Here is a 72,089-nt window from a genome sequence, read left to right as displayed (position 1 = left end):
TCTCCCCAATCCTGTCTCCGGCTCTCCTACAGGAGAACTCTCAATCGAACTCCAGTCAGAATGGGGGACCGGAGGGCCACATGGAAGGAACTATTAGAAACCTTATGATGGGCTTCCCAACCAAACAGGATTTGCATGCTATGGCCACTTGCATTGTTAATGCCTTCTCCCGTGAATTACATGACCTCTGCCAGCAGGTTGACACTGTGGAGGGAAGGGCGGTGAGTTTTGGGCACCCGTGCATCAAGTTTTGGGCCCCATGCATCGAGTTTTGGGCTCCTGTGCACCCCCTTCAATTCAGGCAGTATCTAACTCCCACCCCCTGCCACGAGATGTCCTTTGCAGGGTACATTTCTATACAGTGAAAGAGGAAATTCTACTTCAAGCCTGGACCACAGCTCCCATAGACTTTAATGGTGCCACGGTCCATGTATACCCAGATATCTCTAGGCAGACATGGGCCATGCGGGGGATGCTCCGACCCCTGCTAGAGGTGATACGGGAAGCAGATGCGACATACCATTGGGGCCATACTTTCCATCTTATTGTCCGCAAGCAGGGAACTGAATTCTTCCTGCGCTCTCCAGATCAACTGTCGGCACTCTTTCAGTTTCCTTGACAAGCCGGCGGTAGAGGTGCCTAACTGGCTAGACTTTTTATTGCAACCTGACACACCTAGTGCTTCCATGCCACGGCCCCAGAGGATCCGTAGACCCACTCCAGGGCTTCCAGCCGCAAGACCATCAGACAGCAGCCTCCGAGTCCTGTTCCTGTCTCCTCAGAAGACTAATTACTTATTACTAATCTGCACCTCGGCTTTGGCTTTGGGGGAAGAGGGAGATACCCCTGATTCATTGCTGACCCCATAGAAAATATATGTCCGATGAAGCAGCTCCTGATCCCTAGGTTGGATTTTGTGGCCTATGTCTGTAACTGTTGTAGATGGTACTTGAGGGGCTATAATTACCTCCCCATATTGTGCCTCATTGCCATCTCTGGCATGAGGGGGGTAACTGGACTCCTATTCAAATATCATTGAGGCCGTGGGTGGACCCCCTTTCCCCACCCCTATTTTGTTTTTACTGCGCCCTGTCCGGTCCTCGGTCCTGGCTTACAGCTCTCTTTTTCTCTTAGGGTTATGGGGCCTACCCAGTGATCATTTCTATTTTATACCCATGTTTCATGCCTTTGTTTCATATTTTCTTGTATAAATTGTTTATGATGTTCGATGCTATTGTTCAGGCTGGGGCGGGGGGGGGTATATTCGGCCTCCTGTCGCCCGAGTGGTGGTCAGTCTGCTGCATTTTGTCAGCTTCCGATAACCAGTCTCTATCTGGGTCTGTTGTACCTGCTGTGCATGGGAGAGCCCTTCGCCTCCCCTCCATTATATGATAAACCAAGGGTTTATGGTCCTAGCGTTCTGTAGGCTGTGGCGGTGATGTCTCATTTCCATACTATTTGCTCCCATTCAATGACCCCATGTCCATGCATTTCCCCTACCTTCAATTCTCGTTTCTCTATTTCCATGGTTTCACCCGTCCAAGAGTGTTCTGTACCCTTGTTAGTGCGGTTCCCTGCCAGAGTGACTTGTTCACTCTTCTAGGGACCCAAGATTTGATTTCCTATTGTAGACATCTCACATTCCTTCATACCCAACCCTCCTCCTCCCTCGCTTACCCCTAGCCCCTCTGTCCTACCCCCCCTTTTTTATCTTCTCTTTCCTGGTTTCACCTTCCCTTGCCCCCCCCCTCTTTTTCCTTTTCTCCCACTCTGTGGGTTTTACCTCTCTTCCCAAATCCCCCCCCATTTTTTTTTCTTCTCTTTTCCTGTTTCTCTCTGCCACCCAGGACCCCAAGACAGGCTCCTAGGTACCTATTGGCAGTATGGGTATGTCCCCATGTGTCTCATTTATCATCTGAAGACGTCTGAAGGGTGATTTGCAGCTTCTGTGGCTAGTAGCCCCTGGCGATTATTGAACCCCCAGGGACGTGACTACTCGTTTTTCTCTCCTGTCAATCACACCTATTCCCGCCTTGACTACCTTTTAATCTCTCATCAGGCTTCTGTAGTCTCTGCGCAACTTGATGTTATCTCTTTTTCTGACCATGCCCCAGTTCATCTCACTCTTCGGTTAGACTCAACTGTGCGTGGCCCACCCTCATGGAAAATTAATGAGACCCTTCTCCAATCCTCTGATAACTGCGCTATGCTGCGAGCGGCTTTAAAGGAGTACTTTGCAGTCAACTGTAACTCCGTCCCTCTAGTAGTGTGGGAGGCGCATAAACCGGTAATCCAGGGAATCTTGATACGTATCGGGGCACACCTTAAAAAAGAGCGCTCCCATCGAATTGATGAACTTTTGGCCGAACTGCGCTCCCTCCTCTACCATAAAACAAAGCAAAAGCTGGCATGGGCCCATCATTCTAAGTATGAATTTTCAAATAAGCCAGGTACCATGCTGACTCGGGCTCTTCGAGGCCTGCAGATCAAAACCTATATCCCACACATTCGTACAAAGCCCCTTTGGCGAGAAGCTAACCACTTCTACAGAGATGGCTGCTGAATTCCGCAGGTACTATCAAGACCTTTTACAATATAGGCCTCTCTGCCCCAGTTACCTCTCCTTCAAGCATGTTGCCATCAATTCAATCTTACATCGCAGCCTCAGGCATGCAATCTCTCCCTCCTAAGGTTTGCGAGGAGTTGGAAAGGCCAATCAAGGTTGAGGAACTTGGAGTAGTGCTGGCTCAATCTAAACCCGAAAAGGCCCCCAGTCCAGATGGCCTTACCCCTACCTACAGTACTGCAGGACCATTTTTTTTCCCCACTTGATCCCTGCATTGAATTCCATTGTTCAGGGCAAACCCATGCCTCAAGATGCTCTTCGGGCCTGTATCTCATTAATACCCAAAGAAGGCAAGGACTCTTCTAGATGAGGAAGTTACCAGCCTATAGCGCTTTTAAACTCCAACCTGGAATTATTTGCCAGGATCCTGGCCAGCTTATCCAATCCACTCTGCGACATGTTGGGCTGCTATGCTGGCTTGGATCTCTTCCCTATATTCCTGTCCATCGGTGGCCATTAAATGAATGAAACCAGGTCTGATTTCTTTGAGATCTCCAATAGTACTCGCCAGGGTTGTCCGCTCTCCCCCCTGATTTTCATGCTTTCCCTGGAACCTTTCCTTTGCACGGCGGGAGGCCAGCATCCCTGGCTATGTTAAGGCTCCTGGGTCCCATAAGGTAGCTGCCTGTGCGGATGACTTAATATTCTTCCTGACTGACCCACTTGCATTCTTGCTGACCCTGCTTCACTCTTTCCACGTGTTTGGGACCCTTTCTTACTTTCGATCAATTTATCTAAATCTTCGGCCCTCAATATTTCAGTACCACAGGATGTGGTCAGCAGTCTCCGCCCACTGTTCCCTTTTCATTGGGCCACTGACTCAATCCGCTATCTGGGAGTCAATATCAGCTCTGACCCGGACACTCTTTATTTGGAAAATTTTGAACCATGGACTCAGTGTACACGTACAGACCTGCTGCATTGGCATACACTTACCCTCATGTGGTTTGGGCTCTGTAATGCACTCAAAATTACTCTTCTTCCCAGGATCCTCTATGTTCTCCAGGCTCTCCCCATCCACATTCCATCCTCTTTTTTTAAAAGAGTTAATGCTCTTTTCAGGGAGTTTATCTGGTCTCATCGTAAACCCCATCTGCTTGGTGGGCTAGGCCTTCCAGATATTCAAGCTTATTACAAGGTGGTTCACCTAATGAGGTTGGTGGATTGGCATTGTCATGCAGAGGCGAAACATTGAGTGGCAATGGAATTGGAGGACTCTCTGGGCACTGCCAGAAGCTGGCCCTGGATCTCATAGCAGGTGCCTAGGGACTTCATGGACCATCCCACACTTGGCAGCACATTGTTGAGCTCTCGTGAGACCTTTTGTTACTCTTCCCTCTCCCCATTGCCATCCCCTATGACCCCCCTTTTGGGGAACCCAGAGTTTCAACCGGGCTTAGATAACCCTCAATTTCAACGTCTGGCTTCCTCTGGGCGCCTCCATCATTTTTGGGACCTGATGACAATCTTGCCCCCTCCGCCTTGGCAGCTGCTGCTGATCCACCCTTGGATTTTTGGAACAACCTACAACTTTGACTTTTTTTTCATCAATGTTCTCATTCTCCAGCGGTGCATCGGTGTAGCTGGAAAATATCTGCCATTAGCAGGCACCAATCCATCATTGCCTCTCCATTCTTTACTCTGCCCTGATCGGTCCGCATAACAATTTTACTTCCTCCTTTCTCTCTAAATGGGAAGCTGACCTGTAGGTCCATCTCACAGACATGCAAAAAGAGAAAACTCTCCACTTTGCACAGAAATCCTCCATTGCCTCTAAGATCCAGGAAACTGGCTATACAATTTTGACCAGGTGGTATAGGGTTCCTACAACCCTGCACTGAATTTTTCCTCAGGACTCAGACCTCTGCTGGAGATGGTACAATCTTGCACATATTTTGGACTTGCCCCACGATCAAACCATTTTGGCAGGTAGTGACTAGCCCCCTCAGGGATCTGACGAGTGCAGATGTGACAAACTACCCAGTGGTATGTCTGTTGCAACTTACTGATTGTCCTATTAAAAATATAAGGTCGCTGACAATTCAACTGCTGAAAGCAGCGAAAGCTTGCATCCCCTTGTGCTGGAGGTCTGTGCACCCACCCACGAGTTCCCTTTGGTACTCCAAAGTTAATTAGCTAAGAGATATAGAGGACCTTACGGCCACTCTATACGACCATGGAGAGACCTTCCGAGACACCTGGAGACCGTGGCAATACTTTGTCTTCACTGATCCCTATCTTCAGGGTACCCCTCAGCATGTCTGAAATGCTCCATTCTGGTTTGGTGTGGTCCCAGGGTGGGAGAGATGTTCTGCCTTGTCCCGCATTATTCTACTCAACTGGTCTTCTTCCCAGTCTGTCTCTCCTGTCTTCTTTTGTGGATTGTTGACTGTGGTCTTTCCTCTTGCTTCTGACCCTTTCTCTATGCTCTCCCCTCCCCCCCCCTTCTCTTTCTTATCCTTCCTTCCTTTTTCTTTACTTACTCCCCGCCCTTTACCCTAGCCCGTCTCCCCCCCCTCCCATCCGAGCTCTACTCCCTGGTTCTCTATTTTATGTATTATTTATCAGATGTGCCTTTCCTACGTAGTGTCTGTTTTTCCATTCGGGATCCTCCATTGTTTGGTCCTCGTACACTTCAGGTGACCCAGCTACTCTCTATGTTTGAGAATGATCCCTTGGTCCCTGTCCTCAGGCACTCATTGGGAGGCTAGCTGCAGTTGCATTTAATAATCTATTCTATCTCCACCGCTTATCAGTCCTGTATATAACTTTCTTCCATTTTTATGTTGTTTCTGTTCATTGCATAATACATAATGTTAACAGTTTACGTTTACATACCCTTACTCTGGTTAATTAAGGGCCATTTGTTTTTTCATATTTCTGTATATATTGTACTGTGTAACCCTTGGCCATATAAAGAAATAAATAAAGGAATTACAAAAAAAAAAAGCAGAGCCTGGGGTCTACTCAGACCCTTACCAGTTCCTGACAGACCGTGGAGAATGATCGCTATGGACTTCATAGTGGAACATCCTCCATCAGAGGGGCATACAGCTATCTTTGTAGTTGAAGGACGCCTGTCTAAAATGGCTCATTTTTTGCCTCTCAAGAATACGCTTTCTGCTATGCCGAATATTCATTAAAGAGACCATGAGACTTCATGGGGTCCCCACAAATATTGTGTTCGATTGGGAGTCCAATTTACTTCATGGTTCTGGAAGGCTCTGTGCGAAGTTCTGAATATCAAATTGTCCTTGTCTTCTGCTTATCATCCTACAATTAATGGGCAAATGGAGAGGACCAACCAGAAGCTTGAGCAATACATCCGATGCTTCACTACAGTCCAGGACAATTGGGTGTCATTACTGACACTGGCGGAATTGGCCTATAATAACGCTAGCCACTCTGCTACAGGTCAGTCTCCTTTCTTGTATGGCTTTCATCTTTCCTTTTTACCTAATTTTGTTCCTGACCCCATGGTTCCAGTTGTCCAGAGCATGGTGAATTTAACTGCAATAATAAATTGCTGCAGAAAACAATAACCAAGGCACAGGTTGCTAACAAGAAGGCTTTTGACAAGAAGAGAAGGGGTGAACTGATTCTCCAACCAGGAGATCAAGTATGACTGTCTACAGCAAATCTTAAACTGGCTTGTCCTTCAACAAAGCTCGTAAATTTGTGAGACTGTTTCTGGTAAAAAGAAGGCTTAATGATGAATCATATGAACTATCCTTACCAAATTCATTCAGGATCCATCCGTTATTCCTTGTCTCGCTATTGAAACCTGCAGTGCCTGATCCCTTTCCAGGCAGAGAGTCTGGTCCGCCTGAGTCTGTGATTATTAACAGGGATGAGGCATATGAGGGGGAAGCCATCGTGGACTGTAGAAAAAGGAGGAACCAATTGCAATATTTAATCAAATAGAAGTGGTATGGTCCGAAAGACAATACCTGGGAACCTGAACAGAATCCCCATGCCAAATAGCTCATCCGTGCTTTTTTCTGCAGTCATCTACAGAAGAATTGGGCATCCAGAGGTTCCCTGTAAGGGGGGGGGGAAATGATAGGGATGCACTGGCCATAGCGCAGTTAAAGTATCCAAGCGCATGCAAATGCATGATACTGTGGGTGCCCATTCAGTTGTGCAGAGGCACGCACATATGCGCATGCTTACACGCATTTACCACTAATGCTGGCACCAAGTGGCCTATATAAGTGCAGCAGCTGCATTAGCTTGCTGCTGTCTGATCTGCAGCTCCCCCTGTGTTCCTGTGCCTGTTTCTGTGTTTGATACTCATGATTAAACCAGCTTGTCCTGACCTGTCTGATCTGCCTCCTCTGCTGCCGACATTTGCCTGTGAGCTTACTTCTCTTCTACCTGCCATCTATGCCTGATCTGCCCGTACGTGACACTGTGACATTGACGTGATAACAATTGGAAAAAAAAAAAGTTTGAATAAATATGTGTTGATAAACGTGTGAGCTGAGGAGAAGGTCACAGCCTTGCATACCTGGAAAAAAGAAGCCTGGTGATGAAACAACCAGGAAGCACCAACCACTCTGGTAAATGACTAATCACAGGGAATGGGAACCCCCATCCCTCAATAGAATAAACCTGGGATACAACATAAAGAATCCAAGTTACACTTGACATTGGGGAAACCTTGCAGAGAATATCTGAAATGACAATAAGTGAGTCCATCTTAAGGAAGGAAGCAGTGTAAGTCAGGTTCATTCTGACCACCTGCACAATGTGCAGGGAATGATGGGCATTCTTAAGATGACAAGGAGATGAAAAAAGGAGGGTAGCACAATGACCACACACAGATAGAAGGCCATTACTGCCTTTACAGGACTAGGTCTTCGTAATGCCACCTTGCCCCTGTAAAGAATAAAGAATGGCAACTTACAGAGTAAATCCAAAATCTCCAACAGCCTCCAAGTAATAGTAATGACATAGAAAAAGAATCATAAAAAGTACTTGAAGCGGAACTTCACTCTCTCAATCAACATGGACTATTTTTAATCCTTATGCTGCTAGCATTGGTAAATAGATAGTAATGTATATCATATTTACATACTTCAACCTCTTTTTTGTATTCCTTCATTTACTTCCTGGTTTACATGCCTAGGAAAATGGTGTCATACATCCCAGGAGTCTCCAGGAGGGGATATAGGGTTCTCAGTTCAGTCAATGCATGAGCTACGGACAGACGGATTCCAGGAAGTAATTGCTACATGCATCATCTGCCAGAAATGCCAGGGGGTGTTTTTCAAAAAATGATTTCTCATCAAAATAAAGCATTGAGACATGGATGGATGGAGGAGTTTGTTTTGAATATTAAAAATTAATGTTATAGCATTTTTAGCTTGTGGTAACCAGGTGCAGTGCAGTTCCGTTTTAACCTAAGGGCTCTAAAAGGAGGGCCTTGGATGACTCAGGTCAATTTACTGGTGACTTAGAAAGCCTGCTTGACAGTTGTTCTTTATCCCAGAAATGTAAAGCAATGAGAGTGTTGGTACAAGTCTTTCCATCCAACAAAGATGTACTCTAATCACATTTTGACTCCCTGATGATTTATGTATACCACCCTACTGGTGAGTGGCTCTTGTGCATTGATTGACCCTATACTAACAAGAAGCTGGTGACACCTCCTGATCTTGGAGGCTTATGTCCCTAGCAAGAGATGTTTGAAGTTATGGGGCAATAATGGCATGTGTCTCTGACAATATGGGAGAGTGAAGGTTAGTGTATTGTGTGAAAGCTTTTGGATCAGTGTATCGTTTGAAAGCTTATGGATCAGTGTAAAGTGATCTATTTTATGAAATGTAGACTAAAATCCCATCCATTGAAGGTATAAAACAAGTAGGGCCACAAAGAGGTATGGAAGGCCTTTCATATACAGTATATTATTAAAAAAGGAAGCTAGGGGCTTGAGGTTGCTTGGTAAAAATGAATAAGATGAAGAAGTTGGTGCTCCTTTGCAGTTGCTTGTCAATTGGGAATGAAGCCCACTTGGTCTTTACTGAAGAGTAATAATCACATTGTCAAAAGGTAGCTCAGGGTCTTTTTTCTTCAAGTGTCACACAGGGGCTCATTCTGACCATATTCAGACTTAAGGGTGCAAAGAAAAAAAAAAAGTGTAAAAATAGGCTGTGGAGGCTTGCCAGCAAGGTAATTTGCCCCCTTTCTAGTATTGGACATGTTGCTAGGAATAAGGAAGCAGAATGCAAGGAAATAGCAGGGTTTTTCCCTTAAGAATCTCTTGCACAAGAGCGTTTAACCTGAGCTCTTGCAGCTGCAGAGGACGTTAACCAGGTTACAGCAGTATACAGCAGTACCTCTTTATTCCTGGGAAAACAATGGGCTGCCAGGTTGTCCAAATAAAAAAGGGAATGTGATTGCCAGGAGTCCTAGTGTTGCTGAAGAGTGGATTTGAGCAGATGAGGAGCAGAGAGAGAAGATTGCAGGATCAACTTGCTTAAAAAGAGGGCAAGTTGCCATGCTTCCAGACCTCCACATCCCGTTTTTACACTTTTTATGTTTTCTCCACACCTTTAGGTTTTAATATGGTCAAACTGTGTCACTCTGTGATGTTATTCTGTCATGCTATTTTAAAATTTACCTTCTGGCATTTAGAGAGTGAAACTCCCAAACTGTTTTTAGGATTGTGTGAAAAGCAAGGAATGTACACTTTTCTGTTCCTTATAAAATGTTGAATCTACTTTCTGAAGAGGATGGGTAAAACTGGAATACTACTGTGTCTTTCAAATTAGACATATAAGGGGATCTAACACAGAGAGCCTCAAGCTCTCTAATTCTCCTAGCTAAGTAACTACTGGCAAAGGTTCAAATGTAGCTTTAGTTAAAGCCTCTAGTCTAGAACTACATTCATATGCCAGGATGGAAATGGGATTCTATGTGCTAAAGACATTGGAAGTAATTAAAAAAGTGTGATGCAAGCATTATGCATACAATACTATTCTAAATATTAAAAAAATGGAGCAGGCACTTCTCTTCACCAACAAAAAGGCCCATTGTTAATTAGAAATGATCCATTCTCTGTTCTGCTGTATCTGACAGAGAATATGAGAACTGGAGCTGCATGCTCCAATTTCTCTTCCATTCTTGCCCCCCACTCAGCTCACATCCCATATGACAAGGTTGCTGTTAATAAACAATTAATTAGGAGCAGATCTGCATGAGTTTCTATTTCACTCTGAAATAGAAACTGGAGCATGTGAAGCAGGTCTGTCTACTTAGTCAATACAGCCCACCCTGCTCCTGACAATTTCCTGTGCCACTGGTACAGAAAGCTTAGGTAATTTTCTTAAATTTTTCCACCAATCTGACAAACCTTTTAATGAAAAGAGCTGAATGAAGCTAATAGTATCAAAATAGCCACTCGAAGCAAGTAATTGTATGCCTAAAGTACTCAGTTTTAGCCCTTGTTTAACCCTATCTGCAGGAATTCTAAAATATGAACAATGTTGTAGCTGGAGAAACCACTTTTCATCATTGTGGGCAAAAGCTGCAGCTTTAACAATCTTTTTTAAGATCTATAGTCGTATCCTGAATGATCAAGTAGAAAGCCCTCTTGGGCCAGTCTGGGCTACTAGAATTATTCTTGCTTTTTTTATGGCTACTTTCTTGAGAACCCTTGGGATCAGTCCTAAATGGGGCAATGTAAATCTGAATATCTGAGACCAGTTCTTTTTTTTTTTTTTTTTTAATTTAAATATTTATTAGTTTTTCATTTTTTACAAAAAAAATTCCATAAGAAGAGATAACAATACATATAAATATTCCATACATTTCTACCTTACCCCTTCTAATAAATCTTTTCTTTCCCTCCCCTCCCAACCCTTTCCCACCCCCCTTCCCCCTCCCTCCCCTTTGCACGTTCTATACTCTCTCGAGGCCCAATAGTTTCTTAATTTATAGTTTTCTATACTTCTCTTTCAGTCCCGATTTTTCCCATTTTTCCCATCTTGTATAGTATATTTCCATCCTATCTTCCTGCATATAGTAAGATTTTTCCATTCTACTTATTTGATTTGCTCTGTTGATCCAGTCTTCCTCCTTCGGCACCTCTGATTTTTGCCAGAACTTGGGTATCAACCCCTTTGCAGCATTTAAATAGTACCAAACGCCTGATTCTTTATATTTATTTACTGTGATCCCAACATTATGTAGGAGACATATCGTTGGGTCTAACCCTATGTCATTTCCAGTTATTATTTCTATTGAGTTAACTATTATCTTCCAGAAAGCCTGAATTTTCGGACATTGCCACCAAATGTGAAACACCGTGCCCTCCTCCCCACAACCTCTCCAACACATTTTAGAATTCTCCCCCCTCATCTTGTGCTCAATACTCGGTGTAATATGCCATCGTGTCAAACATTTATAGTTAATCTCCACATCTCTCATACTAACATTCTCGTGTATCAATCTATATATCTTGTTCTGTTGGTCCTCGTCTAACACCACCTCCATATCTCTTTCCCATTTTGTTATAAAAATTAACTTTGTGTCTGTGTCTAATTCTGTGAGTATTCTATAAACTTTGGCAGTTCCGTGTTTCCCATCTCTACGTGTTTCCAACAACCTTTCAAACATATTCCAATCCTTTTTTAATCTCAGGGGTTTTGGTAGTTTTCCAATAAAGCATTTTAACTGATGATATTTCCACTCGTCTATTCCAATAAAACTTTCTCCCTTCTTCTCTTTTAATTCTTTAAATGGTCTCAATTCCCCCTCTACCAGTACATCTCTCAGTTGGATATCTTCCCTTTTAAACCATCTACCAGATATCTCATCCTTTCCTGGGCGGAAATAATCAGAATTTACAAGAGGCATTAATATAGAATTGAATTCCCATTTCCTACTTTTGTGTAGATTATCCCATACCCTTAAAACATTTAAAGTGTAAATACTTGTGCTTTCTTTAACTCTTCTAAGATGTGCTGGAACCCATATCATCTTACTCAAACTAATCCCACTCAGTTCGTTTTCAATTTTTACCCAACTCTTTCCCTTGTGGTTGAATGTCCAATCATAAATTCTTGCTAAAATTACTGCTTTATAGTATCTCTTGACATCAGGTAGTCCCATTCCCCCTTTCTCTTTAGTTCTACTCAATATTTCATATGATATTCTTGATTTTTTGTTTCTCCAGATATATCTTATTAACATTTTTTTCATTATCTTAAAAAACACCTCTGGAAGTTTAATTGGGACCATTTGGAATCTATACAGTATTTTAGGTATGATTACCATTTTAACTAGGTTTATACGTCCTATCCATGATGGGTTTCCACCTTCTAATATTTTTAATTCTTCCTTGATCTCATTTATCAAAGAAATATAGTTTAATCTATACAGTTGTTTATATGAGATAGCAAGTTTTATTCCTAGATATTTTAAATCTTTTTCTCTCCATGTAAAGGGGAACTCTTTTTGTAGCTTTTCCTTTTCACTCTTCGGTACGTTGATGTTCAAAATCTGTTTTTGTTGGATTAATTTTTAAATTTGATAGATCGCCATATTCCTTCAAGATCTTCATTATATTTGGTAATGTTATTCGAGGGTTGTCTACATAAAACAATAAGTTGTCCGCAAAGGCCGCTACTTTATGCTCTATATTTTCTATCTGGATTCCCTTTACCGCTCCACTATTCCTTATCGTAGACAACAGGGGTTCCAATGACAGAACAAACAGCAAGGGGGACAGTGGGCAGCCCTGTCTTGTTCCATTGGACATTCCAATGGATTCCGACCTCTCCCCATTTACCGTGATAATTGCGGTGGGCTCCCTATATAGTTTACCTATCCACTCACGCATTCTCTCTCCAATCCCCAACACTTCTAAGTTGTCCATCATAAAGCCCCAGTCCACTCTATCGAACGCCTTTTCGGCATCAATCGACAATAGTACCGTCGGGGCCTTCCCTTTTCTACTTTTCTGAATGAGCATCAGTGTTCTCAACCCGTTGTCTCTACCCTCTCTCCCTGGGACAAAGCCCACCTGATCTCCGTGAATCCATTCAGGCATTAGATCTTTCAGCCTATTTGCTAGAACCTTTGCGTACAACTTAGTATCGGTGTTCAATAATGAAATTGGTCTATAGCTAGAACACTGGGAAGGGTCTTTTCCCTCCTTTTGAATGAGTACATCATGGGCCTGAAGAGATTCTCTTCTCCCCTCCATCCCTCCTCCCAGGTCGTTCATATACTTCTTCAGCTTAGGTAACAATATTTCACTATATTTTTTATAGTACTTAACTGTATACCCATCCGGTCCTGGACTTTTTCCACCCCCTGTACTTCTTAATGCTACTTTTATTTCATCCTGGGAAATTTCCGTGTCCAAGGCGTTCAATTGTATTTCACTTAACTTTGGTAATCCTGCATTTTTTAAATATATCATCCTTTTTTCGTTAATATCCTTTACATTTTCCTTTGAAGAGCCATGGGGTATGATATTATACAGTTTTCTATAGTATTCCGTGAACACTTTAATAATCTCTTTGGTTGAATAAACCAACTCTCCTTTAGGGTTTTTTATCCTTTCTATATAATTTCTATTTTTCTTTTTATTCAGAGCTCTCATTAAGTATTTTCCTGGTCTGTCGCCCCATCTATATCTTTCATTTAGTACTTTATTATATACCCTTCTCCTCTCTTCGTCCATCAATCTCTCTAATTCATCTTTTTTATCCATTAATTTCTGTCCTATTTCTCTTGTTATTTTATTCTTTTGTATCTGCTCTAAATCCAGGATGTCTTTTAGGAGCCCACTAACCCTCTCTCTTCTTTCTCTTTTCTTCCTTGCTCCCATCGCAATCAGGATACCTCTTATATATGCCTTGTGGCTTTCCCATACTGTGGCTGTCGATACTTCCTCTGTCTCATTCTCCTTAAAATATAACTTGATCTCTTCCCCAATCTTCTGCGCTATGTCCTCATCCATAAGAAGGGCCTCGTTTAACCTCCATCCTAAACCTCCCGTCCACCGTCTTCCCCATCCCATTTTCATTGTGACAGGGGCATGGTCCGAGAATGTACTCATCTCTATTTCTATTTTAACCAATAACTCTATGAGTTGATGATCTATTAAAATATAATCCAACCTCGAATATATCTCATGTGCCTTAGAGAAGAAGGTGTAGTCTCTGTCTCTCATATGCATTATTCTCCAAGTGTCCACCAGTTGGTACTCGTGAATCGCTTTCTTCAAAGCTCTCAGAGACCCACCCCCCTCTCTCCGCACAGGGGAGGTTGCATCCTTTTGGGGATCCATACAGAGATTTAAGTCTCCTGCTACTATCAAACGCCCTTTTTTAAAGTCCATCAGTTTTTTCAACAGACCCTTCAAATAGTTCTCCGGCTTTTTGTTGAGGCAATATATATTGGCTAATGTACACTCGATTCCCTGCAATTTACCTCTCAAAAACAGGAATCTCCCCTCCGGATCATTTCTTCTATCCTCCAGTTCAAATCTCATGTTCTTTGCCAACCCTATTGCCACTCCTTTTGCTCTTTTAATTGGGGAGTCAGCGTAGTACCATGTTGGATAATATTTAGATTTTAATTTCACATTTGACTTTATCTCAAAATGTGTTTCCTGTAAAAATACCACTGACGTTGCCCTATGGTGTAACTCTTTAAACAACTTAAATCTTTTCCCAGGACAGTTCAACTCGTTCACATTATATGTTATAACCTGTATTTCTTCCATCCTTTTTAAATCTGTCTATCTCTCTTCTAATATACCTCTTCCTATTAGGCCCTTCTATCGTGCAGTATTTTAACCCCACCTCCCCTCCCCCCTCATCCTCCCTCCCACCCTCCCCCCTCCTACTCGCTCCACCCCCCCCCCCCCTTTTTAGGCCTTCAAACTGCCTATCAATCATTTGTGGTAATAGAACCACCTTTGATTTTTGTTTAAACCTTGGGGTTGAACTCCTCCCATGTACGGCTTACCCACCCTCCGACCACCACGGTTTCCCTCTCTTACTTTAAATCTTTTAACTTTAACAGTGCCATTTAGAGAGAAAGTTAGGATAAAAAAAAAAAACAACTCGCACTGTCCCAACTAACTCCTCGCTACCTCCCCCCTACCAACTTCCTGCCATACTTCTTTTCCCCCAATGCCTATTTCAGTCTCTGTTTCCCACCCACTAATCCTCAATCTCTGCAATTCCAGTCTGTCACAGAAGTCTCTTAAGTCCTCGGGAAATCTCCAATATGCTGTAACACCGTTCTTCCATCCGATCAAACACTCTGGGTTACAACATCTATATTGGATGTTCCTTGCTCTCATCTGCTCTAATAGGGGCCTCAAGGCTCTTCTTCTCCACAAAGTCTCGTACGATAAGTCCGTAAAAATCTGGATATTTATATCTCCATAATTAATAGATGATCTTCCTTTAGTCCTTCTCCAGATCTCTTCCTTATCTCCATATTTTTGCAGCTGAACAATCACATCTCTTGATTTTTCCTTCCCGTTACCTTGTTGGGACTTTCCTGATCTAAAGACTCCGTCCAGATTGATTACCTCTGTTTCAGATCTGTCCATAATAGAGTTTAATATTTTACAGACTTTTTCTTGCAGTTCTCCCCCTTTCAGGATATCTGGGATTCCTCTTATCCTCAAGTTGCTTCTCCTAGACCTGTTCTCCTGTACTTCTATTTTATACTGCAGTTGTTTCTGCGTATTCCTCATCATAGCGGACCTTTTTTCTAAGTCCGAAATGAATTGGGTATGTTTGTTGATATTTCCCTCCATTTCTTGCGTTCTCTTTAACAGATGCCCTAGATCCTGACGTATATTTGTCATTTCTTGCTTAATAGTTTTTTCCAAGTCCTTAAACATTACGGCCATCTCTCTTTTGTTCGGCACTTGTAAATCTTTTTCAAGATCTTTCCTTGTTAAATTATCTGTCCACTGTTGGCTACTACTATTCAGGCCTAATGACAATCTAGGGCTATTCTCCAAGGTAGTTTCCATTTCCCCTTTTTCATTTCCACTATAGGCCCTTTCTGGAGTTGCATTACCCTGGGAAGTATATTTTTTTAATTGAGCCCGTCTGGGACCCTTTAAGCCCACTTCCTTTAGCGCTTTTATTCTTCATATCTTCTGCACTCAGTTTTGCTCTTTAAGCGGCGGGAAACTTTAGGCTATATATTGGGGTATTGGTATTAATCAATCTTTGTCAATTTAACACTTCATTTTCTTATTTCTTTTCCCAGGTCTCTTCTGGAGCCACTTAGTAATTTCTCATTCCCTCTTCTTTCTATTTTCACTTTTCCAGATCCCCTGGGAATCCCCCTTCTCTTTGTTAGAAATTAGCAGTCCTGCCCACAGTTCAACATAGTTCCACACAGTTACATGTGGGTTCATGCGTATGGACTCACCCTCCTTCACTCGTTCCCTCACCCAGTGAGTCAACTCAGATCTCCCGCCGTCCGCTCACCTCACTCAGCCGATGTCTCTGGGGGATTCCTGCAGGGTCTCCTGTAGGTATGTATCCTCTATCACCTTCCACTCCTGTGCAGATTTAGGGGATTGAACCGGCTTCTCTGCTCTCCTGTCAGGGAGCCGGCACTTGTCAGGGAACCGGCCGGCGCCTCTGCTTCCCAGTGCTCCTTTGCGGCCAACCAGCGTGATCACGCCGCACTGCTCCGTCTCCTCGGCAACCCGACAGCTGATTCCAGGTCACCGCGGCACGGACACCTCCCGGAGCTCCGCATCCACTCTCGCTGTCCTCTCCCTGCAGCACGCCGGCACCCTCTCCCCCTGGGGACCTCCTCGCTCAGGTAGGGCTTCACTCTTCAGGCTTTAGGGGTTGTCGTGGTGGTCAACTCGTGGGTTATCAGAGAGCACTCACATCGTGCTCTCCGGCGCCGCCATGTTTAGGCTCCTCCCCACCCGATCCCATACCCTGTAGCAAAGCATCTGAGACCGGTTCTGATCCAGAGCATCCACTGGACAATATCTTGAATTCAAGGAAAAGATGTGAGGAAGCTGTGTGTTTCCTCTGCTTGCAAATACATCTATCTGTGGAATTCTGAACTGTGGAGTTGTGTTTGGAAACCTTGACAGTTTAGGGAAAACTTTCTTTCCATTCGTGTCTTCCTGCTGAGGAAATTTGCCATTTGGTTGTCCGCAACTTTTAGGTGTTCTGAGGAGATAGACACAACATTGAGCTTTGTGTAAGTACAAAGAGATCCAGACTTGGGCCCCCTTGCTTGTTCAAGTAGACTAGTGCTGGGCATTGCTCAATAACATCTTTAGTTTTCTAAAGGGATCTCTCACATGTCCAGAAATTCTCAGTGATTTGAAGAAAAAGAATATTCTAAGCTAAAACAGCTTTCCAAACTGGGCTCCCCACCCTTTCCTACTTGCATCTGTAGTTATTATTAGATCTGTGGTATTCCCGTGAAATCTTTGAGGAAGATTGGCTAAGAGTAAATAATGATTAAATATCCTAATCTTAATACATTGGAATTGCTATTTGCAAATTTCTGCAATAAGGCATGCTGTACAGTGGTTAGAAGTCATGAAAGAGACATTCACAGCCTCGATGTTATCTTATTTGTTACCTGAAACTACTGTGCCTGCTTTTGAATTTTAAAGAGGTATTAAAAGCAAACATTATATTGTAGCTTACCAATTCTTAGAGGTGATGGTTCTATTAGTTTTCTTTTTTAGGCTTTCTTCTATTTTTATCTGGTGATCCAACCAGAAAATTGGATTTTTTTGCACATACGAACCCGTAAAATCCATATCTTGGAGTACATCACTGGACACAGAGCAGGCTATTCATGACTAGGTGGGTTATAGGCCACCTATAGGTGAATGGACACTGGCTGACCAATCTGAGAGGAGGCTCTCCCCTATATAACCCTGCCCCCCATACAGGAAGTAGCTCAGTTTTTGTAGCAAGCAATGACATTCCAAAAAGGGGGGTGGGACGTCTGTGTCCCTTGATGTACTCCAAGAAATGGATTTTACAGGTAAGTATGTAGAAAAAAATCCAATTTTCTTTATCATACATCACGGGACAAACAGTATGCTACTCCTGTCTATGCGGGATCTCCCAAAGCAATAAGAAATATAAGGGGAGGGTGACACCATGATAGTCACCGACAATAATCCCTTAGGATCTACTCAGCGTCCGTGAAACACTGCGGCCCAAATCAGAATCCTTTGTGGCTCTGACTTCTACCTGGTATGTGAATGTGTAACCAAAGACCATTTAGCAGCCTTGCAAACCTAAGCCACTGACACCTGATAGTGGATTACCCAAGATGCCCCCACACTCCTGGTGGAGTGTGCCTTCACCCGAAAGGGTGGGACTTTACCTTTCAAACCACAGGCTTGAATGATCAATTGATGGATCCAATGAGAAATAGTTGCCTTGGATGTCACCTGCCCCTTCCTAGACCACTCTGGCAGCACAAATAAAGCATCTGACCTCCTGAACTGTGGTGCCGCCTTCAAGAAGACCCTTACAGCACAAACCACATCCAAGGTATGCAGAGATCTTTCTCTTGCTGACTGAGGCCTAGCAAAGAATGAAGGCAGAACTATTTCCAGATTTAGATGAAAACTAGAAACCAAGCACAGATAAGGTCACAACACCACCTTATTAGGATGCAAAACCAGAAATGGTTCTCTGCAAGATAGAGCTGCCAGCTCCGACACCCTTCTCGCAGAAGTGATTCCCACTAGAAGCAACACCTTAGGAGTCAACAGGACCAGTGGAATCTGGAAAAAAAAAAAAACTCCTTCACATTGCCAGGAGGGAGCCATGATTCAACTAGTGGTTTCTAGTCACAGTTCTCATAAGGGAATGTTTTACATGCCATGTGTATTGGAAAGGCAGCCATAGGAACCCCGAAAAGATTCTATGCTGAGAGCAGCAGGTTGATCCTCCAACTGAAGGGTAGCAAATACAGCATCAATTAGAATATCAAACATTCCTTGTAAATTATAGTAATATGGAAATTGCTGAAATGCAGTCTTGTTAGGAAAAGTGTGTGGACTCTGAAACTGAATCACAGATGGTAATAGGGAGGACTTGGATTCTGAATCAGAGATGGTATAATAGGGCCCTCAGGAACATTTAAGGGTGGAGGTCTAGTATAGTCATATTTATATTATGTTATGGATGGTACCAGAGCTCCTGCAACCTAATTGCTCCAATAATTGTGCCCACAAAAATTTGAAGTGAATTTTAGTGGTCTTCTGGACTGGGGAATTATAGGAAACTCATATAAAGATCACCCAGTAGTAATAGGGGTCCCAGGATCTAGCTTACAGACATTGGTCCCTTGTAGGGATATCAAAAAATTACCATGAGCAACAGTGGTGGTGTATGGGCAGAGGCCATCCATTGCAGCAGGACTTTCCTTTGCAGGGGTCTTTAGAAAAAAATATGTTGCACTGCTTAGTGGAAAAACAATTAGGCGCAATGCAAAGCCTCACATACATACTCGAGGACTGATGGCTAGAGGTGACCAAAATACTAGATACAGGAAGTGAAACTAGCTGGATGACCAGATGATCCACAAATGCATCAGAAGATGGAGCAGCAGTGGGTACTCCTAGGCTGGATGGTGGAAGAAAAGCACTCAAAGCGCAACATTCCACCTAGCAGATGACATCAGCGTTAACAATTACTGTATTAAGATGACAATGAAGCCCAAAAAGGTGCCTACACGGAAGTAACCCCTAATGCTTTAGTCTGACTGGCACTCACTTGTGAGTCCCCAGACTAGATCAGACCAGGGGCTGTGCCACACCTCTGGACCCAGAGAACATCCTGTGGCTAACCAACCCAGTACACAAATGTCTGGAAAGTGCAACAATGCAGAGCCCAGTGTCCAAAGGTAACATTCCAGCCTAGCCTCAACACATCCAGAGGCCTAATCACTGTGAGTCTTCAGAGACGGGGTCCTGCTGGAAGCTGTGGTACGGCTCTGAACCTGGAGAGCGCTCTGTGACTAATAGTACACACAGGTCTGGAAATCGTCAAAATGCAGAGCTAAGTGCCTTAAGGTTACATTCCAGGCTGCAATTATTATTCCAGCCAGGTCGGAGTATGGCCTCCAAAGCTTTCCCTGAGAATAAATTTATCATGAGAGCTGTTATGTATAGACAGCTTAAACAGCAAAAGAAAAAAAAATCGTTAGACTTTCTGAAGAGCTTTCCAGCCGGAGGTGTGATGGGTAGAGGTGGGGGTTATGCAGGACTGGCTTAACATTTAATTGCCAGTGTCCTAACCTCTGGAAGGCGGCAGTATAACACAAATGGTTTTCAAATTACTACATTTCTTTGTCCCTCAATGGATGATAAAGGAATTCCTTTTCTTGCAGTATCCCCTTTAATCTCCTAAATGCTCAAATTATATCTCTAAGAATCTTTTCAGATGATGCCAAAAAAAGGCAAAAATGTGGCCATTGAGGAATCCCAGTTGTGCTTTAATAAAAAGTCATTATTACTATCAAAAGAATCTCTACGTCTGTGCCAGCAAAAGTGAGAGAGAAGTTCCCCATTCATTTAGATACTGCCACATCCTGTGACATTTAATAAATGTACCCATGTCTTTCTCATTAAATACTTTAGATATTTGTGTTTATTTGATCTGGGAATAGATTCTTATCTGGATCAGGTCACCAAAGATGTTATAAAGACACTCATGGTATCAAACACTTGAAAAACCTATGAAAATTCAGGTTGAGTATTCTGATATCTAGTAAACTTAAAGTAAAGTACTTTTACTAGGATTGCTGTATCATCTGGCTGAAGCATGAAAAAAAAAACCCAAAAAAACACTTTTCCTAAGAGAGGGTTCAGTCTCACTATTGTGACCCTCCCCCTCTTTGGTTAGATATTCATCCCCAGATTCTGAATCAGACGTAAGACTTAGAGACCTCCACCTCAACAACAGGCTGGGTACAATTTGCTGGGAAGGAGTCTGGGACTAAGGGCAGAGATTCTCTAATCAATTTAATAATATATTATACAGAATTCTGTCAGCTTTATTTAAAATATTATCAGCTTTTTCTTTTTTTGGTATAACAGGCACCACAAGCTGTCAACATACTTGAATAGTGCCTGCATCTGATTGGATGCAGGTGATGTTGAGCGACAAGTTTCTGCCAGGCTCCTTGGTTTTTTTTTTTTGGTTTTTTTTTGTTCAAGGGATGTTGGACAGGAGGTGCTTGACAGTGACACCCACTGAGCAAATTTCAGTTCATCAGAAACTGTCCGAAATTCACTCACTGTATAGCCAGCTTTACACAGTCTCAGATGCAAGTTGGGATTCTCAACAGTTTTGCTTTTTAATGCTTGGATAACTAGGTTCAGTCATGTGATTTTACTCATTACCTCATATGGCCTAGTACAGATAACGTGAAAAAACAAAAATATCATTGCATTTTATGCATATGCAGCTCTAAGGTGTAGTCAGTTTAAACCGCCTCTGAATGGACTGCAGAAATATTGTACACTGCAGCCAATCCATTTAAAAAAAAAAAATAAATCAGATGTTTATTATTTTATATGAAAAATTGTCCAAATCTATTTATGCATAGCTTGGAACATTTTAAGCTTTGTTCTAACTCTACAGCATAACAAAATCTGAATGATCAGGAAAAAAAACACCACAGGCCATGTCGCCTTTACATGCAACATAACCAATAGGTATCTCAACTGAGGCAGGACATTAACATAAATGACAGGTTTAAAATTCTTACACTTTAGTATGGCTACATAGTTTTGAAGGAAGCACAATTTAAGGCCATCACAGCATATACACAAAACGTCAAAAAAGAGAAGACAGCAGCATCTGAATTATTATACACTTTTATTATGTTTACATAGGTCATTTTTATTGCACATTTTAGTGATGATGCTTCTGTTTAAACTGAAGCCCACAATATCCACAAGTTCCAGATTTTGTTTCTTTGTCCTGTTAGAAAAACAATAATACTTTATGAATGTATTGCATTATCATTATACGCAGTTACATTATTCATTTAATAGTTAACGATTTACACACACTTTGTATAAACATTTACCTACGATATCCATGATCCAGTATTGTCCCCAGCTTCCTCCTTGGTCCAGTGCCAGCAGTCTCTTTGGACAGGAAACTCCTATCACTCTGCTCATTTCCTGTGAGCCTGTCATTTACACTGCCCCTAGGGAGCACATCACCACACAGGCTGGGTTCACAGTTTTCCAGGACTGAGAGGGGCTCACACGCTCAGTCCTGGAAGAAGAGAAAGCTGCCATGAGGTCACTGGACCAGCTAGAGGACTGCAGTAAAAATGGTCCTGCAGTCTTCTAGCCCATTTTTGTTTTTTTAAATAAAATGAGGAAGGGGAGGGGGTAGTTAAGGCTTGATGGAAGAAGGGTGGGGGGCTTAAGTACTAGAGTTCCACTTTAACAAAAAATAAAGTATTAAACAAGAAGAAAATAGAAGAGTAACTTGTACAATATTTATTTTAATAGCAGGTTCTTTTTAATGAAACAATGGCAGCCCATGCAAATCTTACTTTGTAAAAATATGAATCCCCATGGTAAAATGTGTACTATTTTGTAGCGTTAACTAGAACACTATTGAAAATGATGCCAAAATATCAAATGTCCAGTTTTACCCAAGATCCTGTTCTGCACTACTGTGGCTTGTACCAATATTGGTGGTCATATAAACAGTATTAACATCAGTGGTGCTCAATCCTTCCCGTCACACTTTGTCTCAATGTACAGCCCTAAATGCCAAGAAATGTTATCTTACAGCCAGTTACACATCACAACACTTTGATGCACAACTCCACAATGAGCCCTCCTCACAGATTTATCTGAACTTTAGTTTGGTTGTTTAAATAATTTATTATTATACAGGATTTATATAGCACCAACAGTTTGCTCAGCGCTTTACAATATAAAGGGAGACAATACAGCAACAATACAGTTCAATACAAGAGGGATAGGAGGGCCTGATCCTGGGAGCTTACAATCTAGGAGATACATATGTATTGTAAAATTGCACACACAAAGTATATCTACATTTTCTTTTAATTATAAAACATGAGACTCATGTACTAAATAAATCCAGCCAAAAAAGTGCAAGCAAGAAATTGATAAACAGAAGCCTTAAAGAGAACCCCAATCAAATGGTCTTAAATATACCATATATTGGAGTTTCAATTTGCAGTTTGTCTTCTGAAAGAGGAAGATCTTCCTCTTATATAACACTATAGGGCTGATTTACTAAAAGCGGAGGGTGCAAATCTGGTGCAGGTCTGAATAGAAACCAATCAGCTTCCAGTTTTATTTTGTCTAAGCTTAACTGAACAAGCTGAAGTTAGAGGCTGGCTGGCTGGCTGCCATGCAGAGCTGCACCGGATTCTGTACTCTTCAATTTTTGTAAATTAACCCCCAAGGACTCTGCACAGGGGCATCCAAGTCTGTTCCAATGTAAAGTCTGATGTCCCTCCCTCACCCTCGCCCAAAAAGCTGTGTGCAGCCTCCCATAGACACATCAAAAATGACGAGGTTACACAACTTATGAAAATCCTTATATGACAGAATAGAATTTTGGAAGTGATGTAATGTATTGTATTTGTATCAGGGTGGATAAAAATTGCTGATTTAAAAAAAAAACATTTTTTTTAATTTAAATTGGGGTTTTTTGATTTATCAAATTTAATAAAATGCTTTTGGAGTAAAAATCTATCTAAATATAGTTTTCTATTTAAGATACATTAATAATTTAGCTTATTCAGCATGAAATGGAGCTTAGTTATGTAGCATGAGGCTGTATATTCTGCAATATTTACATTTTTGGTAAACTCATTCAATGAATCCAAGTTCTGCAAGCTGAGATAATACGCACTGCATTAATACATTCACACAATTTCACAGTAACCATGAGAAAAAAAACATGAAATAAAAGAATTTGAGTCGTTCTCCAGCTATGTTTGATCAACCTATTAACCTAAAATCGGTTGTGATATCGCTGTTTTAGTAACCGGACAGCTTATTATTCTAAAAAGGAAACCTTCATTTGGTTCGCAAATATGAAGGATTCTAACTACCAGCAAGAATGAGTTGGATTCCTTACTTTTAAAAGAGCACCTGTCATTTTAGATCCATCATGGCAGCGCCTGTTAGCGGGCATCCACTCACCTGCTGCCACCAAGTCCATCACCTTGTTGTGTCACTGTTGTATCACCAATCGTCCCATTAAAGTGAATGGGATTGTTGGTGAGTCAACAGCGGGTCAGAAGAGGAGTCACTGCAGGACAGAGATGACAGTTGCTCTTTAAAAATTATTATTTAAATCGAGCCTTTTCACTAGTGATTTTAACTTGATCAACTTGAAATCAACTTGAAATCAACTTGATTTAAATCAATCCACCCTGATTTGTATTGTATTTTTGGATGAAAACTGTGCTGATTAAACAAAAATCGTATGATCTGGTATCGCATGAGAAAAAAAAAAATTTAGTTTTTGTCCCTTAAGATCATTTCGGATGAACTGTCATAATCTGCTCTCGAAAGCTGTGTACCAACGATCAGATTATCATACGATCACTTCTAAAGCGGTATTTTTGTGTGATATCCTGGTCGTGTGTACTAGCTGAATTATTAATTTGGACAAAATTAGTAGAGGGTCAGGGTTGTTGCTCAAAAACCACAAGAACTAGTACAGAAAAGTGCCAGTAGGTGTTCTGGACTGAGAAGTTAAAATTTAAAAGTATTTAGCGCTGAAAAAGGTAGGTTGTCAAAGGGCTGGAGAACTGTACATGGCGGAATATCTACAATGTGGCACAGTGGAAGGTTCCTTATAATTTAGGGGCTGCATTTCTGCAAAAAGTTACTTATTTGGTTAAAATACATATCACCCTCAAAGCTTTAAAAAAGACAGATCTTTATTCACCACGCCATATCATTGAAGAGGGGGGGGGGGTCTGATAGGTCTCAAATTAATTCTGCAACATGACAATGGCCCTAAAAACACAACCAAAATCATAAAGAAAGAATGATCTACAGAGAAAACCAAAATGAGGAATTGTGCAACAGATAAGGCTCCCACAAGGCTCTGATCTCACAACAATGGATTAGAGAGAAGACTCAAAGCCTCCTGGAACTGAGGCAAATTCATCAGAATTATTGAAACTAATTACCACACAAGTATCTTCAGAAAGTGCATGGATGCGTACCTAAGAATTGCTGCTGTGTAATAGGTGAAGGGTGGTCAAACGAAATATTGTTTACTGCACCAAAGATTTTCATGGTATTATTCTAAAGCATTCCCGCTTTTTTCTAAAGTACCTAAAACATTTGCACAATACTATGTGTTTAATATATACACACACATACACAAACATCTGGGCTCATGTCAGAACAGGGACAGCTACGACTTTGAAAGGAAGAGCAAGTCCTCCGAAACAATTTTACTGTCAGTGATATGGAAATGATAATTTCAGCATGCATTCGTCACAGCACATTTTTTTTCTTTCACAGGAGCAGATTGGCCTCCTTCAAGGAGGCAAACAATTACTAGTTAGCCCTCTTTTTACTGCTTCCATAACACTTAATAGTTTTTTAACTGTCTCTGTCTTTACTTTGATCTTCCCCTCCAGCTCAATCCTGCATTATTTTTAAAATGTACCCTTAGTGGAACAGGACAGTACAAAGAGTTGCACTTGACTTGAGCAAAAAAAAAAAAAAAAATAATAATTCTAAAACACATTTTTATTAAACAAATTTTCATTTGAATAAAGCATTACACTTCAGGTACACTATACTTTTAAAGGCAGTATCTCTTTTTTTTTTTGATGAGGGAACGTGACTTAATTTTCCAGCTCTCCAGGACAGTGCACACAGTTAAAAGCCTTAAAAAGAGTAGGTCAGGATATACATTTCTCACATGACGTCTCCACTGGCTCAACATTATTGCTTTTTAAATATAGGCATCACATTGGCCTTACACCAGTCCAGTGGCACTATGCCAGTCATTCAAGAGTCTTTAAATATTATAAACAATGGCTTTGAAATGACAGAGCTCAATTCTTTTAGAATCCGTGGGTGTATACCATCTGGTCCAGGTGCTTTAAACAGTCTAAATATTTCTGGACCATACCAATGTTGATTCATTGTGTATCATCTGGAGCTGTGTCAACATCATCCCAATTACGGACATGAGCTCCCCCATGCTCCTTTGTATACATAGTTGAAGAAGGTATTTAATAAATTTGCCTTCTCTTTGTCCCCAGTCACCCACTCCAGACTATTTTGTAAAGGGCCTACATGCTCAGACCTGACCTTTCTACTATTAATATATTTGAAAGTTTTTGGGGTTTTGTTCTTCTTTCTTTTGCAATCTGTTGTTCGTTTTGAACTTTTGCATCCTTGGTTTCCTTTGTACATATTCTTTTGTGGGAATGTTGGCAACATTCCGTGACAATTTACCTTCTTGAAGTTTTATAATCCTCTCCTTTGTTTCAGCTGACATCTCTCGTATTGGAGCCATGATTCATGTCAATCAGCTTGGTGCAACAGCTCACAAAGGTGTGCAAGCACTCTTTTTTTTTAACTTCAGACTAATTAGTAGATGTAATATGATGCAGATGGAGGTTTTAGAACTGCAAAATACATGGTGATGCTGTAATATTTTCCTCAGAATTGAGTGATTCCATACTTTTTTCCTCCGTTTGATCTGCAAAAAACAGCTGCAACTGACTACAGTTTTCTTTTTTCTTTTTGAGCCTGGGTTCACAAATATACGGCGTGGTATATCGCATGTGTTTCGCACAGGAACCGCACCACATTCCTGTGCAAATCACATGCGGTTTGTGTGTGGTGCGATTGGAGACATACATTTTGTATGGCTCTAATCGCACCAAAAAGGTGCAGTACCCTTTTTTGGGTCCACACTAGAATCGAATCACATGGGTATTCACACCTATGCAATCTGATTCTGCACATCGCACCACGTTTTGTGTACCGCATACACACCCGCAGCGGTCCGCATGAACGGGGTGTGATACAGAATTTGCACAGAAAAAATTCCACACCGCATCAGTGTGAACCAGGGCTAAGTGTTTCCTAAAGCCAGAAGGTTGGAATGTTAAATGAAAATAGTTTTGAAGCATGTCTGTGATTAGTTTTTTTCTTGACAATTAAACAATTGAATGAACATTTTCCAAGAGTGGTGACGCCATACTTTTTGCCAGAGGTTGTAGAAATGTTGTATTCCTCTCAGTAGCTCTCTCGGAGGGCACAGGTTGTGCAGACCCAACAATCATGCATAACAGAAAGAAGATGACAGCACCTGGGAAATCATCATTTTGTGGAGGAAACAGCCATAAGAAACACTTTTGAAGCAGCAATAAAGGCTAACTATACATTTGATGTGAATACAGTTTTATGTGATCTAGTCTTGGTCCAAGCCCCTTCACCAGTCTAATACCCACCGGTCCTAATCCAGCGAGATATTACCACCAAGCTTGCACGGCCACTCGTCAGAATCTGCAGAGCTGGGTCAGCGAATGTGCTGTAAACTTCTTTTAGATTTTCTGGAGAGTTTGTACTCCTTTGGAGCACAGCGTATAAACTCTCAATTGGACCAGCTAAGACGCTTTTGAAAAGGGCTTTCAGGACCTTGTTGGTGATGCAGTTATTCATCAACATTGCCATTAACATTTTCTTTCATAGTTTATAGCATAGGTGCCCTTTAATAAGATCCCAGCAATGTCCTTTTCAACTTACCAAGTTAATGTATACTTTAGGATGGCCCAAAGCTCCACCTCCTCCATCACATGATACAATTCGGTTTTCAGATTCATTAATAGGCTGTTCCGCAATCAACTGAATAGCAAATTGCTCATTCACCTACAAAAACAAACACTGTTAAATGGATGCAATCCCAAATGGCTTATTAAGGCAAGACAGATGCTGAGCAGTTAGTAGCAACCCATGATCAAATGCCTAAAATTACCTTCCAGGTAACAAAATATAAAATGCATTAACTTTATATGAAAAAACTACGTTTCCATGAACCCAGTTCCTGTGGTAGTGTACTTTGAAATATATAAAATTATTTAATACCACTAGAACAGCTTCATATTTAGACAACAGACATGAACATAACTCCTAGTATCTTCCATTTGCACAGGATAAGTCTCTGTCTGTCTCCTTATGGGGGTATTCCTAATAGGTGCATTAAAATGATGTACTGTTTCCATCTGCTCATGCTGATGGATAAGACAGCTAACCGCACATAGGCTGTGTTACAGTTTAAAGTAATGTGATGTCTCAGTGACTGACAACACAAATACCTTCCAGGTTACTCTGGCAGACATCAAGGCACCGACTGTGGCAGCTGAAAGACCCCATCTACCTACTTTGTGGGACGGCCATGCGATGCCTTGACACTTCTGAATGACAAAAAGGCCATACTACTGTCACTTAATGCACGGCACTCAAGGCATGGATGACCTTATTATTAATGCTTGGTCTCTGAAAATCAATCCTACTGGAGAAATACACACGCATTCTCTCTAGCAGATAAATGAGTAGGGATGAGAAATAAAACATTTGCTGTGCTTCGAGAAAAATACTAAGTGGCCAACAAATAGCTCAGCACAGGATCTGCATTATGCATCACCATCATCTGATAACACAGAAAGAGATTAGTTGGTTATGAATTTATTATATATATATATATATATTTTATCTTTGGTATTTTTCTTTTTCGAGGGTGGACATACTTCATTGTTTGTTCCCTATAGGCAAAAACATACTATTTAAAACCCACAACAAAACAAAGGAGATTTATTTTAAATTATTTTGCAAGTTGCAATTAGCACAGATCTGGTTGCCTGACCCTGATGTTCTTAACCTGGGCAGCAGACAGAGATACCTATGCAAACAAATGTAACAGATGTACAACCGAAGTTGTCAGAGCTTAAACCACATGTACAAGTAATAAGCGTTTTCGGGAAAGCTTTACATTTCCATGCCCACAACAGCTTCTTATCTGACCAAAGAAAGTAAACCATTCATGATTCAAGCAGCGATCTTGGGACAGTTGAATTCTTTTATGGCTAGTTTGCAAGGTGTACTGAGGACTCCCTTTGTATTGTCTTATATATAGCAAGTCTGTGGCTTTTGCATCTTTTGTGCTGCTTTACATTTTTGCAAAAAACATTTTTTCTCTTTGTTGCTTTCAGAAAGGTAAAAATACAAAACTAACCCTTTCTTTGCACATTTGTATACTGTAGCCAACTCAGTGATTTAGACTTCATATTCATTTATAAAAATTACAAGTGTAATGTAAATGTGGAGAAATGTGGCTAAAAGACCATATTCAGAAAGTGGTGATTAATGATTTGTACTCTAAATGGTCTAAGGTTATTAGTGGTGTACCCCGAGGTTCAGTGTTGGGACCCTTACTTCTTAACCTATTTATAAATTATATCGGGGGCAATTTACTAAAACTGCAGTGTGTAAAATCTGGTGCAGTGCTGCATAGAAACCAATCAGCTTCCAGGTTTGACAAAGCTAAACTGAACAAGCTACGTTAGAAGCGGATTGGCTACCGTGCACAGCCGCACTAGACTTTGCACTCTCCAGCTTTTGTAAATTAACCCCATAGAGTTTGGGATTAAATGTACCATTTCTGTTTTTGCAGATAAAACCAAGCTATCTATTTGACTAATGTCCTTACAGGATGACTTACAAGCCAACCCCAATGCACTGTTTATTGGCCAACTATGTGGGACATGCGGTTTAATGATGACAAATGTAAAGTTATGCACTTGTGTGTAAAAAGGAATGCTTTTGCACTTGGTGCGAGCTGGCCAGCAGCACACTATGAATACAAAACTGAAAACTGTTTTGTTAATATATAGGCATGCTTCCAAATATGTCCTAAAAAATTTTTTTACCATAAATGTGCAAATGTTATCCAAAATGTGATTACCCCGACTTCAAGAAAACCATAAGAAAAAAAAAAACTCCACTCTTTATAGTGGGAGATTGTGGTCTCTCATCTTCAAGGAATCTGGCCTCATTTTTGTCTTTATACTTGGTAAGGCTTTTTTTCCCTATTGGGCACTCATCAATATAGCTTGAGATACTATAGTATAGTGTGTATCAACCACCGAGCTGTGACCCACTGCAAGGCTACAGCCTTCCTCCTCCTGGGCCTCCAGCCAGATGCAGATCCCCTAACCTGACACTGTGGCTGCCAGTTCTCATAGTGAGCCCCTCAACCTCCCACTGTGCCCCCAGAAAGTCATTAGTCCCCGCAGTGCTGCTCAACCTCTCACAGTACTCCCAGGCCCCTTCAGTGCCCCCTAACTTGTTACAGAGCCTCCAATGCCCCATAGGGCTCCCAACCTCTGCAGTGCTCTTGCAAAGTCCCCAGCCTTTTAGAGAGATCCCCAGTCTGCATCAGACAACCCATCCTTAACAGTTGCCTACAGAAACCTCACCCCTTGCAGGGCCAACAAGTCTGCTGCAGTCCCCTGACTCCCATCCCTCCTGCAGCAACCCCCAGCCTTCCAATTTATATTTTTTGTAATTATAATTTTATTTGTAAAGATTTGTATTTGGTTTTGGAAGAATTTATTGGGTCAATAAGATTGAGAACCACTGCTATAGTATATTTTAGCAGTGCTATTTTTCTACATTCAGAAGGTAATATTTTTCTTTAACACTACACTGCATAAGTTCTACTGGAAGCTTAGATAATTAAGTGCTAAAGATAATGAGATATCATTTTCCACTCTTCATCTCCATAACACCGTCGTGTACACAGGTGGAGAGCGCAGGACGTTATTAGCTCACTTTCAATGGTATATTTAATAGCCCAATAGAGAGCACATAAGGGAATTAGATTATTAGGATTTACATATACTTTAAAGTGGTTGTAAACCTCAGATATGAAATTTGAACAAAGTATATCCCTCTATAGTGTATACTGTCCAAATTAAGAGCACCAAGTGTCATTTCTGTCTGCTGCTTCATTCCTCTGCTATCAGCATGAATCACTTCTGACAAGTTTTCCTGACACCAAGAGAAAAAAGGTGGAGGGAGCTCCAGCAGGTTGACAGTCTCAGCTCTGTGTCCTGTCTGCTGTGTGAAAGGGGGTGTCTCTTCCCTCCAATCAGCTCTCAGAACTCTCCTCACTGAGCTCTGCAGAGTGTAACTTCAGCTCTCCGCCCACTTTTTCCTGGAAGCTCAGACAAGCTTATAAATTCTGGACTTTGAATGGATGTAGAGAAGAGAAGACTACAGACAAACAGGTATAATGTATGTAGGAGGATGTGTTTAATCTTTGTATCACCTGAGGCCAGTCACTTCACGGGGTATATGTAAGAGTTTATAACCACTTTAAATACACCACCGCAAGCATTTCTCATATCTGTTCGAAAAACAGACTTACTGGTAGCACTATTTCCACGAGTTTTACAAGACAGCAAATGAGAGATAAAATACCTCTTCCTACAGCAACAGGAAACACATCACCAAAAATACTTTAAAGAATACTTCTCCTGAACTGGTCAGTAGTAAATCAGAATCAAACAACACAATCTAAAGCAAAATATATACCAAAAAAAAACAAACAGACCACATAACACAACAGTTGGAATCCAACTGTCCTAGAATAGACATGGAAATAGCTACTGGTAAACATAACCCTAGATTTTTGGATTTCCCTAATTTTCTTCAAGGACAGCATTGGAGGATTATACAGAATAGATCCAGTTAGGGAGGAACAAGAGTCTGGAACAATCTCCTGCCATAGGGGTAACCATGAGTGTTAAAGATATGGTGCAACCAGCTACTGTATATGAACCTAACAACAGAATGATATCATACAAAAAAAAGGCAGAAGACCTAAAATTGCAGGGGGGAAAAAAAATCTGCATATTAAAAAAACAAAAAACAAATGGAGTACATAGCCAAAATACACTTGATGGACTTTGACTAACTTTGTACAAAATTACACAGGACTAAAGACTAAAAGAAATCTAAAAAATAGAGGAATAAAATACTTATTCCAAAAATACCAAACTCTAGTAAGGCCTTGGTCAAAAAAGAACATACAAAAAGCCCCATAGCCAGTACGGCTTAATGCAAAAGGATAATTAAGGAATTAACCATCTATCTGGCTTTGTTTTGGTTTTTGTTTTCCATAGAGCTGTGATTGTGTTCTGCATATGAGAGATAAGTACAGTATGTGGAATACCTGAATATTTATTGCAAAAAAAATTCCTTTATGAACTCTTCAGTGCAAGTTGAAATGGTATAGTCTCACCAGAACATAAATGTGCTGACTTACAATAGGTGGTAGAGATACAGTACATTTCCACACATCATACACTTCCCCCCCTCCCTACTGTGCAGAAATAGTCTAGATACTCCAAATTTGTTTCATGGTGGTCCATTCCAGCATCTGTAAGTGTGGGGTAGTAAAGGAAATCAAGGTCACCATCTGTGCTAGTAGCAATCAGTAGTAGTACTAAAAAGAGCTACCTTGGGAACTATGAAGCTGTATTGGGAATCACATTGTAAAAAAAGTCTGCCTAAACCCTTACATGGTAGGTGAATGTTACAGTGTACCATTAAACCTACATGTCACAGGCTACATGAGAGGCATGCAGTGCAAGCTCTCTCTCCACATATCCAAGCAGTGGCTGAGCTCAGTGTTGCAAGGACAGGCAGAGAGAAGGTGTGCATTGTACACGTGCACCTTTTGAAACATGAAGCGTGCTTGTTCCTGCCATGCAAGGGGGTGAGTGCCAATGGCTGCTGTGTCCTGCAATTATGTTAGGATACCGGCTATGGAGAATTTGGGACAGGATGCATGGGGGACAGAAACAGCCTACTGGTATGGCATTTTCAGCTACCTAGATTTTAACAAGCCACAGTGCATTCACATTTAAATAGACCCCAATAGGCCCCAAGTTCATAAAACATTTGTTTTTATCCAAAAGAAGAAACACAAATACAGTCAGCTGGGTTAAATGACTTCCTTTTCAAGTGTTTTTGGTGATGTGTTTATGTTCTTGTTGAAGGAGTTGCCTGTCTCCTGCTGGAAGATAATTTAGGGGAAAAAAAATATGAGCTGATAACTTTGTGCTCTTTGCTTGTGCTGCACTGTTAGCATTGGCATATTCAGAAGTTTACATAACCTTTAAAGCAAATCTTGCACTCCAGGTAAGTTCAGAATCTGTACTGGGAAAATTTCCCTGATCTCCATTCTGCAAGGGGTGGCATCATCCCAGGACCCCAGGATCTATTCACAACGCAGACAAAGTGCATCTAGAAATCTGAATGGGTGCAAGCCCCATCTACAAGGGGTCTGAGTAAGAAATTCTTTAAACCTCTTCTCACTGTGGAATAAAAGTGATGCCTCCTGGAGAGAAGTCATTCCAGAAAGGTGTGAAGTGGGGAGAGGTTAGCAGGTCAGACCATCTGAAACACAGTGAAGGCAGAGACAGAAAGTCTAACTAGTTGCCTCTGGATATGACAACTTTTACCAAAGAATCTGAATGGTTTGGGATTTTGGGGACAGGATGCAACAGCTAACAGATCCTTATCTTAAGAAGAGAGGAGTCTGCATATGGGGATGAGGAGACACTCAAAGGTTAACTCCAACCCCCCCAAACTATGAGAACTAAGGGTCTGTACCCTGGATCAAACCACTAAGGCCTGCAAAAACAAAAACCAAACACCAGCTTTGCATTCAAGCAAAACTAAAAAAACAAACACTAGGATTGCCACTGCACCAACAGTAATTAACTGGAGCATGAGGCAGAAGCTGCCTAGCTGAAAAGCCTGAAGGCAGGCTATACCAGACAAAAGTGAACCAGTACAGCTCACAAAATTTTCAGTAAAGTAAAAGCTTCACATACATCCAGCTTTGGAACAACACAACAGCTTTGCATGCAAAAAAAAAAAATAATAACTTAGCCTTGCAACTGCCCCAGCACTGACTAATCCAACCCTGGGGAAGCAGGTGACTAACTGGGAAGTCAAAAGGCAGGCTATACCAGACAAAAATATCTGTTAGAGCCGGATCATACTATTGTGGTGCAGGAAACCACATGTGATTCAGACAGGAATCGGCCTGCATTCCTGTTTAAATCACATGCGATTCTTTGCAGTGCGATTGGAGTCATTCTGTATGACTCAAATCGCACAGCACCCTTGGAACCTGTTTTGTTTTTCGCACTGAAATCGGTTGAACACCCATGCAATCTGATTCAGCCAATCACACTGCATGCTGTGAACCATTTTTCAAGTGTCAACTTAAAGACACTCGCAGTGGTTTCCATGAATGGAATGCGATTGTGATGCAGTGCGGGAAACGCACATAATTCACTGCGAACCACATACCGCATCAGTGTGAACCGCCACTAAAGGTAGAAACATACCAAGGAAAATAACTTAGCTTTGCAAATGCGCCAGTGTAAATTATACAGTTGTGTTCAAAATAATAGCAGTGTGTTGAAAAAAGTGAATAAAGCTCAAAATCCTTCTAATAGCTTTTATTTCCATACACACAAATGCATTGGGAACACTACACATTCTATTCCAAATCAAAACATGAAGAAAAATAGATCAAATTTGTGTTGTTCCTCTAAAAATATTGAAGAAAAGTGAATATTAGACTGTTAAAAAAAATAGCAGTGTTTGTATTCTTCTTTACAAACTCAAACATTCACTATATAAACTGAAAAATGTTTGAAGATTTTGCTTTCCTTTGTATCACTTAATGAATATTTAGTTGTAGTCGCACTGTTTCTGAGAACTGCTGTACATCTGTGTTGCATGGAGTCACCCAACGTCTGGCACCTGTGAACAGGTATTCCAGCCCAGGATGATTGGACTACATTCCACAGTTCTTCTCTATTTCTTGGTTTTGCCTCAGAAACGGCATTTTTGATGTCACCCCACAAGTTTTCTATTGGATTAAGATCTGGGGATTGGGCTGGCCACTCCATAACGTCAATCTTGTTGGTCTGGAACCAAGATGTTGCACGTTTACTGGTGTGTTTGGGGTCGTTGTCTTGTTGGAACACCCATTTCAAGGGCATTTCCTCTTCAGCATAAGGCAGCATGACCTCTTCAAGTATTCTGATGTATTCAAACTGATCCATGATCCCTGGTATGCGATAAATAGGCCCAACACCGTAGTATGAGAAACATCCCCATATCATGATGCTTGCACCACCATGCTTCACTGTCTTCACAGTGTACTGTGGCTTGAATTCAGTGTTTGGGGGTGGAGGGGGGAGGGGGAGGAGGAGAAGAACCCTTCAATCTAGGCAGGCGGCCACAAGACAAACCAGGCAGATCTGTGCAAGAGGGTGACCGCTAACCAGACAGCAATCCAGCCAGGATAAAACAAAAAAAATTGTGCTGCTCCTGGAAAGTTGGAAACACATTCTAAATAGAGTATGAGGGGGGTGGGGGTTTTTTTTTTCACGGTTTTGGCTTGTGTTTCTTGTAGAGGGAGGAACCAATCATCTCCCTGGCAGCTGTCCTGGAAGATGAGTGAGGAAAGATAAATATAGTGAATCTAACTATAATACGTTATGGGGAGGAGGACGGAGGAAGGTGTTTTGGAATCCTAAAACACTTTCTGTCCTAAGATGACAATGCTGGTCCTCCATAGATACAGTGCAATGATATGCTTTACAAATGTTCTCTGCCATTTTCAGACCAATGGACAACAGATAGGAATGACAGTTCTGTAAATAAACAAAACAAAAAAGGTGGGAGGACACGAGTCACAAGGCCTGCTTTCCTACAATCAAGCAGCTCTTCTGCTTAATGGAGCAGAGAAAACTCAGTGAGGCTTCACTGGCTACATACTGACGGAGATTGCACTGCTGGGCTATGCACACTGTCAATGACTCTGCATCACTGCGGGCCTGAGTCATAGCTCCGGGTCTTCTACTAACGACCAGGAACAGAGAGTTTCCAATCAACTTATTGCTGTAATAGCTCCTGATTGGCTATCACGATGATTGGTCACTGTGCAGACTGTTCCCGTGTTGTTGTTTTCTCCTCTTGAATGGAGTAAATGGAGTAAAAATGGAGTATGGTCTCCTCCTTTTTACTCCTGTGTGAATTCTTAATGCCTGTATTGGGTTTAAATCTAAACATTTCTTGCCCTATTTTTATTATATATATATATTGTTAGCATAGAACCAAGATTGATGCTTTCCTGTGTCTTTACACTCAGTGGGTCTTGAACCTGGGTGGTTGGCTCCCTTTGGCGGTGCCTAGCACGCAAAGGCCTATGCCACTGAGATAGTTGTCTCTTTGTGGAGCAAGGCTTTACGTGGCCGCCCTGTGGGGTAACTGTGGTTCTGTATGTGCAGCTCTTCCTGCTGTGTGGCCGCGTCATTGGGTGTCGGCGGTCCATTGATGCGCAACGTCATCCCGCACAAGGGGCGGGGCGATGAAGAGCACTGATGTTCCGGGGGGCGGAGCCGGATGTAGGCAGTGGGTGCAACGTGTCCGGGATGATGTTTGGTGCCAGTTCCATGCGCGGCCCCCTCTCTTGCTGATTCACAGGCTTGTCAATGCCCCGGGATTGGATAGGATTCTCTTTTACTTGGCATTTTCTTCTTCATTTATGATATGGACACAACTTTGGATAAAAGTAGATCTAATTGGTCCCCTAATGTAGGTGACTTAAGTTGATGTACTGAATAAGTCTACCTGCTGTCAAGGTCCTACCTTTCCTCAGAGTTGGTGCTGCTCCATGTGCTGGCATCCATCTTAGGTTTCTGCAAAGCATGGTGGGAGCCTTTTATGCTTTCAGGTCTCTGCGGTCCATCCCCCAGAGGGGTGTGGTTGATCACATTAAAGCCTGTTGTCTGCACTTGCTCTTTGCATTTGTGTCCTGTATGATTGTGTTGCAGCAAGCTCTGGTTCTACTCTCGTTGTTCTCCTGGAAACTGACTTGGCTTTGACTAAGACTATTCTCTGCCTTATCCCTATATATGACCTCCCGTTGCTGAACCCGGTTCGTGACCTGTTTATTCTTGCCTACCGTCTTGTACTGTCTGTCCCGCTGTTATCGACCCAGCCTGTCTGACTACGCTATCGTTTCCCACCAGCTATATGCCACTGGCGGCGGCCATTACCGCAGCTGGGGTTACTCGGGGGCCGCGACCTGGTCCCTGGCTGCGTCAAGTCCATCCCCACCATCAGGGGCCCTGGTGAAAGGCTGCCTCGGGCTTAGACTCCGCGCCCTGAGGGACTCCGGTCTGTGGGTGGTGGCTGTCGTCAGTCGGTGCATGACCCTACCATTAGGCCTGCCCGTCCATTCCACCGCTCCTGCCCTGACACCGGCTTTATGGTTGAACTGGATGGACTTTTGTCTTTTTTCACCCAGACTAACTATGTAACTATGCTAGTTTCACCAATGTAGGTGACCTATGTTGATTGGTCTATTTGAACTTGTTAGTAAATCCCAGTCCTTAAGAAACTAGTGGAAAGTATGGGGAAACAACATTGATGTCTGTTTATATGGATGATACATACTTGAATATTGAAACCGTATATTTAATTTTTATTACAGAACTTGGCAGACTATTCCTTAAAAACAGGCGGAGCTTCCTGTGAGACAATTTTGTGCCTGCCTACATCTGTGGGATAAATATCCTTGAGAATATACAGAACTAGAAAAGCTACAATTTCTGGTGAAATTGTGTGAAGTGTTCTTGCCTCCACCAGTAGTCTACAACTGGAGTGGGCGGAGTAACTGGGTGGAGTGGCTTGAGTAACTGTTGTGTGGTTGGAGTGGCTGGAGTAACTGTGAAAAGGTTGGAGTAGGCAGAGTAACTGTGTGGAGTGTTTGGAGTGAGTAAAGATAGTAAACATTACACTAACCAATTGATTGATCAAATTTAAAAAGTGCACATGGCAAGCTTGATAGAGTGAGAAATGCATTTCAACTTTTAAAAACGAAGTATCGGCGTTTTTGTGGTGAAATTGGTCCCATAGGAATGAATGGCGGAATGTTCAAAACTAGAGTGGGACAAAAGTTAGAGTGGAGTTTCAATGAATGTCAATGGGCGGTGTGAGTTGCAAACAAATGGTCATATTGTGAAAACTATCAAGATTTGTGTAGGTGGGCTTGAAAATGAGGGAGTGATGGCAGTTTAGAAATCATGTCCTGATTTTTCAGCTCCCACTCTAGTTTTGAACATTCCGCCATTCATTAGTATGGGACCAATTTCACCACAAAAACGCCGATATTTTGTGAACCATTCGGCGAAACGTTCCACAAAGTAATAGCGCACCAATCGGGAACAATCCGCACGGTTCGGTATATTACGGTCTATGTACTGTAAAAACTGTGGGAGGAGTTAGGGTGGTAAATTTGGCTATAATAATAAGAATATATATGTGAGATAACCGTAAGTGGTCTTGCCATGCAAGAACACTTAATTAAAAAATCTTTTTGGTGGGTGCTTTACAAGACCCATTAGATACAGTGGGGCAAAAAAGTAATTAGTCAGCCACCAATTGTGCAAGTTCTCCCACTTAAAAAGATGAGAGGCCTGTAATTGGCATCATAGGTAGACCTCAACTATGAGAGACAAAATGAGAAACAAAATCCAGACAATCACATTGGCTGATTTGGAAAGAATTTATTTGCAAATTATGGTGGAAAATAAGTATTTGGTCACCTACAAACAAGCAAGATTTCTGGCTCTCACAGACCTGTACCTTCTTCTTTAAGAGGCTCCTCTGTCCTGCACTCATTACCTGTATCAATAGCACCTGTTTGAACTTGTTATCAGTATAAAAGACACCTGTCCACAACCTCAAACAGTCACACTCCAAACTCCACTATGGTGTAGACCAAAAGAGCTGTCGAAGGACACCAGAAACAAAATTGTAGACCTGCACCAGGCTGGGAAGACTGAATCTGCAATAGGCAAGCAGCTTGGTGTGAACAAATCAACTGTGGGAGCAATAACTAGAAAATGGAAGACATACAAGACCACTGATAATCTCCCTCGATCTGGGGCTCCACGCAAGATCTCACCCCATGGGGTCAAAATGATCACAAGAACGGTGAGCAAAAATCCCAGGACCACACGGGGGGGGACCTAGTGATTGACCTGCAGAGAGCTGGGACCAACATAACAAAGGCTACCATCAGTAACACACTACGCCACCAGGGACTCAGATCCTGCAGTGCCAGACGTGTCCCCCTGCTTAAGCCAGTACATGTCCGGGCCCGTCTGAAGTTTGCTAGAGAGCATTTGGATGATCCAGAAGAGGATTGGGAGAATGTCATATGGTCAGATGAAACTAAAATAGAACTGTTTGGTAGAAACACAACTCGTCGCGTTTGGAGGAGAGAGAATGCTGAGTTGCATCCAAAGAACACCATACCTACTGTGAAGCATGGGGGTGGCAACATCATGCTTTGGGGCTGTTTCTCCGCAAAGGGACCAGGACGACTGATCCATGTACAGGACAGAATGAATGGGGCCATGTATCGTGAGATTTTGAATGCAAACCTCCTTCCATCAGCAAGGGCATTGAAGATGAAACGTGGCTGGGTCTTCCAACATGACAATGATCCCATACAAACCACCCGGGCAACGAAGGAGTGGCTTCGTAAGAACCATTTCAAGGTCCTGGAGTGGCCTAGCCAGTCTCCGGATCTCAACCCCATAGAAAACCTTTGGAGGGAGTTGAAAGTCCGTGTTGCCCAGCGACAGCCCCAAAACATCACTGCTCTAGAGGAGATCTGCATGGAGGAATGGGCCAACATACCAGCAACAGTGTGTGCCAACCTTGTGAAGACTTACAGGAAACGTTTGACCTCTGTCATTGCCAATAAAGGATATATAACAAAGTATTGAGATGAACTTTTGATATTGACCAAACACTTATTTTCCACCATAATTTGCAAATAAATTCTTTCCAAATCAGCCAATGTGATTGTCTGGATTTTTTTTCTCATTTTGTCTCTCATAGTTGAGGTCTACCTATGATGCCAATTACAGGCCTCTCTCATCTTTTTAAGTGGGAGAACTTGCACAATTGGTGGCTGACTACTTTTTTGCCCCACTGTATATCTTTATTAACAATATATGTTTCTTCCTATAGTATGGACCAATAGGTTTTTATGTTCCCCAATCTTTTTACCAATGTCTAGGTGACCTCAGTGCTCAGCCAGGGGAGGGGCGCCGACTGACTTGTAGCCACCGAAGTGTCTATCAGGGAGTGGTAACAATCCATTTAGGTTTTATCTTATAGCTGACGGTTATTTTGATCAGACTCATTAGTCATGTGTGTATTTGATATCTATATGTATACAAAGAAGATATGTTGCTTTGTTCCAATTACATTGTATATGTTTTAAACAAAATGTATTTTTTGATCTCTTAGATGTTTCCATCCTTCTGCAGAGTTTTCTTTTCCCTGAGGAAAGAGTTAATTTACTCTGAAACGTGTTGGATTTGCACAATAAACTCTGTAAATTGTCAATATGATACAATGGTGATGTAATATACCAGCACTTTCATACTACTCTAAATGTCTGACCTTTTTTAATGTGATACAAAATAAAGAGCGATGTGAACATTTTAAATTAAAGTACTGGTGCCTTTAAAGTCTTAGTGGGGATTTTTTCTGTGTTTTTGCAATATTCAGGGATGTAGGCCCATATCAGGCATTACCTCATTACTATTTAAGAGCTAGGGTCAAGGGTCATGATCAGAGGCAAAGGTCAAGGTCAGCGGTCTACTGGTTTTCTAGGTAGGACTTTTTTTTTTTTTTTTTAATATAGTTTAGGATCAGTGTGTTTTAGGTAATATAAAAAAAATATCAAAATGTGCACTTATGTGGTATTGCTGCGGCCGTCAGGAACAGGAAAACTTATTTCAGTTTGCTCTTTGGTGGTAGGTTATGGTAACAGTAAGAAATACACAACTACATTTTTTTAATAAATTATTTTTTTTTTCATTGTGTCAGTTTTCTTAAAACGAAAAAAACAAAAAGCAAATCTGGAGATATCCATTACTATTTACCATCAAATGAAAGCCTAATTTGTCCTGAATAAAACAAAGCACAATTCATCTGACTACACAGAGTAGTTGGGATGTATAGTTCTGTTTTACCTTCATCATGAAGGGGTTAACTAAACCACAAAAGGCAACTAAAAGGCTGCTAAAAAGCACTTTTCTTGATGTACATTAGAATACTTTAATGTTTTCTTACCTCTTTTTGTTTCCCAACAAATCTTACTTTCCTGTAGTCCTTTTCCTCATATACCTGAAAATAAAGAATATTTATTTAAAACCAAGCGTTCTTTAAACCTGCAAAACATATAATAAAATGATATATAAAACAAAGCATAAATATAAAAGATAGTACTGAACAAACCCAAACAGCAATAACCATTACGGCTCATGTCTAATGTTTTAAGCCTTTTTATATTGTCCTCAATGAAAACGGTTTTATTCTGCCTCCTTTATGTAAAACCTGTATAAGGCTTGATGCACACAAGCTTTTGTTTTTTAAAGCTCAAAAATACTGGATAAAACAAGCCGGCAATAGCATTTTTAGTAGTGTTTTAGGAGCATTAGTATTTCATTGGTGTTTTTTACAGTATATGTGGGGGGAGCTAGGAAAAAAAGCTGGTAGAAGCATTTTTTTTTCTGTTGGAAAAACGATTCCAAAAACTCTACAAAAACAAGAAGCCTAAAATAGTGTATATGGACACATAGGATAACATTATTTGTCCTCATGCACACAGGGCATTTTTGCAGCCACTTTTAGGGGCGTCAGGCTTTTTTTTTTTTTTTTTTTTTTTAACTGCTTCCAAACAGCCCTCCATGTTATCCTAAGTGTCCATGCACAGTCTTTTAGAAGCTTTTAATAGCAGTATCATTTACCAGCAGGAAAAGAAAAAAAAACAAAAAACAAAAAAAAGAAAAACAGGGCCAGTGCATCCAGGAACAGCAGAGTTTTGGCAGACAAAACGCTTGACATGTATAAACGCGTCTAAACACATTTTAACATTAGGCACATTTAGCGCCTTATTAATTAATTTCAATGACCAGGGTAAATTATTATTATGGCCGATGAAATGAATTAACGCCCAAGCGCTTGATACTTGTAAATGCACCTAAATGCTTGTAAAAGCATGAGGCACTTTGACAAGCCTCAGACATTTTTGCTGACAAAACGCTGCTGCCAAGAGGAGGAGCGTTATATTAAAATGTCCATTGAGGCCTTTAGCTTCAGAGAGCAGAAAAAAAAATGCTAACCTTTTCTACCACCTTAAAAAAAAAAAAAAAAGCTAGTGTTCATGGAGCTTAAGGGAAGGAATATGCAGGCTGCCACTGCTGACTTCTTGTAAAAATGCTTCTAGTCTGTCTGTCATGCCAACTCCAGGTGGGCCTTCCCTCCCAGTTCCCCCCCCCCCTTATACCTGTTTTAATAAAATATTAAAGTGTATGTATAGCCAAACCTTTTTTAACCACTTGCCCTCCTGAGGATTTACCCCCCTTAATGACCAGGCCTCTTTTTGCTACTCAGCGCTGCACTAATTCAACTGATAATTGCGCGGTCATGCAATGCTGTACCCAAATGAAATTGACGTCCTTTTTTTCACACAAATAGAGCTTTCTTTTGGTGGTATTTGATCACCTGTGCGCTTTTTATTTTTCACACTATAAACAAAAAAAGACCAAAAAATTTTTGAAGAAAAGCGATATTTTTTACTTTCAGCTATAAAAAAATATATCGTAAACTCAAAGTTGGTTATAAATTTAGGCCAAAATGTATTCTGCTCCATGTTTTTGGTAAAAAAAATCCCAATAAGTGTATATTGCTTGCTTTGTGTGAAAGTTATAGTGTCTACAAACTATGGTATAGATACTGCAATTTACGCCATTTTTTTGCTATACAGCGCTGCGCTAGTTTAACGACAATTGCGCGGTCATGCAATACGGTACATACATGAAATTTACATCCTTTTTTTCCCACAAATTGAGTTTTCTTTAGGTTGTATTTGATCACCTGTGCGGTTTTTATTTTTTGCGCTATAAAAAAAAAAAGCCTGACAATTTTGAGGAAAAAAAACAATATTTTGGACTTTTTGCTATAAAACATGTCCAGTATAAAAAAAATTTATAAATCAAAATTTAGTCATAAATGTCTGCCAAAATGCATTCTGCGACATGTCTTTGAAAAAAACCCAATACGTGTAAATTAATTGGTTTACGTGAAAGTTATAGTGTTTACAAATGGCGGGAAAGATACTGGGATTTTTAATTTTTTTTATACTAATAATGGTGGCGATCAGCGACTCATGGCGGGACTGCGGCGGACATTCTGACACTGGGGGGGAACTGACTTGGGGTCACTGACATCCCCAGTGACACCAATACAGTGATCAGTGCAAAAAAAGAAACACTGACACTGTACTAATGGCACTGGGGAGGAAAGGGTTAACTTTATAATTCAGTGAAAGGGTTAACTGTGTGAGGGGGGTGTTTTACTAGGGGGAGGGGGTGTGTACTGCAGGGAACACCGCTGATCGGGACAGATAAACTCTTCTGTCCTGATCAGCGTGTCCTGGAGCTGTCAGGGAACTGACAAAAAGCACAGCTACTGCAGCTGTGCTCTCTGTCACTGATTGCCACTAATCGCTGGGACATAGCCAGTAATGACCGGCTGTGACCCGGCGACTGACATCCGCGGCCGTGATCGGCGGGACAGGTAGGGCGGCAGCGCGCCTCCCTACCTGTTTTAAAAACACATGTTTTAAAACGTGGTTTTGCCCAGCCGTGCCGCCCTGCCACCGTATTTCTACAGTGGCTGGGCGGCAAGTGGTTAAAAGCTCTGTTTTTACTGTGTGTACTACTGGGGAAATTTTACTTGACTTCCCAGAGATACAACACAAAGTCAGAGGAAATCTAACAAAATAAGGAAGAACTTCCCATACTCACACTAGAATTCCCAGAATTCCACTTTAAACCTCATGGAGCACACACGCTCCAGGGTGCATCAGCTTCAACACAGCAGCCAGAGGGGAACAAACCTGGCGAGATGCCATCAAGGGGTCAGCTGCCTGAACAAGGAAGAGACAACTGGCTTCCAATGACGTCTGAAAGAAACATGGCAGAGTAGGACCTGATGTAGCAGGAACTGGTGGGAGCAGTTCGCAGGATCACAATACTGCCAACGCTGCATTCGCTGTACATAGGAGATGTATCTGAGGATAACCCAGCGGACAATGTAAAAGGGGAAAGTAAAGTTCCTCTTTAACCACTGGAGTATGAGCCTGTAATACCCCTTCATTACTGTGAAAATTTTCCGTGCTGCGCTAGTTTTACTTACAATTGCTCTGTTATGCAACACAGTACCCAAATAAATATTCTATATTTTTTTTATAGGACAGATAGCAATGCTAGTTGAGAACTGCTATTTTTTTTTTTACTATAAAGAAAAAAAAAAAAGACCAAAACATTAAAGCAGATCTACACTGAATCTGAGCACCACAAACCATAAATGCTATTTAATTCATTTTTAATATTCAAAGCAAATTCCTCCATCCATTCAAATCTCCTTGCTTTATTTTGCCGAGAAATCACTTTTAAAAAAAAACGCCCCCTAGCATTTCTGGCTGTGGCCATCTTGAGTAAGAGCAGATGATTCATGTAGCATTTACTTCTTGGAATCCATCTGCCCTTAAGCTAAGGTATGTAGGTAGGATATGCTTCGCTGACAGAACCCCTCTTCCCATCCTAAAGGCTCCTGGAATGTATGACATTTGGATAGGCCTGGAAACCAGGAACTAGCTAAAGAAATAAAAGAAAAAAAAACATTTAAAACAAGTAAATGTGATATACTTTCCTACCTACTTGCTGATGCTAGCAGCAGGATTAAAAATAGTCTAACACTGAGTGAGTGAAATTCCACTTAAAAAAAAAAATATATAACCTGTCTTCCTTACTGTTAATAAGGATTCCAGGACAGTACAAACCCCCCAACATTACCTTTTTGCAAAGCAGACACCCCAAGGTGATCTCATTTTATGCCACAATTTTTTGGAAGCTAGAAAACATGGTGGAATTGAGGGGGATAAACACGGAGCTTGGTAGTGGTGTATTAGATGCATTAAATGGACAGATCATACAGAGAAAGGAGGATGTAAAGGGGTTACTGGTCACATACAGTGGCAGGATAGAGATGAAGAGGTTAATGTACAGAATAAGCGAGTTGATGTGTTAAGCCGGTCATAGAAGGATTAATCTGATCCATAATCTGATCCAAGTCGAGTACAACTAGTACGTCGAATTACCAGCTGCACTTGTGCCTCGAATCAGCAGATCCATTCATTCTGTCCCCAATGCAAGAGGAAGGAGAGGAATCAACACTGTAAACAGAACCATGTGACTGCTCTTGATTAGAATGGGTCTGCTTTGTCTGGCTATGAGCTAGGGAGGCAGAACCTCCACAGTGTCTGTGCCCTTTGAGTTGGCCGCCCCATGGGTGATCCTAGTAGCACTTGGGCTTTGGAAACCCACAGTGTGAAAAGGCACATGGCCACGTCTCTATGTTTCTCTGCACAGTGCCTCCTGGGCTAGGCCCTATTGTCTGGGTCAGTTTTTGTTACCAGGCCACAGGGCCTAGCCATTACAACTATTCATTTTCTTTCCTCACCGTTGTCACTTTGCACTTTTGTCTGTTTCTTTTTTCAGCAGAATGGAGGGTGTGCGTCCTCGGGCACGTCCTAAAGTCTAGGGGGAGAATGTTTGGCCATCCAGTTCCTTCCTTCTGCTGGGCTGTGGATTGTGTGAGAGGGGCTGGCTCAGTCTCCCAGCGGATCGTGGAGAGGCTGAGCCAGGAGTGGTCCAGGGATCTGGGTAGATCCGGACTTTAAGGTCAGGATCTTTCCCCAGTCTGGACCAGCTGAGTGACATCAATGAACTTTAGCCCACTGTCGGCTGAAAACGGGTCACAGGAGTGCAGATCAAACTGCATTCCTGTGATCCGCAGAAGTACAGCCAAATGAGCTTTGGCTGTACTTCTTCAAAAGATAAGTTCACCTTTTAAAAAAAAATATAAATGCACATTTTTTGGCAGTAAAAAAAAAAACATTTACGGATTTTTTTTTTTTTTTATGAAAGCTTGAAAAGCATTGCATCAGCTATCGGCAGATCGTAGGGGCAATGCAGGTCTCCTGCAGACTGTCAGTGTAAGCTGTCTGCTCATATAGGTAAGCAATTTCACACTGACAGGAAGACTCAATGAACTACCACAGCATTCAACCACAACAGTGCCGTGGTACTTTATTGAGAACATCCGCAAAGGATGTCAGCACTTGTAGTTGATTCATTCACAGAATGTTGTGACTAAGTGACACACCCGTGTAGGTGCCCCGCACAGCCACGCTCTTTTCAAAAAGTGACAGCTGGTATAGGGAACTTCTCCCTGTCCCTCCACACAGGGTTCAGAGCCGCTGCCATCCCCAAAAAATGGGTGGAACGTAACATTTTCCCCAAAGTGAACTTATCCTTTAAAGATGTACCCAGATGAAAAGGGGTTAGGCCCTCACTTACACTACTGTAGTGAGACATCAGGGGTCACGTAAGCCACCCCAATTCATTTCAGTGAGCTGCCTTACATGTGAAAACATGACACCTTTTCCAGCTTTGTGCTTTTGGGATGTCATTAAAGGGGAACTCAACTTTTTAGTATGCACACCTCCACCTTCCAGCAATGCAGTGCTTACATCTCTCCTTGGGTGCCACATTTTTGGCCTCTGGATTGGACAGCTGGAGATGACATCCTACGCATGCGCAGGGGAGCCAGTCATTCTGGCACAGCCGATGTGATCCGGGTAAGCACACTGGGAAGAGGGAGCTGCACATGTGCAAGTCAGTGTACATCCATTAAAAAGAAAATAAAACTGGTGAGCAGGCAGGTAAGTCTGTGTTACTGCAGAAAAAAACAGTTTCTAAAAGTTTTTTTTCTAAAAGTTAGGTTTAGTCCACTTTAAAGCAGAACCAAACCCTTTGATTTAATGGTTTAAAAAAAAAAATAGTTATATTCCCGGCATGCCGGGCATTAAACTGTCACATTTGCTCGTGTTCTCAACCAAACTGTCAATCCATTAAATGGCTGGTGTCATAACTGATCACATGTACATGGCAACTGCAGATCAAACAAAGACTAAGATGGCAGCTTCCTTGACTGAAAGGGATAGAAGAGTTCAGTTCCACTTTAATCACTTCCATACCGGACACTTTTGCCCCCTTCCTGCCCAGCTGCCCAGGCCAATTTTCAGCTTTCAGTTGCACTTTGAATGACAATTGCGCGGTCATGCAACACTGTACCCAAATTAAATTTAGATCATTCTTCCACACAAATAGAGATTTCTTTTGGTGGTATTTAATCACTACTGAGGTTTTTTTTTATTTCATGCTAAACTAACAAAGACTGAAAACACCTTTTTCGTTTCGGTTATAAAATTTTGCAATTAAATAATCTCTCTTAAAACCTCAGATACAAAATATGAACAAAGCCATATCCCTCTATAGTGTGAACCTCTCAAATCTCAATTAGGAGCACTAAATGTCATTTCTGTCTGCTGCCTCATTCCTGTGCTATCAGCATGAATCGCTTCCAACAAGTTTTCCTGACACCAAGAGAAAAATGGAGACAGGGGAGAGACCTCCAACAGATTGACAGCCTCAGCTTTGTTCCTGTGTGCTGTAAGAAGGGGGTGTGTCCCTTCCCTCCAATCAGCTCTCAGAGCTCTCCTCACTGAGCTCTGCAGAGTGTAACTTCAGCTCTCTGCAACTTTTTTCCTAACAGCTCAGACAAGCTTTTTAAATTCTGCACTTTGAAAGGAAGTAGAGAAGAGATGTTTGCAGCTAAAACACACACAAGTTATGCAGCAGGATATATTTCACTCCAGTGTATCACATGATCACTTCACTCGGTATATTTAAGGGTTTACAACCACTTTAACAAAAAAAGGCACCCAAGGGTAACACACTTTTTTTTCTGTGTGTTTTCAAAACACGTGTTCACAAAAAACACTGCTGTAAACATGTGCTAAGCTAAACCATGCTGAATGGTGCTAACTGCAGCAGAGAAAATCCAGGTCTCCTGTCCTACCAGGCATGGCAGTATTGTGTGGCAGAGCTGTACAAATCTCAGGACTGGATGGACAGAAGTACAAAACCTCTACCCGGTGAACAGCTGTAATATATATAGGGTTTGGACAAAATTATGGCAACAACAGGTAAAAGAACAAAATCATTACCAAATATGGTTGTTGGACCACCTTTGGCATCCAAGACAGCCTTTATTCTCCTGGTAATTGACAAATATAAGTCTTAGAGGGTGGATAATGGAATCTGACACCACTCTTCATGCAAATATTGTTACAGTTCTTGCTGAGATGTTGAAGAGGAAAATGAGCCCTAACCTTTTCTCCAAAATTGACCATAATGGCCTTATGATATTGAGGTCCGGTGACTGTGGGGCCCAGGGAAGGTGTGAGACTGTCTGCATGCTCATCAAACCACGATTTAAAGACACCAGCTGTGTGAATCGGAACATTATCGTCTTGGTAAATCACGCCATCTTTGGGAATCAATGGGGTTGATTTACTAAAGTGCACTGCAAATGCACTCCAACTTGGAAGTGCACTAAAAGTGTAGTTGCTCTAGATCTGAGGGGAACATGCAAGGAAAATAAAACACATTTTTTTCTTGAAGGAAATCAGCAGAGCTTCGCCTCATTTCAGAGCTTCCCCTTGGATATAAAGCAATTTCACTTGCAGTGCACAGCCTATTTGCCTTTAGTAAATCAACCCAATGTCTGCACCATGGTCGACCAAAATTTGTACATAGCACACATGTGCTATTGCCAGAAGGTTTGCTGTGTCTCCCAGCACACTCAAGAGCATGGAGGAGATTCTAGTAGACAGTTACTCTAGAAGAGCAGGACAGGGCCGTAGAAGGTCCTTAACCCATCAGCAGGACCGGTATCTGCTCCTTTGTTCAAGGAGGAACAGGATGAGCACTGCCAGAGCCCTACAAAATGACCTCCAGCAGGCCACTGGTGTTAATGTCTCTGACCAAACAATCAGAAACAGACTTCATGAGGGTGGCCTGAGGGCCTAATGCCCTTTAGTGGGCCCTGTGATCACTGCCCGGCACCATAGAGCTTGATTGGCATTTGCTATTGAACACCAGAATTGGAAGGTCCGCCACTGACACCCTGACTGCCATTAGGTATCGGGATAAAATCCTTGGACCCATTGTCAGACCCTATGCTGGTGTAGTGGGTCCTGGGTTTCTCATGGTGCACAACAATGCCCGCCCTCATGTGGTGAGAGTATGCAGGCAGTTCCTGGAGGATGAAGGAATTGATACCATTGAATGGCCCCCACACTCACCTGACCTGAATCCAATAGAACACCTCTGGGATATCATGTTTCAGTCCACCCAACTCCGCCAGGTTGCCCCTCAGACTGTCCAGGAGCTCAGTGATGCTCTGGTCCAGATCTGGGAGGAAATCCCCCAGGACATCATCCGTGGTCTCATTAGGAGTATGCCCCGACGTCTGAATGCAGACAAGCACATGGGGGGGGGCAGACAAGCACATGTGGGGGGGGCATACAGACTACTGAGTACCATTCTGAGTTGCTGCAATGAAATTTCAGCAGGATGGACTCGCCTGCTGTATCATCTTTTCACTTTGATTTTTGTGGGGTCTTTGAATTCAGTCCTCTGTAGGTCGATCATTTCCAGCAAACGATGGGGAATCCTTACATTCCTAACACATTGCCTGTCCATATCAGTACAGAGATCCATCATGACATGTTCCCCCATTGAGATCTCATGTGTTTTCAGTGTTCCTTTCATTTTGTTGATCAGTGTATGTCATCAGAGCAGACAGACGTTTGTCTCGAGTTCTACAACTGAGTGTCAGCTTTGTATGTGCAGCACAACGTGTCGTCTCACTATCAGCTTCCCTTCCTATGTAAGTCATGTATAAGGTGCAGTCATTGTGTCATGCGCAGTAAAGGCTCTAGTCATACGGGTATGTTTGTGGCCGAGCAGCCCACCATCACAGGTAAAACCATAAAAGAACATGACCTGTCCGGTGTGGGTGACCTTCTCTCCGGCCTGGGACTGCAGAGCGCTGTGATGTCTCCAGCTTGGTGTACTCACACGTCCCACATTGCGGACCGCACAGCCCAGTGTGCCCCCATCCAGCCCTCTACCCACGACACCCCTGACATAAACACGACCCACAGCAATCCAGGAGGCCGCCATGTTTAATGTCACCTCGGCTCCCTGACCCAGGAAGTAGAAGGTGAAACGCAGGCGCTGGGCTGTAGAATCAGCCAATGGAAAGAGAGAAAAGCGCATCACGTGTCCGCTATCATACACGGTAGCCGAGTGAAGTTGTCGGAGGGAGGCGGACGGTACATGTGAAGGTTGGTGGTGAATGTCACATTGGAGGTGGGTGAGGGGAGGCTTAGCTGGCGGTAGGTGGTCCTGTAACATAACCACACAGCAGAACGTTTACTGACTCTTCTATCCTGACTACCCAGGATGTCCCCCATACATTGGTCTGTGTTCTAGAAGGGAATTAAGGGGGAAGCATGACAGAAACAGGTCCTATAGAACTACAGCACAAAGCTAAACCTTCTCATTGGGTATAGAGCAGGAGGGGGGTTGGGACCCCTGACAAGGTTCCTCTCATTGTGGACACTCCTTTTCCTGGGCCAAACAGGAAGTGAGGGAATCCCTGGTTGTCACCACAGCCAGTGTCCCCATTGGAAGATTTCCCCTCTTATGCAGGCCATAGACGGGTTGAAAATCGCCTGATTTTCACACCATTAGTGGGTTAATTGGTCGGCTGGTTTTTGGCACTTTTTTTTTATTGGTAAAGTTGGAAAATAATCACCAATTTTCCCGGCAGTGATGGGCAAATCGGCCGATCGTTTTACCGATAAAAATCTGCGCATGAGCCGTGACCTGCAAGAAGAAGAAGAAGAAGAATTCCAGTCCGCTGTTATATTTGACATGAAAAGTATTGCGGTTGCAACAATGTATCTATTTGTATCTGAATAAAAACATCTGTGTCTGAAATAAATACAAATGGATACATTGTTGCAACCGCAATACTTTTCATGTCAAATATAATAGCTGAGCTCTCTGCAGGGACAGAAGTAATTAAATGCCGGCTGTAGACGGGCCGAAAATAGGGTCATTTTTTTTTTTTTTCACCGTTGGTGGTAACTTCGGCCTACTGAACGACCGATTTTTATTTTTTATTTTTTTTTCTCTTGTCAGGAAAACTTGTCAGAAGTGACTCATGCAGATAGCAGAGGAATGAAGCAGCTGACAGAAATAAAACTTAGTGCTCTGGATTGAGACAAGTACACACCATAGAGGAATATGCTTTGTTCCTATTTCATGTCTGAGGTTTATAACCACTTTAAAGTGGTTGTAAAGGCTTAAAGCGGAACTAAACTGCATCTGAACACAACACAACAAAGCAAAAGCACAATGTAATTTATTTTTAATATTCAAAGCAAACCAATCCATCCATCCCTGTCTCCATGCTTTATTTTGCTGAGAAATCACTTAAAAAAGCACCCTTCTAACATTTCTGGCAGTGGCCATCTTGAGTAAGGGCAGATGATTCATGTAGCATTTACTTCCAGGAATACATCTGCCCTTAGCTCAGGCATGCAGGCAGAAGAGTGTGCTTAGCTGAGAAGACGACTCCTGGGATGTATGACATCATTTGTCCAGGCCTGAAAACTAGGAAATGAAAAAAAAACCAGTTTAAAACAAGTACATATAATATACCTATCTGTTTACTAATACTAGCAGCATAAGGATTAGAAATGGTCAATGTTGATTGAGAGAGGGAATTTCCGCTTTAAGGTTTTTTGTTTTTTTTTGTTTTTTTTTTGTACCTTCATGCATTCTATGCATGAAGGTAAAAAAAACTTGTGTGTAGCAGCTCCCCCTAATACTTACCTGAGCCCCATTGCTATCCAGCAGTGTGCACAAGAGCAACGGCTCTCCCAGGACTTTCCCTGGACTGTTAGTGGTATTTTATCAAAAAGGAAGCAATTGGGAACAACCACAACTCAACCACGAAGTGGTAGGCCACGTAAAATGACAGAGCGGGGTCAGCAAATGAAGTGCACAGTACGCATAAGTCTCCAACTGTCTGCAGAGTCAATAGTTAAAGACCTTCAAACTTCATGTGGCCTTCAGATTAGCACAACAACGGTGCAGAGAGATGCAGTGGTGTAAAGCAGTGTTTCTCACCCTTTTTTCAGTCAAGGCACCCTTTAAAATCATGGATCATCTCAAGGCACCCCAATCTAAAATGTAAAAAACTATTCTACACACATGCAGTACACCCAGCGTTAGAGGTGATTTATAATTGCAAAGCAAATACATCTTTGCACACTGGTACCGACTAGTATTCCTGTGTGTATCTCTCATTTTCTCTCCCTGACTCCGCTAATGTGACCCCAGTGCTCATGGAGAGGGGCAGGGGAGGGCCAAACAAGGATGACTTGCATGCACCCAACATCCTCCTTATCAACTGATGATGTCATTGGTTGTTAGGATGCAGGCAGCTAGAAGGTCATAAAAGTGCACAATGAAAACCTGTGGCTTTGCTTACTACAAGGCAGGATTGATCCACCTTCTGGCTTGTATGCAGTTTACCAAGGCATCCCTGAAGAAGCCTGAAGGCACCCTCTTTGAGAAAGGCTGGTGTAAAGCACGCCACCACTGGACTTTAGAGCCGTGAAGATCTGTTCTCTGGAGTGACAAATCTTGTTTCTCTGTCTGGCAAATCCAATGGATGTGTCTGGGTTAGGCAGTTGCCAGGAGAATGGCACATGCCTGACTGCATTGTGCCAAGTGTAAAGTTTGGTGGAGGGGGGATTATGATGTGGAGTTGTTTTTCAGGTGTTGGGATTGGCCCCTTAGTTCCAGTGAAGGGAACTCTTAAGGCGTCAGCATACCTAGACATTTTGGACAATTTCATACTCCCAACTTTGTGGGAACAGTTTGGGGAAGGCCCCGTCCTGTTCCAACATGACTGCGCACCAGTGCACAAAGCAAGGTCCATAAAGACATGGATGAGCAAGTGTGGGTTGGAGGAACTTGACTGACCTGTACAGAGTCCTGATCCCAACCTGATAGAACACCTTTGGGATGAATTAGAGTGGAGACTGTGAGCCAGGCCTTCTCATCTGACATCAGTGCCTGACCTCACAAATGTACTTCTGGAAGAATGGTCAAACATCTCCATAGACACATTCCTAAGCCTTGTGGACAGCCTTCCCAGAAGAGTTGAAGCTGTTATAGCTGCAAAGGGTGGGCCAGCTCAATATTGAACCCTATGGACTAAGACTGGGATGCCATTATAGTTCATGTGCGTGTAAAGGCAGGCGTCCCAATACTTTTGGCAATATAGTGTATGTTGGTGAGAAACGTAAGTATGCATACACACAATCCACTATTTTCAGCTTATTCCCTATATGTTCCTCACATGGCACAGTGCTAAGATATGAGGAGTTGCAAAGAAGGGCAGCTGTGCGTAGAGGCTGAGCAAAAATTCATCTGACTGAGAGGAAGTGGCAACAAAACCAGTTGGGACGTTACTAGTCAATCTTATTAATGCAGTGATTGGTTCCCTCTGGAGAAGTATTATGTTCCTTCAGTGCTGTGCCTGAGAAGTATTACAATCATTCAGTGCTTTACCTGTTGCAAATAAAAAAAATGTAGTTCTGCTACATTTTTCTCTGTTAACCACCCTGTTTTTGTTTTGTATTTTTTATACACTGTTCAAAAAAAATTAAAGGAACACTTTTTAATCAGAGTATAACATCAAGTCAATTAAACATGATTAAAATTGATTTGGTCAGTTAGGTAGCAGTTAGGTAGCAGAGGGGTTGTTAATCAGTTTCAGCTGCTTTCATTGAGACCATACCCAAAACAGGAATGGTTTTACAGGTGGAGGCCATTGACCCTTTTTTCCCTACTCCTCTTTTAGGACTGTTTTTCACTAGTTTTGCATTTGGCTAGGACAGTGTCACTATTGGTAGCATGAGGCGATACCTGGACCCTATAGAGGTTGCACAGGCTGTCCAACTCTTCATGATGGCACATCAATATGTGCCATTGCCAGAAGGTTTGCTGTGTCTCCCAGCACAGTGTCAAGAGCATGGAGGAGATTCCAGGAGACAGTTACTCTAGCAGAGCTGGACAGGGCCTTAGAAGGTCGTTAACCCATCAGCAGGACTGGTATCTGCTCCTTTGTGCAAGGAGGATCAGGATGAGCACTGCCAGAGCCCTACAAAATGACCTCCAGCAGGCCACTGGTGTGAATGTATCTGACCAAGCAATCAAACAGACTTCATGAGCCCAGTGCTCACTGCCTGGCACCATAGATCTCGATTGGCATTTGCCATTGAACACCAGAATTGGCAGGTCCGCCACTGGCGCCCTGACTGCAATTGAGTATCGAGATTAAATCCTTGTACCCATTGTCAGACCCTACGCTGGTGCAGTGGGTCCTGGTTTCCTCCTGGTGCATGACAATGCCCGGCCTCATGTGGCGTGAGTAAGCAGGCAGTTCCTGGAGGATGAAGGAATTGATACCTTTGAACTAAATCCAATAGAACACCACCTCTGGGTTGCACCTCAGACTGTCCAGGAGCTCAGTGATGCCCTGGTGCAGATCTGGAAGTAAATACCCCAGGACACAATCCGTCATCTCATTAGGAGCATGCTCCAATGTTGTCAGGCATGCATACAAGCACGTGGGGACCATACAGACTACTGAGAACTATTTTAAGTTGCTGCAATGAAATTTTCACCAAAATGAACTAGCCTGCTGCATCATTTGTTCACTTTGATTTTCGGGGTGTCTTTGAATTCAGTCGTCTGTAGGTTGTTGGGGCATCCTTACATTCCTAGCACATTACCCAGTCCATAGTGCTATAGATATCCAGCATGATATTCTTCCCCATCGAGATTTGATGTGTTTCAAAGTGTTCCTTTTAATTTTTTGGAGCAGTGTATATGTGTCTTTTTATCATGCAACTGCAAATGACCGCTGCTCAGTTTTCTGGCTTTCTCAGAGAAGAGAGTTCTCCTGAATGCCTTTTTTATGAAGTGGTGTAGATCGCCTCTCCAAATGAGGTGAGAAGCGATCGATCTACAAATGCTTTGAATGCTAGAAAACGGCTGCTGTTACTGTAACCTCGTGAGATTACAATAAGCGATTAGTCAAATGTTCTCCGCTGATCATCTGTTTCCTAAACCACTAATGATCTGAGATCAGCAACGATCCTTAGGATTGCCGCTGATCTCTGTTTCATAAAAGGACACCAATGTGGCAAGAAATTGAATGCAATGCCCTTGGAATAAAATGGGTTTTTTTTGTTTGTTTTTTTGTAATATGTCAAATGTTTTGTGATCCTCATCTAAAGTCACAACAATAGACAAACACTATGCAGTTGATTTACTAAAGGCAAATATAGCTCCAGACCTTAGTACATGTAGTAAAGCTTTACTTTACATTGCAAAAAGTACCCCATTCAAGAAAATACAAAAAACAGCATTCTTGCTTGCACATGATTGAATGATAGAAATCAGCAGAGCTTCTCTTCATTTCAGAGCTTCCACTCAGATCTAAAGCAACTTTACTTGCAGAGCACTTGCAGTGCAGTGTGCTCTCCACAAACGATCAGACTTGTCCAGACACAGCCATTCACTGGGAAGATCGGTGTCCTGCTGTGCTACTGCCCCCCTTCTCCATCTCTTATGCCTCCTGAAAAGAGGGAATGTGATCACTTATAATAAAAAAGGGGGAGTGTGTGTGTGTTAATATATCTGTACATAAATGTTTTGCCTTTAATTTTTAAAGTGAATGTTTGTTTTTGTTTTGTTTTTATACAAGATGAGGGTTTACAATCCCTTCAAGTCACTGATTCAAAAACTTTGCAGTGTAACAGTTCTAACTTTTTAATGATGTGTGCCTCAGGTCAGTGTCTTGAATTATTGAAGCTTTAGACAGCAAGGAACGAGCATTTTTAGGAGGGCAGCAATGACAGACTTCATCTTCTCTTTCAGTATAGGCTTTCTGTAAAGCAATCTTGTCACTTTAAACCAGCAGCCCCTTTTAAAAGAACATGTTAAATACAGTCATGGCCAAAAAATACTGGCACTCCTGCATTGCTGTCAGACAATGCAACACTTCGCCCAGAAAATTGTTGCAATTACAAATGTTTAGGCATTCTTATGTTTATTTCTTTTGTTTGTATGGGTATGACACAAAAAATGAAGAAATAATAAAAAGACAAATCTGACATGAAAACCCCAAAAATAGACTGCCCTTATTATTGGCACCTTCAATTTTAATATTTGGTAGCTCGCCCCTTGGAAGAAATAACTGAAATCAGTCGCTTCCTGTAACCATCAATGAGTTCCTTCCACCTCTCTTCTGGAAGTTTGGACCACTCTTTTTGCCAATTGATCCAGGTCTCTCAGACTGGAAGGGTTCCTTTTCCTAACTGCTGTTTTTGATATCTCTCTATAGGTGCTCTATGGGATTGAGATCTGGACTCATTGCTGGCCAGTTCAGTACTCTCCAGCACTTTGTCTGAAACCATTTCTGGGTGCTTTTTGACGTGTGCTTTGGGTCATTGTCCTCCTGTAAGACCCATGACCTCTGATGGAGACCCAACTTTCTGACACTGGGCCACATTGCACCCCAGAATTCTTTGGTAGTCTTCAGATTTTATAATGCCATGCACACGGTCAAGACATCCAGTGACTGAAGCAACAAAGCAACCCCAAAACATCACTGATCCTCCATGTTTGACTGTAGTTCTGTATTCTTTTCTTTAAAGGCCCAATTTCTTTTTCTGAAAACAGTAGATCTATGGGCTTTACCAAAAAACTGTACTTTTTGTTTTGTCTGTCCACAGCACATCGAGTAAGTTTTGGCAAACTCAGATCTGGCTTTTTTTTAATGTTTCTGTGTCAGCAGTGGGTCCTCCTGGGTCTCCTACCATATCGTCCCTTTTCTTTCGGATGATGACGTATAGTGCGAGCTGACACTGTTGCACCCTGTGCCTGAAGGTCAGCTTGAATTGTTCTGGAAGTTGTTCGAGTTTCTTTAGCCACCATTCGAACAATCCTTTGTTGCAATCTTTAACCAAGTTTATCTGTTTTATTCACGTCCAGGGAGATTAGCTACAGTGCCATGGGCTTGACAATATTGCTCACAGTGGCCACAGGAACATCAAGATCTCTGGAGATGGACTTGTAACCTTGAGATTGAAAAACATTCCTTGCCACAATTTTTGCTCTCAAATCCTTAGACAATTCTTTGTTCTTTCTCTTCTCCATGCAGCACACAGAGACGCACAACAGAAAGGATGAGTCAATTTATCACCATCTGAACTAGTTGCAGGTGTGATTCCTGTATTGTCGGCACCTGTTGATTGATACAGGTGAGTTTTAATTACAAATTACAGGAGCATCACAAACTTGGAATGCAGTTATTTCTTACAGGTTTGGCTTTTTGTTTCTCTACTTTTTTGTGCCATACCAATACAAACAAAAAATAAACATTAGAATACTTAAACATTTGTAATTGCAACAGTGCTTTTGGGCAAAGTGGTGCATTATCTGACAGAAATTCAGGGGTGCCAATATTTTTGGCTATGGACTGTACTTGCCTTTTTTGGCTTGCAGTAAGTTCAGTCTTTACTGCCTTGAAGAGCTCCAGGTATTTGTTATTGGACACTTCTAGGTGTTTTGTGTACCTGGTTCCACACTGCCTAATGTGCTGTGCTGCAGTGTCATGTACTGATGTAGGGACCAGTGAGGTCCTACTGTGCACAGGGGGGGACATGCTGTTTGACACACCCACACCTGGAAGTGTCTATAGCAGCGGAACCCATAGCTCTGCAAGAGAGTGGACAATGGTAAACAATAGGGTCGCTTTACCATGTGGCGCCCTAATGTATAGCTAAATCCAAGAAGAAAATTTTAACATGCTGCAGCTTATCAGTACTTAGGTAGGATGGCTGCATTATTTTCCTTTTTTGTTTTGTTTCTTTTTATATCTGGTGATCTCGCCAGTAATACACTTCTTGACCAGGTTTGACATAACTTATTCACTTTAGTAGATTTATTGAATTAGCACTCCAGAGTGAGGAACTACTGAACACCTCATCTCATTGCCATAATATGGGGGGTATTCTTTAGTTCATAGAGAGAACTGGGAGCAATGTTAGTGTTACTAAACCCAGGACCCAGCATTCACTCTATCTGCCAAAGTACACAATGGAAATGCAATTATTTTAGTAAATATAAACTGCTAAATACCTTTTTCCCATCAACAGTACATAGCAGTCTTGTGACTTCTATCAGTGTCCAACAGAGCACATGTTAAATCATGGAGGAGGAGTTTTCTTTCTGCTCTAGGAGGATGCAAATCCCCTGACCTCTGTCTCGACAGCTCTGACTGGCCGTGTGCTGATCACATGCTCTCTCCCAAGGGAATTTTTTTTTTTCTAGCAATGCAGACTAAACTGAGCATGTGCAGAGTGTCTCCACACATGTTTTAGGGAGACACTGGAAAAAGAGGAGGATCAGAGAAGTCAGGATCAAAAATTGGTCTATATATGAAGTAAAGCTTGCTTGTTATACTCACTGTGGAATCTAGGGGGTTAATCCTCTGCATTGTGTAAAAAGGATGTTTGATCCTGACTTCTCTGATCCTCCCCTTCTTCTAGTGCTCCCCTCTTATCTCCTGTTAAGACATAATGTGTGGAGTCACATTGCACATGCTCAGCTTGGTGTGTATTGCTAGAGAGTTTTTTTGGGGGAAGGGTGTACGTGATCAGAACAGGGACAATCAGCACTGTCCAGACAGAGGTCAGTGGTTCTGCATCCTCCTAGAGCAGAATGAAAAGTCCTCCTACAAGCTATAACCAGTGTTTGGCTGCACACTGATAGCAGTCACAAGGCTGCTCTAACTGCTTCATCAGCAGTTAGAGCAGCCTTGTGACTGCTATCAGTGTGCAGTCAAACACTGGTTATAGCTTGTAGGAGGACTTTTCATTCTGCTCTAGGAGGATGCAGAACCCCTGACCTCTGTCTGGACAGAGGTGTTTAACAGTTTATATTTACTAAAATAATTGCACTTCTATGTTCTGTGTACTATGGGAGATCAGAGTGAATGCAGGGTCCTGGGTTTAGTAACACTTTACTTTTTTTTTTTTTTTTAATGTTTTCTTCTATTGTGCATGCCAACTTAGTGGCTGGTTCCCATCATGAATCTTTCCACTTCCAGCAATAACTCTGTAATTATTGATTATTTACTTGCAAATTTTTCTTATACACTATAGGTTTCTTGGTTCCTGGAGCAGCAGAGGAAAAAGAACCAGCTTCCTACATGTAGGAGAACAAGGAAATCTTGTCTTCTTCCTTTCTGACATTACACTGCTTCTGTACTTCTTTAGTGATTTGGAAGAAAAGGTCAGTCAAACCCTTAGTCTCCTTTACAGCCCTAGACTGCTCACCATGATACCGGCAGTTCCCGGGTTATGAACAAGATAGGTTCTGTAGGTTTGTTCTTAAGTTGAATTTGTATGCAAGTTGGAACAGGTAAATTGTTTGTTTTTTTTTTTTTTAATGCAACTCCAGCTAAAAAAAAAAAAAAATTTTAAGTTTTGGATAGTACATGGAAGAGTTAACTAGCCATGCAGTGATGTGGGATTGCTGACAGGTCCGCTGGACAGTAGGTGGCAGCATGTGGTGAGCAGCAAGATGGCGGACCTGCCTGCGGTTTCCTGGACCAGCGTGACATCACGTTGCCTCCGTTCTCAAGCATGAGTCGTATGTAAGTCAGATGTTTGTACCTCGGGGACTGCCTTTACTAATCTCCATTCTCCAATAACAGAAAAGTGCATCTATTCTGCACAAGTAACCCCCCAATCTATATAGTTGTGTATGTGTGTTCGTTCGTTCGTTCACAAGTGCTTTATATGTAACCTCTTTGTTGTAGGTACATTATGTATACATGGTATTTCCAAGTTAACTGTTATTCTGGAAATTCACCCAAATAGTTATAGCATTGTCTTTTAAAAATTTTTAACAGCTTTTCACTAGTGAGTTTCATGTTCTTTCCACGCATTACTAGATTTGCCATGTGTAGTACAGCATTGTCTTGTATTCTGTATAACCTTTTCTGTTCATTTCTTATGACTAAACTTTAAAAATTAATTACAGTTTTCTAAAAATGTAAAAAAAATTTATGGAAGGTGCAAAAATGTGAACTGTGATTTGACTTGGTGTGACTAATGTAACTTTTTAATATTCTGCTTTTTCCCCATTTATAGGTGTGACAATGGCATCTCTTTTGCTGAGAAGAGCAGTAATTTCTTTGTCAAAGTCTCTCTCTTTTGTGAGCCACAGCGTTGCTCATTATTCTACATCCCTCAATGGTTTCACACGGTATACCATTTCAAAGAATTTTCTGTCCTTCAGAAATTCTGATTTTCTTACCTGCAGTCACCTCCTGCCTTTACAACAGACCTCAGGGTTCAAAACAAAAACTACCCCCAAGAAACGCTGCAAAGACTGTTATTTTGTAAGGCGGCGTGGGAGGCTATTTGTGTACTGCACGAGCAACGGGAAACACAAGCAGCGACAAGGATAGCTGGAATTTTGCATTAATTGCCAAAGAATCTTTGTAGTTTCACATTCTAATTTAAAATAAAAGATACGTTTGTAAATGTTTTATGCTTTACAATTCATTTAGTATAGCTCAGCCAATTTATATTATTGCGATGATTTTCAAAGTAAGGCCAGCTTTGCGCATAAGAGGTTGTTGGACATGCACGCAGGTTCCTTCCATCATCTGAGTTGCCCTTACCCAACTGCATAAACATGCATCATCAGAATGTCTGCCTTCTAGCTCCTAACATTTAGAGAAAAAAATGTTGCAGTCAAATTTAAAAACTGCTTTATAGGTAATTTGGTCCTGCATATACAGTCATCTGTAGGAAACTGTAGAAATAGTTGACTTTTTAACATATTTGAACAGTCAAATATTAGATCTTCATACAATGAATGCCTGCAAAAAGAGGTACATGAATAAAAGCACAAGGGCATATTGCATTTTTATTTAACAAAAATATAAATTTTTGACCATGCACTGTGGAAAAAGTAGGTACACTCTTGGCCATAGAAGCTGGTATTGCCCTCTTATCAGAAATAACGTCTTGTAGGCAATGTGCATAAATGTTCCCCAGTCTCTGACATGGACCCTGTTAAATGTATGACCACTTCTCCATGCAAAATTCCTTCAGTTGCAAGATATTTGTGGCTTCCCTTGTATTAGCTATTTATTTTTTTAAATCCCCCACAGCATTTCTATGGATTTCAAATCTTAGCTAGACCAGTCTATAACCCAACAGATCTTCTTTTTTTTAAGCCATTCATTTATGAATTTGCTAGTGTGCTTTGGATTATCTTAATTGAAAAACGCATCTTCAGTTGGTCTTGTAGACAGCTGCATTTGTCTACATCTCATCAAGCACACTTTTATTTGATGTAGAATTCATAGTTCATTTAATGATTGCAGCCTTCAAACTCTGTTTCCTCCACCATGCTTCACAGTTTGTATGAGATTCTTTTGAAATGCTGTCTTAGGTTTGGTAGAAACACGTCTACCCATGCAGCAGCGTTTACTACTCTTTAAAAAGCAATGGGCAGTTTAGAGGTGATAGTTCTAGGTATGCCCATACTGTGTGAAAAATGTTAATAAACTCACAACTTTGTGGAAAAAAAAAAACTAATCTTCATTTTCTTCATTTTTCAAATACTTGCAGCAAAACACTGAATTTTCAAAAGACCCACAATGCCTCTTTGCATTTGCCTTGATGTCTCCTTTTCAAAATGTGGTAATTCTATAGTTTCTACTGTTTTGGCACTTCTGAAAATGTGATAGGTAGTCAGGAAATTAGATGCATAATTTATGCCCCTTAAAAACCTGAACATGCTCCTTTTGGATTTTGGCCGCCTCAGTGCAGGTAGGCTGCAAAAACGTCTCACATGTTGTATCGCCATACTAGAGAAGTATGTGTTTTGAAGGGATGAGCCAACAGTATGTCTGCACTTTTGCCTGTTTGGCCCCCTGGTCTTTTGGAGCCAAAAATATTTCTACCACTTCTATACATGACAACATCTCGCTGTCATTGGTTGCTAAGCAAGGAGAGAGTGCTTATACCTGCTGTGTCTCTAGAAACCACTGATGTCACCAAGAATCTTAGGTCACGTAACCAAAATGTTGACAACGGTGACTTATTTAGGCAGTGACATTGACATGGCTATATTTGGGTAATTATGTCCCCTCTATCCTGTCCCTTCCCTTTTATAGCTGATGACCGCTCAGGGAGCTGTGTTTCAGCTCATGAGTACTGTTTGGGATCAGTCATGCACCAGTTTGTCAGTGGTGTGTGGTCTTGTGTGTTGTGTGTGTTTTTTTTTTTTTTTTTTTTTTTTTTTTTTTTTTTGTGTTTTCAGTGAGGCAGTGGGCATCGTGGTTGACCATAGATTTACAATAAGGGACATTTCTGGGGGGGATTTTACATTTTTTTAATGAAGGACTTGTCACATGTTTTGGGTATCTTTATTCCTAGGTGACATTTATTTATTGTTAATCAGTAAGGGTACCACATAGCGGTATGAGTATCCCATACTCCTTCACTTAGGGGGAGACATCTGTGGACCTCCTTATTTAAGAAGGGGACTTCTAGATCCCAATTAGTCCCCTTGCCCACAGATTCCCACAACCACCAGCCAGTGTTGTGGAGAAGATGTCCTTGTCTTCATTAATATACGGCCCCTCCATTTGTACACTGTCTTTCTTCCCCCCCCCCCCCCTCTCCTTCGCCAGCTAGCAGATCTCATGCCTTTTTGTTTTTTTTGTTTTTTTTTTTCATGCTGTATCCTCTTAAAATTCATACTAGACTGAAAGGGTCTGCATTTTGGGGGAGACGCTGAGCAACTTATTTCATTCTTGCTGTAGAATGTTCTGCAGCAAAAGTGACATATTCAAAGGAAAAAAAATGACCATTTTTAGTAGCTTCTACCTCTGCATGGAACACCTGTGCATGCCTGTGGGGGTAAAAACTGCCCTGAATGGGGTGCACATTGATACGTCCCATATGAACGATGCCCTTTGTAGGCACTGGAACTGGTGTGGAAGTGTTCACATAGAGCCTTGTTCATATGGGACGTATCGATATGTACCCCACACATTAACACATTTTTACTGCCCTAAACTGCGCCGCCTTTAACTGGGAAGGTAGCGGTCGGGGATGCCACACTCAACAGGGACTACTACCTGCCAAGCGCAACCCATTCAAGTGAATGGGGCTGTGCTGTAACTGCTTGCAACACATGGTTGTGGCTTGGTAGTTGACCATTTAGTGGGTTGAATCAGGTCGTGAGGAGGTGATACAATGCCTCCTCACTGCCTGTTATATACTTTCTGAAAAGCAAGCTGAACTCTGATCAATCTTCGGAGAGCACCACAAGTGTAAATGAGCCTTGAAAAAAAAAAATCACTATGCAGTGTCTGACATTTGTGCTGCACTAGTGACTGAATTTTTACTACTTTTTGAGTATGGTATGAGTACTCGTGAATGGGAGGATGTACAGTTGCATCCTCGTGAATTGAGGAGATGTATGTGTGTGGGTTGTTCTGTTGAAAGATGAACCTTAGCCCCAGTCTAAGGTCCAGAGCACTCTGGCACAGGTTTTCATCAAGGATGTCTCTGTACATTGCTGTATTCATCTTTCCTTTTGATCCTGACTAGTCTTCCAGTTCCTGCCACTGAACAACATTCCCACAGCGTGATGCTGCCACCACCATGCTTCACTGTAGGGATGGTATTGGCGAGGTGGTGAGTGGTGCCTGGTTTCCTCCAGATATGACACTTGGCATTCAAGCCAAAGCGTTCAATCTTTGTTTCATCAGACAAGAGAGTTTTGTTTCTCATGGTCTGAGAATCCCTCAGGTGCCTTTTGGCAAACTCCAGCTAGGCTGACATTTGTCTTTTACCGAGGAGTGGCTTCCATCTGGCCACTCTACCATACAGGCCTGATTAATGGAGTGCTGCAGAGATGGTTGTTCTTCTTGAAGGTTCTCAGAATAATGCTGGAGCTCTTTCAGAGTGACCATTGGGTGCTTGGTTACCTCCTTGGTTAAGGCCCCTCTCCCTCGCTCGCTAATTTTGGCCAGGTGGCCCACTCTAGGAAGATTCCTGGTGGTTCTAAACTTCTTCCATTTATGGATGATGGAGACCACTGTGCTCGTTGGGACCTTCAATCGTGCAGAAATGTTTCTCTACCCTTTCCCAGATCTGTGCCTTGATGCAATCCTATCTACAGATGTGCCTTGATACAATCTGTCTACAGACAATTCCTTTGACTTCATGGCTTGGTTTGTGCTCTGACATGCACTATTAACTGTGGGAACTTTTATATAGACAGGTTTATGCCTTTCCTAATCATGGCCAGTCAACTGAATTTCCCACAGGTGGACTCCAATCAAGTTGTGGAAACCTCTCAAGGATGAACAGTGGGAACAGAATGCACCAGAGCTCAATTTTGAGTGTCATTGCAAAGGTTGTGAATAGTTATGTATATGTCTTTGTTTTTTTTAATAAATAGCAAAGATTTCAAAACAAGGCTTGGATGCAGCTGCTCGGCTATGGAAACCCATTTCGTGAAGCTCTCTGCGCACTGTTGTGCTAATCTGAAGGCCACACGAAGTTTGGAGATCTTTTGACTGTTGACTCAGCACCCAGTTGGTTACTTCTGTGCACTATGTGCTTCAGCATGTGCTGACCCTGCTCTGTCATTTTACGTAGCCTACCACTTCGTGGCTGAGTTGCTGTTGCTCCCAGATGCTTCCACTTTGTTATAATACCACTAACAGTTGTGGAATATTTAGTAGCCAGGAAATTTCACGGATGGACTTGTTGCACAGGTGGCAACCTATCATGGTACCACACTTGAATTAACTGAGCTCCTGAGAGCACACCAATTCTCACAAATGTTTGTAGAAGCATTCTGCATGCCTAGGTGCTTGATTTTATACACCTGTTGCTATGGAGGTGATTGGAACAGCTGAATCCAATGCTTTGGAGTGGTGTCCCAATACTTTTGGCAATAGAGTGTGGTGTGTGTGTATATGTGTGTGTATATGTATGTACAGTCAGGTCCATAAATATTGGGACATCGACACAATTCTAACATTTTTGGCTCTATACACCACCACAATGGATTTGAAATTAAACAAACAAGATGTGCTTTAACTGCAGACCGTCAGCTTTAATTTGAGGGTATTTACATCCAAATCAGGTGAATGGTGTAGGAATTACAACAGTTTTCATATGTGCCTCCCACTTGTTAAGGGACCAAACGTAATGGGACAGAATAATAATCATGAATCAAACTTTCACTTTTTAATACTTGGTTGCAAATCCTTTGCAGTCAATTACAGCCTGAAGTCTGGAAGGCATAGACATCACCAGACGCTGGGTTTCATCCCTGGTGATGCTCTGCCAGGCCTCTACTGCAACTGTCTTCAGTTCCTGCTTGTTCTTGGGGCATTTTCCCTTCAGTTTTGTCTTCAGCAAGTGAAATGCATGCTCAATCGGATTCAGGTCAGGTGATTGACTTGGCCATTGCATAACATTCCACTTCTTTCCCTTAAAAAAACTCTTTGGTTGCTTTTGTAGTATGCTTTGGGTCATTGTCCATCTGTACTGTGAAGCGGCGTCCAATGAGTTCTCAAGCATTTGGCTGAATATGAGCAGATAATATTGCCCGAAACACTTCAGAATTCATCCTGCTGCTTTTGTCAGCAGTCACATCATCAACAAATACAAGAGAACCAGTTCCATTGGCAGCCATACATGCCTATGCCATGACACTACCACCACCATGCTTCACTGATGAGGTGGTATGCTTAGGTACATGAGCAGTTCCTTTCCTTCTCCATACTCTTCTCTTCCCATCACTCTGGTACAAGTTGATCTTGGTCTCATCTGTCCATAGGATGTTGTTCCAGAACTGTGAAGGCTTTTTTAGATGTCGTTTGGTAAACTCAAATCTGGCCTTCCTGTTTTTGAGGCTCACCAATGGTTTACATCTTGTGGTGAACCCTCTGTATTCACTCTGGTGAAGTCTTCTCTTGATTGTTGACTTTGACACACCTATACCTACCTCCTGGAGAGTGTTCTTGATCTGGCCAACTGTTGTGAAGGGTGTTTTCTTCACCAGGGAAAGAATTCTTCGGTCATCCACCACAGTTGTTTTCCGTGGTCTTCCGGGTCTTTTGGTGTTGCTGAGCTCACCGGTGCGTTCCTTCTTTTTAAGAATGTTCCAAACAGTTGTTTTGGCCATGCCTAATGTTTTTGCTATCTCTCAGATGGGTTTGTTTTTGTTTTTTCAGCCTAATGATGGCTTGCTTCACTGATAGTGAAAGCTCTTTGGATCCCATCTTGAGAGTTGACAGCAACAGATTCCAAATGCCAATAGCACACTTGAAATGAACTCTGGACCTTTTTATCTGCTCATTGTAATTGGGATAATGAGGGAATAACACACACCTGGCCATGGAACAGCTGAGAAGCCAATTGTCCAATTACGTTTGGTCCCTTAACAAGTGGGAGGCACATATGCAAACTGTTGTAATTCCTACACCGTTCACCTGATTTGGATGTAAATACCCTCAAATTAAAGCTGACAGTCTGCAGTTAAAGCACATCTTGTTTGTTTCATTTCAAATCCATTGTGGTGGTGTATAGAGCCAAAAATGTTAGAATTGTGTCGATGTCCCAATATTTATGGACCTGACTGTATGTGTGTGTGTGTGTGTGTGTGTGTGTGTGTGTGTGTGTGTGTGTGTGTGTGTGTGTGTGTGTAGCCTACGGCTAGAGCAGTTGCTGTTTGATATGCCTGCTATTATTATACAGTATTTATATAGCGCCAACAGTTTGCTCAGCGCTGTACATTACAATGGGAGACAATACACAAGACAGTACAGTAACAATACAATGCGATACACGAGGGGTTCGAGGGCCCTGCTCCTTGGAGCTTACAATCTAGGATGGAGGGGATAGTGGTACAGGAGGAAATAGCTGTGGGGGATGGAGTAGTAGGAAGAGTGGGGGAGATCGGCAAATAGCTGAGGGCGGGGTAGGCTTCCCTGAAGGGATGGGTTTTCAGGGTGCAACTAAAGGAGAGGAGAGTAGGTGATAGACTGATGGATTGGGGTAGGGAGTTCCAGAGGATGGGGGAAGCCCTGGAGAAGTCCTAGAGACGGGCATGGGAGAAGGAGACCAGGGAACTAGAGAGTAGGAGGTCTTGTGAGGAGCGGAGAGTACGTTTTGGGTGGTATTTGGATATCAGGTCGGTGATGTAGTTTGGGGCAGTGTTATGAACAGCTTTGTACGTCAATGTTAGCATTTTGAATTTTATCCGTTGGGCAATCGGAAGCCAGTGGAGGGATTTGGCAGAGGGGGGTGGTGGATACGGAGCGGTTAGTAAGGTGGATGAGTCTGGCCGCAGTATTCAGGATAGACTGAAGTGGGGATAGCCTGTGGCGAGGTAAGCCGGTGAGGAGGGAGTTACAGTAGTCAAGTCATGATATCATAAGGGAGTGAATGAGTTGCTTAGTAGTTTCCAGGGTTAGGAACGGACATATTTTGGAGATGTTGCGGAGGTGGAGTCTACATGAGTTTGTCCGTGATTGGACCTGGGGCTGGAAAGACAGATTAGAGTCTAGGATGACACCTAGTACTCTGGCTTGTGGGGTGGGACTGATGGTGGCATTGTTGGTCATGAAGGAGAAGTCGGGGGGGGCGCAGGCTGGGGGGAAAACTAGGAGCTCGGTTTTGGAAAGGCTTAATTTGAGGAAGTGGAGTGATATTCAATCCGATATGTCATTTAGTAGGCTAGTGATTTGGGCGGAGACTGAAGGGGTGAAGCGAGGGGTAGAGAGATAGATTTGCGTGTCATTGGCATAGAGATGGTAGTTGAAGCCGTGAGAGTGTATCAGTTGGCCAAGGGAGGAGGTGTAGATGGAAAATAGAAGGGACCCGATGACAGAACCTTGAGGGACCCCAACAGAGAGGGGGAGATGGCAGCGTTATAGGTAACACTGAAGGAGCGCTGTGATAGGAAGAGAGCCAGGAGAGAGCGGAGTTTCTGAGGCCAAGAGAGTGTAGTTTTCTGAGGAGGAGGGGGTGGTCAACCGTGTCGAAGGCCGCGGAGAGGTCGAGGTGTAGGAGCAGTGAATAGTGGCCATTAGCTTTGGCGGTTAGCAGGTCGTTGGTGAGTTTGAGTAGGGCAGTTTCAGTGGAGTGTAGGGGACGGAATTCATGTTTGTGAGTATGAAATTGTTTTTAGAATTGAATAAATGTCTATGGTGTTAATACGCTAGGCCGCCCTTTTGTGTGTGTGTTTTTGTCATTCATAGAAGACTTCCCAATCTGAGGAGGGCTGCACCGTGTGTGATGCATAACGTGTCACGTCATTATGAGGAGCACTGTGGTTTGAGTGAGGGTGTGTTTAGATTGCTGTAGTGAAGATAATATGTACAGTTTTATTGACATCAGTGTTAATTTTGACATCAAATTTCAATTTAGCTTTAGTCATAGTCTTTTGACTAAAATTCTATTTTAGTTTGTCATATTTTAGTCATCGGAATTGCTTTAGTTTTAGGCAACTAAAATCTCTGTTACATTTTAGTTGACTGAAATCTAATAGGTTTGGTTAACTTGTAATGCTTTATTTAAGCATTTCTCTAGAATTCGCAAACCCATTATATACTCCTGGAGTAAAAATCTAATAACATTCTATTTATGGTATTAAGGTTTTTGTATATGCACTACAGACACAGATTTAGCCGTCGTGATATATAATGTTTTTATAAATAAAAACAAGTTTTGTTACAAGCATAATTGCTTTTTTGACAGAAGTGCAACTTTAAAGTATAAAAAAGTAAACTCTATTGCCTGTAATGCCACTGCACATATTACATGAACTTTAGCAGTTCAAGCAACTGAACACAAAAAATTTCTGCAGGCACAAGCACAGCATAACTAAACCAATACTCGAGGGTAATGCCTATTTCTATATTAAGAATCCGTTTACTGTTCACAGTAACAGCAGTTCAAAGTGGCAGTTCACGTGGGTAAATGTCCCTCCCTCACATTTTCATTCCATTTTTGTTCGTTGACGAAAATTAGAATAGATTTTCGGCAATTAAATTAACACTGACATACAGGTGAAACTCGAAGAATTAGAATATTGTGCAAAAGTTAATTTATTTCAGTAATGCAACTTAAAAGGTGAAACTAATATATGAGATAGACTCATTACATGCAAAGCAAGATAGTTCAAGCTGTGATTTGTTATAATTGTGATGATTATGGCTTACAGCTCATGAAAACCCCAAGTCCACAATCTCAGAAAATTAGAATATTACATGAAATCAATAAAACAAGGATTGTACATAGAACAATATCGGACCTCTGAAAAGTATAAGCATGCATATGTACTCAGTACTTGGTTTGGGCCCCTTTTGCAGCAATTACTGCCTCAATGCGGCGTGGCATGGAAGCTATCAGCCTGTGGCACTGCTGAGGTGTTATGGAAGACCAGGATGCTTCAATAGCGGCCTTCAGCTCTTCTGCATTGTTCGATCTCATGTCTCTCATCTTTCTCTTGGCAATGCCCCATAGATTCTCTATGGGGTTCAGGTCAGGCGAGTTTGCTGGCCAATCAAGCACAGTAATCCCACGGTCATTGAACCAGGTTTTGGTGCTTTTGGCAGTGTAGGCAGGTGCCAAGTCCTGCTGGAAAATGAAGTCCGCATCCCCATAAAGCTCGTCTGTGGAAGGAAGCATGAAGTGCTCCAAAATCTACTGGTAGACGGCTGCATTGACCCTGGACTTAATGAAGCACAGTGGACCAACACCAGCAGATGACATGGCTCCCCAAATCAACACAGACTGTGGAAACTTCACACTGGACTTCAAGCATCTTGCAGTGTGTGCCTCTCCATTCTTCCTCCATACTCTGGGTCCTTGGTTTCCAAATGAGATGCAAAAGTTGCTCTCATCAGAAAAGAGGACTTTGGCCCACTGAGCAACAGACCAGGTCTGTTTTTCTTTAGCCCAGGTAAGATGCTTTTGACGTTGTTTGTTGTTCAGGAGTAGATTGACAAGAGGAATATGACATTTGAAGTCAGGATGACATGTCCAGGATCCGTCTGTGTGTGGTAGCTCTTGATGCACTGACTCCAGCCTCAGTCCACTCCTTGTGAAAGTCCCCAACACTTTTGAATGGCCTTTTCCTGACAATCCTCTCCAGGCTGCGGTCATCCCTGCTGCTTGTATACCTTTTTCCCTTTCACATAACTTTCTATTCATGTGCTTTGATACAGCAATTTGGGAACATCCAACTTCTTTTGCAATTACCTTTTTAGGCTTTCCCTCCTTTTATGGAGGGTGTCAATGATGGTTTTCTGCACAACTGTCAGGTCAGCAGTCTTTCCCATGATTGTGATTCCTACTGAACCAGATTGAGAGACCATTTAAAGGCTCAGGAACCTTTGCAGTTGTTATGGCTTAATTAGCTGATTAGAGTGGGACACTTTGAGCCGAGAATATTGCACCTTTTCACAATATTCAAATTTTTTGAGATTGTGGATTTGGGGTTTTCATGAGCTGTAAGCCATAATCATCACAATTATGACAAATCACGGCTTGAACTATCTTGCTTTGCATGTAATGAGTCTATCTCATATATTAGTTTCACCTTTTAAGTTGCATTACTGAAATAAATGAACTTTTGCACTATATTCTAATTTTTCGAGTTTCACCTGTTTATCAAAGCTGCAAAATTGTGTTGAGTGAAGATTTGTTTTACCATCCGACATGAGAAGTTAAAAAAAAAAATCACTTATCCTGGCCACATGTAATTTTAAAAAAAATGTTTTATGCATTGGTACATGTTCCCAGGGCTGTGCCAGATGGTATACTTTTTTTTTTTTTTTTTTTTTTAATACTGCACAGAAAATGTGCATTTTTAATTTGACAGATTCAGCTCCTATTGATGTCAGGGGGGTTCCAAACGTCTTTGAAGTTCACCAAACCCTGCTCGAACTGAACCCAAGTTTGGCTCATCACTAGTGTTTAGGGGTGTAATTGTAAGTATGCCAATATATGTGAGAAATTACTTGTGGAAAAAAATATCAAATTTAATTTATAGTCCTCATTTTCTGGTTCTTGAGTGAACTGGCCTGTAGTCATTTGTTCTGTCCTTGGCCATCCTTTACTGACCGCTCTACAGCCACCCAATCACCTTTACAAACAGACAAAGGGGGTGCCCCATCCCACTGGGGAGCCTCTAAACCAATGCAACCTGTTGCATTGGATGCACTAGGAAGACTGGGTGGAACTTCTATTGTTCTTCCTCTTCTTTGAGATCAGAAACCGGAAATGACTAGGATTTAGTTAATTCCATTTTCGGTTTGTTTCAAAGCCATTACTGGCTTGTAAAGCAGCCGAACTTTGTTTTATCGGCAGCTTTGGAGAACAGAGGGGAGATCTTGGGTCTAATAGATCCATGTTGGATTGCTTCTCAGAGGCATTTGACAGACAGTGGGGAGGTGATGTGTTGCCTCCTCACTGCCTATTATAACCATGTCAGTGCCATATCACCTTTTACTTAAATGACGTGCGCTGAGCGGCAGTACTACCCACTGACCCCAACAAGGCGATCTCCACCTAACAACAATGCATGTATTTTGTCCATCAGCTCATCCCCCCACTGTTATTACCTTTTGTATCACTTGACCCTCCTCTTTTAGATTGTAAGCTCTAAGAAGCAGGGCCCTCTGATTCCTCTGCAGTTGACACTGTACTGTTTGCCTCGCGTTGTAAAGCACTGCACAAACTATTGGCTCTATATAGATCCTGTATAATAATCATTTTTTTGTGGCTGTCCATCTGCCTTTATAGCTTGACGGAGCAATGAAGCTCAACTGCCTTGTTTTTCTGCTCCAAAACCGTAAGTGTAATCAAGCCCTAGTAGACTACTTTCTACTTAAAAATCGTAAGCTCTTATATAAATGGAATCCTCCAACCCTCTTCCCCATCCAACTAACATAGTAGCTCCCTGTTAATAGAATTTTTCACTGCGGCATTGTCATAATACCGTTTTTTTGTACCACTTCAATACTTGGCAC

At 42.0% G+C, this 72,089-nt stretch overlaps 1 protein-coding gene and 1 long non-coding RNA gene across 2 annotated transcripts; one reads left to right on the top strand and one right to left on the bottom strand.

Moving 5' to 3' along the window:
• Positions 1 to 21,490: 21,490 nt before the first annotated feature.
• NDUFS6 (NADH:ubiquinone oxidoreductase subunit S6) lies at positions 21,491 to 50,062 on the bottom strand. The gene is made up of 4 exons (XM_089655576.1): positions 49,844 to 50,062; positions 40,935 to 40,988; positions 27,426 to 27,548; positions 21,491 to 21,612 (listed from the first exon to the last, which is right to left on the bottom strand). The coding sequence occupies exons 1-4, from the start codon at positions 50,021 to 50,023 to the stop codon at positions 21,544 to 21,546; spliced, it is 426 nt and encodes a 141-aa protein (XP_089511702.1). The 5' UTR covers positions 50,024 to 50,062; the 3' UTR covers positions 21,491 to 21,543.
• On the top strand, positions 50,045 to 59,654 carry LOC149443532 (uncharacterized). Its single transcript, XR_016306662.1, has 3 exons — positions 50,045 to 50,187; positions 59,161 to 59,290; positions 59,493 to 59,654. It is a non-coding gene; the product is annotated as an uncharacterized LOC149443532 (long non-coding RNA).
• Positions 59,655 to 72,089: the final 12,435 nt, after the last annotated feature.

The sequence above is a fragment of the Staurois parvus genome, unplaced genomic scaffold, assembly GCF_062004578.1.
Source record: "Staurois parvus isolate SC_StPar_1 unplaced genomic scaffold, SC_StPar_1.0 ptg000850l, whole genome shotgun sequence".
Taxonomy (NCBI): Eukaryota; Metazoa; Chordata; class Amphibia; order Anura; family Ranidae; genus Staurois; species Staurois parvus.
This window is presented reverse-complemented; position numbering and strand designations above follow the sequence as displayed.

Excerpts from the sequence above, each read along its gene's own strand:
- NDUFS6 (XM_089655576.1), bottom strand. The coding sequence starts at position 50,023 with ATGGCGGCCTCCTGGATTGCTGTGGGTCGTGTTTATGTCAGGGGTGTC. Across the intron at positions 27,549-40,934 it reads TTGTTGGGAAACAAAAAGAG|GTGAATGAGCAATTTGCTAT; the intron begins GTAAGAAAACAT and ends TTGTTTTTGTAG. Across the intron at positions 21,613-27,425 it reads CTAAAGTATACATTAACTTG|GACAAAGAAACAAAATCTGG; the intron begins GTAAGTTGAAAA and ends TTTTTCTAACAG.